Here is a 72,089-nt window from a genome sequence, read left to right on the forward strand (position 1 = left end):
ATTTCTGATATTACTAAAGGCACAATTAGACCTACGTGAGAACTTAGAATCACGTAGTAAAGTTGGAATGGAGCAGACTCTCCCTGCTCTTGTTTCTTTCAGAGCTGGCGTCAAGAGCTGAAAGGTTCTTTATTTGTGTGTGTGAATGTCCTATCACCCTTCCATAAAGACAGAGATGATGGATAATTGTCTTTGTATTCCTCTCTACCCACAATCAAAACTTTAACCTTCATAGAAACAAAATTATAAACAGAAAGTTAGAACAGGATGGAATGACGGAGATCATATAATTTAGCATGCTGATTTCGTATAGGATCATTTGTTTTTCTCATTGAGAACCACAGATTTATAAGCGATACATCCATTTAAAGATAGGAGCAAATCAGATACCAAACTCCTATTATTTGGCTTTCCCTTTGTTGCAAGTGACAAACTAATTTAAGGGGGAAAAAAAGGAATGAATGGTAAGAATACTAGAATTTCTCCTAAAATCCAGGGAGAAGAGTAAAGCTAGACTTTGCGAACAAGTGAACCACCTGAGTTTTCTTTTTTCTCTTTGCCTATTCATCTCCTTTGATCTGTTTTGTCCAGAACTGTTTTCTCAGTTTCCTTATACATACTATGAAAAATCACTGCTGCCAAGAGATCTTAAATTTATGCCAGTCCAAGAGAAATGACAGACAATTCTGAGTTGGAATCTTTTAGTCCTTATTCCAAACACAAGAGAAAGAATCTGATTGGAGCAATGATTTTAGCCAGTGTGGGAGGGGACGAGGTTATTGTTTGGCATGGAGCTGGGGCAGTTCATGGAAGAGAGGGAGAAACAATTCCCAGAAATGGTGAAGTTCATTATATAGACAAACTAATGCTAAGTGACTTATGCAAGGAAACACACAGCTAGGGAAGACAGAAAAGGGAACAGGATACCAAGAGGTTAAGTGGCTTACCCCAAGAAACAGAATTAGTTAATGGAAGAGAAAGGGTTAGAGCCAGCTTCTTAATCCAGGGGTGGTAGTTGTTTATTAAATATTTCATTCTCATCATTTCACTCCTCAGGGGAGAATCTTTGTCCCTGAAACCATTCTAGAAAGGAATCTGTCCCAGATGTTCAACTCTTGGCATATATTCTCCCCTGAGACTCTAAATACCAATCTCCCAGGTCATTTCAGATAATTATCTGTTCCTAGGTACTTCGTTCCCTCTCTGTTTTACGTAGATACTGTGCATATTGTTTAACGCAGATGGTCTCCTGTCAAAATGATTGCTTGCTAGAGTTGTCAAGGCAGATGCCAAATTGTACAATCTGGTACAGATGATGCTTTGGAAGGAGAAAGGCACATTTATCACTGGGTTGAATTCACACTGCTTTAGTGTGCTTAAAAAAAAAAAAAAGAGTGAATCCCAAGTGTTGGTCATAGTTGAACCATTTGGGACTTTGAATTTCCCAGGGCAGTGGTAAAGCAGATGAAACAGTAACGACCTAACTAGCAAAACAAATATTTCTGTTTCGGCTCAGTCACAACAAGTGATATTTTAAAAGGTCTGCACCCCAAAGCTTATATTGTTACCTTAAATTTTAAAACATGTTCTCAAAATGGTTGTATGTAACCTATTGAATTCCATACTTTAAGCATCAATATTTAAATGATGATCAAGTGTTTCCTGTAGAACTACAGGCCAGGGTTGTCCATGGTGTTGTGGGAGGGGTGTGGACCAGCACGATTGTTGGTGTTCAGAAGTCACTCTTCTGCAACTCCCAAGAGAGACTCAATATTAACTAGTAGCATAATAACATGATTGCTTCTCCAAAATCCAATTGCCTCACACAATTGGAATCTGAAATGTCGCCAAAGGGTTTACTTTGATCCTAAAATAATATCCTCTTGACAAAATTTGTAGATGAATATAGTTTGTTATTACTCAGTTGTAATAACAAATGGAATGAATCAAGAGAAAATATCTCATCCATATTTAATTTAGAAGCTAATGTGAACACTGTTAACCAGACTCTTTCTGGGATGGATATTTTTGTTGATGCTCTTTTTAATTTTAATTGCTAGTCAGAAAGTTTGCTTGCATCTATAACTGGACTAATACAGTTAGGTATCTGAACACTGAGATAGACTGAGGCTAATGTTATGGATATTTTGCAGTTGAAAAGTTTATATATTCGCTTTCCAATGGAAAGAATCTTTTCAAGAAAAAAACTGTACGGTTATGAAAAAATATTCATTTTAGAAAAACCTGAAGATAAAGGAAAGTAAAACTAAGTAAACGAATGTCACCCAGAATCCCCAAACCCAAGTACAATCACTCAGAATATTTTGAGTATTATTTCTTCACTTTCTCCTCTTCTTTCTTACCTGTGCACCTCACACCTGGGTGAGCTAGGGATGGTCAATATTAGCAAAAAGAAATGTTTTTTCATCTTGTGAACGATTTATTCTTAACCCTCCCAAGAATTTTTTATGAAACCTAAAGCCCTCCCAAGCATCGCGGTGCTCCCTCTTCAGGATGAGCCAGGTATAACATCCAGAAAAACAAGAGCCAGTCTAGGACGCAGCAGGACTTCCAGGGGGAGAAGAGAAAAATTAAGAGAAGGGATTCTCAGATGTGAAGGAAATATTAGCTGCCCTCCAAGTAGACTCACTATAATTGGAAAGTGAACTTTACAGGGAAGAAAATAAGTTGTTTGTATCATCTTCTGGGCTCTGGTCCACATACGCTTGTGTAAAAGAAAATTTGTTCTTTTTGCGAGTCACCGACTGAACTTCCAGCTGGGCTTTCAGCCGTTATCAGTATAATAAACACATATGGGGTACATATTCTAAAATCTGTATCATATTCAGGAGACTTTTTAAAACTTAAGATTGTATTATGAGTATTGTCATGTCAGTGAATATTTTTGAAATATAACTGATCATATATATGTTTATAATATTGCATTTTGAATGCTCAGTCATTCAGCCATGATTGAGTCTTTGTGACCCCATGGGCTGTAGCCCGCCAGGCTCCTCTGTCCATGGAATTTTTCAGGCAAGAATACTGGAGTGAGTTGCCAGTTCCTCCTCCAGAAGATCTTCCTGACCCGAGGTTTGGACCCAAGGATCAAAACACATCTCCTGAACTGACAGGCAGATTCTTTTTTACCACTGAGTCACCGGGAAGCCCACTTAAAATTCCATTAAGTGATGAATATTTTTATAATATAAATATTTTTATAATATTCCGTTAAGTGATTCACCACTATTCATTTAACTGATCCTTTTATGTTGAGTGTTTCAATAGCATTAGTTTTCAATGATAAATATACCTACAAAATATACTAATGTTTGGGTGCATTCATGATTGTCATTTTTATAGTAACATCTTATCAGAGGAATTTGAGGTTAAAGGTTAAGGGGTTCTTGATAAATATTACTTCATAAAATTTTGTAAAGTTCTCGAAAAATATTACTTGATTAAAAATCCTTTTCCAGAAAAGTCTAAAAAGTTTTCATTTTCAGCCTCATTTATTTCTGAAAGGTGATTTAGATTAGATAATTGAAACATTCTCTGTGTACCCACTACATTAGATTTTTCTAAATAGAAACATACCGAAATTATCAATGTACTTTAGCTCTAATAATTTTAAAAGTGCAGTTGTCTGTTGAAAGTTTGTAGAGATGTGGATGGACCTAAAGACTGTCATATAGAGTGTGAAGTAAATCAGAAAGAAAAAAAACAAATGTTGTACAGTAACACACATATGCGGTGGTGGAATCTAGAAAAATGGTATAGATGATCTTAGTTGCAAAGTAGAAATAGAGACATAGACACAGAGAAGAAACATATGGACAGCACGGGGGGAAGAAGGGGCTGGGATGAATTGGGAGATTGGGACTGACATAGAAACTCTGCCATGTATAAAACAGACAACCAGTGAGACCCTGCTGTACAGTCCAGGAACTCTACTCGGTGCTCTGTGGTGACCTAAATGGAAAGGAAATCCAAAAAAGAGGGGCCATGTGTGGCTGGCTCACTTTGCCTTACAGTAGAAACTAATACAACATTGTAAAGCAAATACTCCAATAAAAATTAATTTTTAAAAACTTGTAAAACTTTTATATTATTGTCCAAAAGAGACAGAAGCAGAAGCAGAGCTAAGGATAAACATCAGGCAAGTAACTGTGGTTTCTCACCAATAGTCAGGAATTCACTATCTCAGGACGCATTTACTCAAACATGGAGCCATGTCACAGCTGTTGTCTAGGCTCTCCCCTCAAGGACCAACCCAAAATCTTCCCATCTTGGATTTCATCAGTGCTCACACAGGGCTCTTTCGTGTGAAACCTGAAAATGAACACACTCCCTACTTGTACTGCATTTCCATCTAATCAAAATCCCTTTGTGTTATTCCAGGAAACACATATTAAAATAGAAAAGTCTCTGGTGGTTCATTTACTGTTATCATCCCTAACCAGATAGATTCAATAATTTTTGCAGAGAGTTCTGAAAATATAATTGGGAATGGGTAAATAAAGGAAAGGCTCTAGCCCTGAATGTCAGAAAATATTTCCTTGAATGCAGAAGGAGTTATTTATGAAACTGGTTCCCCAAATGGAACAAAGGAAATCTTACTGCTTAGGACAATTGAAACTAGATTGCACGAACAATTCCTTACTGTCAGAAGCTAAGACATGGGTGACAAATGCTGTATTTCTTTCTCCCTCTTTCATAAGAGAAAGCTCCCCAAAGACACCAGCCTAATAAATCTGCTTCCTATTTTGAATTCCAAAGTTTCTTTAAGGTGCATACAATATGCTATTGTTAAGATTCTGTGTACATACACACACAGACATACCACACACTCAGTCACATAGTCAGGGAGGTATGATAAAAACTCACAGATACTTACTAATGCAGTGACTCACATTAGCTGCCTTCTTTTCGAAACAGCTGTGTGTGTGCACTTACTAAAGTGTATGGGAGTGTGTGTGTGTGTGTGTGTGTGTGTGTGTGGTTCTTAGCAACAGTAGTGCTGCTAGTAGATAGAAATGTAAAGAATTTGAAGGAGAAAATAAAGCAAACGAGGAAAAGCTCCCCTTCGTTCGGACTTACTACAATCTGGCTTCCATTTATGCCGCTAGCTTTTATGTGTTTTCTTAAAAATGACATTGCTTTAAATCACAAATTATTATAAGTTGACCATCTCATAACATAGGACTGGGAACTGAAGGTTTTTTTGGCCACGTTAAATAATTCAGGTGTTCAGTGTATTTTGGAATCCTGTTTTTTGGTTTAGTTTACTGGGATATAGTTACTTTAGAAGGCTGTATTAGTTTTTGCTGTACAATCAAGTGAATCAGCTGTATGTATACATATATCCCCTCCATCGTGTGCCTCCCTCCCACCCCACCCCGTCCCACCTAGGTCATCACAGAGCCCTGAGCTGCCTGCTTGTGCTATACTGAGGGTTCCCACTAGTATATCACACATGGCAATGGATTTATGTTAATCCCAATCTTCCAATTCATCCCACCCACTTCCCCTCCTGTGTCCACATGCCTGTTGCCTGTGACTGCATCTCTATTCCTGCCCTGCAAATAGGTTCATCTCTACCATTTTTCTAGAGTCCATATATAAGCAATATTATACAATGTTTGCTTTTCTCTTTCTGACTTATTTCACACTGTATGACAGAACTCTAGGTCCATCCATGTCTCTGCAAATGACCTAATTTTGTTTCTTTCCCTGGCTGAGTAATATACCATTGTATATATGTGCCACATCATCTTTAATGGAATACTCTTTTTTTTTTCTTTTAATGATGCATTTGTCAAAATAAGTTTGGGTTTCCTTTGTTGAACTCAATTTCCAAGAAACACACACATACACAAAGAAAAATCTTAAAAATTCAACTACTGTAAATTGTTGGCAACTGGCTTGGTCACGCCTGGAAGAAAAAAAATCCCTCCAGCCCTCCTATCTTCTAAGCAGGCTGCTTTCCCACAAGATTTCCATTTTCTTCTCTCCACTTCCCTTTGCTCCCTTCTCTACCTGTCCTCTCCCTTTCCTTTCTTTCATCTTGGGTTTTCCCCTTCTTTCTTTGTAATTTCTCGCTGTATCTTTTATCCTTTCTCTCCCCACCTCCCTTTTCCTTTGCGACTCTCTCTTTGACAGCTGTAGACATCTATAGACAACTCCACGGTTGAGAATTCCTAGTTCAAGTTCAGAGTTTGAGACAGATCTTGGGGAGCATTTCTTCCATCACCCAGCTCCCGGTTCGTTCATGCTCATTTATTTCTAAATGGCCTGCACCGGGAGTTAGTGGAGGTACTTGGGATCTTCTCTCTTCCTTGCGGCATGCAGGGTCTTTCAGCTGTGGCCTCTGGGATCTAGTTCCCTGACCAGGGATCCAGTTCAGGCCCCCTGCAACACTGGACCACCAGGAAAGCTCCCCCTTCCCAACTTTTGGTAGCTGCCCATTCTTCTTTCAAACTCTTCTCTTCCATCCTAAGTCCATAGGACTGTGCAAAATATTCTTCATTCCCAAATGTCTTTGGGTCAAATAAAAGAGCAATACAGAGTCAAGAAAAAGAAAGCAGAAATTTTAAATATCCCCATGCTTTCTTTTTGTTTGGGGCCAAATTTCAAAAAAACAGATGATCAACACATTACCTTTCTGCTACTTTCTTTCCTCATGCTGGAGAACGTATCAGTTATTCCTTCTGAACATTTATGATGTCTCTTAAAAAATTACCTTGGAAAATTGCCAAAAATCAGGTTCATGCTATTATATTACTGATACGAAATTGTAGGCAATTTGGTATTTCTTCTTAATTGAATGCTTGGAAGCTCACAGATTCGTAAAATCAGTTCCTTTGCCTTGCTTATTTGCCCAGTTTAGTTTCAGAGAGTTATTAAAATCTGTTTCTTTCATGTGCAGTTCTGTTGAAAACATACATTTGGTTGGGACTTCCCTGGTGGTCCAGTGGTTTAGGGTCCACCTTCCAATGCCAGGGATGTGGGTTCAATCCCTGGTCTGGGAACTAAGGTCCTGCATGCTTTGGGTTGAGCCAAAAATTTTAAAAATAAACAAACATGGTGAACACAGCACAACTTGGCAATGTGTCCCTACTATACGTGATAGCTGTGTCACTAGACTTGCTCCTGGTATAGACCCTCTTGCGTTTCTAAGATTGAGTCAGTTTCACCATTTTAGGCTTATAAACACATTGTTTAGTCACTAAGTCACGCCCAGCTCTTTCGCGACCCTAGGGACTGTAGCCTTTCAGGCTCCTCTGTCCATGGGGATTCTCCAGGAATGAATACTGACTGAAGTGGGTTGCTGTGCACTCCTCCAGGGGATCTTCCCAACCCAGGGATCGAACCTATGTCTCTTACATCTCCTGCCTTGGCGAGAGGGTTCCTTACCTCTGAGACCAGGCTTATAAAAGGTGAATACAAAAAAAGAAACAGAAAGTATTGTTTTCAGGCACTTTCCCTAACCACTTTTTTTCTTTTCTTTTTTGAGTCAACATCAGGCATCGCCTTTCCTTCCCTTGTAGCAGAGAAGAAAATGATCTGAAACTTGGCAGAAAACCTTTAGAAGGTTGTCGGTCCCTTGCTTTAGTGCTAGATCAAGGCTCTGTCCCCATCTGGCCAGCTGACTTTTGGATGGAACCATATTTTATACTTTCCGTGAATGCCTCTGAATTGATGGGCATCTTCCTTTCGCTCTTACAGAAGAATCACTTTTGCACGTTCTCTGCCAGTCCTGTGCCCTGTGAGGCACGTGTGCAGCAGCGAGGGGTCCCAGCTTCTGGTGGAGCTCTGCTTATGGAGGCTCAGCACATGGGAGACCCAGCAGGAATGAGGAGGGTACAGTTGGCAGAGTCATTGCCCTAGTCCCATTTCTGGTAGATTGTGTGGGGTTAGCTCCATCCTTCCATCAAACAGATAGCTGGTGGGAAGCCGCTGCATAGTGAGGGGGCTCAGCTCAGGGCTCTGTGATGACATAGAGGGGTGGAATGAGGGTAGGTGGGAAGGAGGCTTAAGAGCGAGAGGATATATGGACACTTATAGCTGATTCACTCCATTGTGCAGTAGAAACTAGCACAACATCCTAAAGCAATTATACCCCAGTTTGGGAAAAAAAAAAAAAGAGCACAGATTGGAGCAAAATATAGTGGTGGGGGCGGGGGAAAGCCTACAGCAGCCATCAGAACGTTTTTCTCTATGTAACTCTGACTTCAGGCAATTGCTTCTTCCTCCTTCAAGGCTAGGAGTAATAACAGCCCCCTGCTGTTTGTTACTGTCTCTGCTTACTGCTTTTCCTAAACCTTTCTCACATCCTTGTAAATTATCTCTTTATTAAACTTTCCTCAAATAACTCAGTTCCAGGATGCTGTCTATTTGCTTCGGGGACCATACCTGATAATTCTGGGTGATTATTAGATTCTGGCTAGCCAGCTATTAAATACATGTGTATATTTCAGTGTATATATCATATATGACATACTTACTCTGACATATATCTCTTTAAAACCTTGTCAAAGAGAAAAAGGAGACACTGTGAAAGACCTTTATGTACACTGAGTTTAGATCCGAAGACCTTTATGTACATTGAGTTTAGATCCACATATCACAAGTTTCCTTTCTAAAACCAAAGGGCTTTATATTGTTCAAGGGAATATTCAGGTGGTTATTCATGATGTTTTTATAATGTTTTCTGTTTCCCTAATACTCATGTATAATAACAGGAAAACTTGGTTGGTCAGACAATTAACAAACATTTATTGAGGGCTTATGACTGTGTTCTAAGTGTGGAACACAACACACAATCAGACAGGCAAAATCTCCACCTGCATCATAAGACTGCAATATATACATAAATAACAACAATAATAAACAGCATATTTAAAGTCCTAGAGGGCTTCCCCAGTGACTCAGTTGTAAAGAACCCCCCTACAATGCAGGATATGCGGGTTCAATCCCTGAGTCAGGAAAATCCTCTGGAGGAGGGCATGGCAACCCACTCCAGTATTCTTGCCTGGAGAATCCCATAGTCAGAGGAGCCTGGCAGGCTACAGTCCATGAAATGGCAAAGAGTCAGACACAACTGAAGCGACTGAGCACACACGCACGTGGAGACAGACAGATAAGCCTGGTAGATCCATCGAAGGTGTTTGGAGTCTATCAGGAGGTCAGAAAAAGGCACAGAGCTTTTAAAGGAAGAGGGTAATGTGCTCAAGTCAGCTTTTAGGCTCTTTGGCAGCAGAATCTGGACTTGGCAGGAGAAAAGAGAAACCACTGAATGGGATGGTGGCTTCCTCTTCACAGAGATGTTTACGCCACACTGAGCTAAGCTGTGGAATTTTTGGAAACATTCTTGTGCTTCTGCCATGTGTGTCTTTGTCATTTCATTCAAAATCACGAACAGAGACTACAAGGCGCAAAGCACCAAAGTAGGTAAGAGAAGGGACTTCCCAGGTGCTGCTGGTGGGAAAGAAACCATCTGCCAATGCAAGAGATGCAACAGACACGGGTTCAGTCCCTGGCTCCAGAAGATTCCATGCAGGAGGGCAGTATTCTTGCCCAGAGCATCCCACAGACAGAGGAGCCTGGTGAGCTACAGTTCACAGAGTCACAAACAGTCAGACATGACTGAAGTGACTTAGCATGCACAAGTAAGACAAGGTCTAAAATTTCTAGCCATTTTCCATCTTTTTGCACAGCCCACAGTCGAGGTCAAAGAGCTAAAGAGATTCATAACTGAGAGAGATGGGAATTAGAGTAGCTTTTTGAAGTAAATAAAATTTGATCTCAAAAGTGATGGATGGGTAAGGCTTTTCTAAGTAGAGCAGCTCAAACATTCTGACCCAAATGTCCTTCCCATCTTGGCTACTAAACTTCAAACTAAACATAGAGACCAGAGATTCTATTTAGAGCATTTCTCAGCATCTTCTTCTTGAAACTCAGGATAAAACAAGTGCCTGACAATGACGCCAAGGCAGACTCTGTCTCCAACAAGCCAAAATTTCTGATTGAAAATTAAAAGAGAAAAATACAACTGTTTCTGTTGGGCATGTGATAGAAAGCAACACAAGTTGTATTTTTGTTGAGTTGACTAGCTGTTGGGACAGGGTAAAATTCCGCCCAAACAACTCACTTGGAATTCTAAGCCCTTGGCAGTCACTAAATCTAATTTTAGAGAATTCAGCCAGGTTTTCCTTCAAGGTTTCCAGCGAGCAGCCAAAAGCATAAAACAAAAAATCTCATCATCTCAGGGTGTTTTGAAGGATTTTTCCCTCCAACAGATTGGCCTCAATAGCTTTATTTTATTTGTAACTCAAGTCTAATTTCAGTGAATGCCAGAAATACAACCCAAATCCTAATTAACTAATGAATTAGTACAAAAAAGCCTGCCCCATCTATAAGTAATTCATCACGTGCTGCTCTCTACTGTGGGTACACATTCCACAGAAGTAATCTTGAAAAGGACATAAAGTCCTTGCTATTTCTCTCTTGGTTGTATTTCTCTGAGAAGACACTGTTGTCACCAGTTATATATGGCCACTAGCAAGCTCCCAACAATGTAGCTGGAAGGCAAAGAAAGAAATCAACTGACCTTTCTGCAAAAGGAAGGAAGGTGCTGATAGATAGCAGGGAAGCCAAACCAGTTCGGAAGGGACCAGGACTAGAGGGCCTTCTCCTTAGTTGCGAATGCATCTGGCCTGTGTCCATGGCTAGATCATATATCTGACAATATCCTCCCTTTTAATGCTTTGCAGATCCAAGGTATATTATCATACCCCAAGCCTGAACTCTCCAGGGAAATTATGTCAAGTCATAGCCAAGGAAGTTGGATTATAAGAAAATCACTAGAGGAACCAGCTGTCTCGTATTCACTGTTATGGAGGAAGGAGAAACCATTTACCAAAAGGTGGCACTGTGAGACTGCAGGATGGTGACTCAACTCGGCTTTACTCTCAAGACTCCGGAAGATCCGTGCTCAGCATTTACTCCAGGATGGGCAGTGGGGAGAAGGAGAGTAGAACTCAGCTTTATTTTTAGAACTTATCTCTGTGCACTCAGTGCACTCAGGGTGGACCTAAAGTTCTCATAAACTAATCTCCCTGGCTTATTATGCATACACTACACATTCCTGACATGGGCAGGAAACTAATTTTTATAAAGCCCTTGTGTTCTGTGTATTCATTATTGGGACCTGCTGACCTGTGTGGCATTGCTATTTTAGAAGAATGGATCATATCAAGACGACTTGTCCTTAAAAAAAGAAAAAGCTACGTTTTCTGCAAAATACTGAAAAAATGCCTTAGCAGGCAGTTGGAAATAGCAATCTGTGCTCCTATGGACATAAAACTGAAACCGTCATACAACTCTCACCTAAAGCATTTGAGATTGCACCTTTTAAAAAGTGAGATCCCGTTGCTGAGTGGCTTAAAATGCAAAGAGGCATTCTTTGTCCACAACTAACCACATTTTAGAAGTTCTTCAGAGAGATAGAAAGGCAGACAAGCCTCATGTCCTTGGGACTGAATTTCTTTCTTGTTTATTTCTAACCAAGGGTTTCATGGAATAAACATTAAAGCCCTGACTCTCATTTATGGCAAAGAGCACACTGTTCATGAACACATTATTTCCTGAACACTAAATATGTGCTTTATGCTGTGTCAGGTACTGGAGAGACAAATAAGAAAAGTAGAACCCAAATTCATTCTCCTTAAGCCAATTCCAAAAACATACACCAACAAAGAGGCCATGTGATGTATTTTCAGTCATTACCATGGTGGGATCTCAAGCTATTGAACTAAGGCAGTTTCCTTTTCAAGCCCAAATTCCTGCTATTTAAATTCTCACAGTTTGTTTCTGTGCCCAAAGTTCATGGAAATATATAATCTCAAAACGTGAAGGGACTTGGACAGTAGCAAACATTTACTTCACTGGTGTGTTGTGTCTATAACAGTGCTATGTGCTTTGTATGCATTATCTCTTTAATATTTATAATGACTCATTAAGTTTGTCCCCATTTTACACATAAAGCAACAGAGGCTCAGAAAAAAAAAACCCAGTAATCAAAGGCCAAGTCATTAATTTGAAACAAAATCTATACAGTTCTAAAGCCTGTGCTGTACTACACCAACTTCCAGATATGAAAAATCATGTCCTAAAATCTAACACCCAATAAATACGTTCATCCAAATATGCATCACCTCCCTTCCACGCCCACAGAAGTTCACCTAGTCTCCAAACACAAGGGACTCACTCCCTTCTGAAGCGGGTCTTTTATCTTTCAACAATTTCCTCTAGTATAAAACTCAGTCACACTTTTAAAGAAGGGCAAACTCTTTTTATGTATGTATGTATATGTTTTTATTGGAGTATAGTTGATTTACAATGTTGTATTAGTGTCAAGTATACAGCAAAGTGTATTCATTCATACATGCATATATGTAAACAATATATAAGTTATTATATATTATTATATATAAGTTATTACAAAATATTAGGTAGAGTTCCCTACACTATACAGTGGGTTTTTGTTGCTTATCTATTTTATTACAGTAGCTTGTATCTAAAGAATTGTTGTTCAGTCACTAAATTGTGTCCAACTCTTTGCAACCCCATGGGCTACAGCACACCAGGCTCCTCTGTCCCTAACATCTCCTCAACTTTGTTCAAATTCATGTCCACTGAGTCGGTAATACTGTCCAAGCATCTCGTCCTCTATCACCTCCTTCTCCTTTTGGCTTCAATCTTTCCCAGCATCAGGGAAAGAGTTAGTTTTTCAGTGAGTTAGTTCTTTTCATCAGGTGGCCCAAATATTGGAGCTTCAGCTTCAGCATCAGTCCTCCCAATGAATATTCAGGGTTGATTTTCTTTAGGATTGACTGGTTTGATCTCCTTGCACTTGAAGGGATTCTCAAGAGTCTTCTCCAGCACCATGGTTCAAAAGCATCCATTCTTCAGGGCTCAGTGCAGCAAAGCGCTAATGCTCAGTGTGGGGCTGAGTTGGAAGGGCAGCAGGCTGTGTGCAGAGCAGGTGTCCTTCAGTTTCCTCTGCAAATATCTGGCTTTTCACAAAACCAAGGGTAGCTCAAGACTGTGTTGTTCAGTCAGTAAGTTGCGTCTGACTCTTTGCAATCCCGTGGACTGCAGCACACCAGGCTTGCCTGTCCTCCACTATCTCCCAGAGTTTGCTCAAAGACTGTGTAGGGATGTAATTCTACTCATCTCCTAGGGAGACTTCAAATCTTACCATTGCCAGAAGGCTGTGATAAAATATAATACACTGTATACTTACAAAAGTATCTTCCAGTTTCCCTCATTCTTTTCTTTCCTCTTAGTATGGTTTCAAAATCAGAAATATCAGATTGTATCCCATGCAGGGTTGCCAGGTAAACCACAGGACACACATTTAAATTTGAATTGCTGATAGATAACAAATGCTACCCCATCCTTACAATGAAAAATTACTTGTTATCTATCAGCAACTCAGATTTAACTGGGCATTCTTTCTTTTTACTTCTTAAATCTACTGACCCTTATTCATAAAACAGCAAACCCGTATTTCGTGAGGGTATAAATGAAACAATATTGTAGAGGAGTGAGTTGTGAAAATTAAAAAAAAATAACTTTTTAAATTAAGGAAACCGAACCATGTTCAGAATATAAGGATACATAAGTAATATACAGGATATATAAGTAATATAAAGGATACATAAGTAATTAATACAACTAAATCACCCCTGGATCATACAAATTCAGGTCTCCATCCCTTAGATATGTTTGAGTAACGCAGTCTTGGATTTAATATGCAGAGTGATAACAGTGGTGTTCACTGGGGAATGTCTTTATTCACTCTCCAACATTTGCTTCCTAGACGAAAGCTTTGTTGCTAATTTAGGGCTTCCCTGGTGCCTCAGAGGGTAAAGCGTCTGCCTGCAAAGCAGGAGACCTGGGTTCGATCCCTGGGTCAGGAAGATCCCCTGGAGAAGGAAACAGCAACCCACTCCAGTACTCTTGCCTGGAAAATCCCATGGACAGAGGAGCCTGGTAGACTACAGTCCATGGGATCGCAAAGAATCGGACATGACTGAGCGACTTCACTTTCACTTCTCACTTGGAAATTCCCTCTGCCACTGACACTGTCTCTTTGTCAATTTGCTCTGCTCTGTGTGGAGTGAAAGGCTCCGCAGATCTACAGCCGTCCTTCGGATACTGCTTAGTGGCTGGTGCACTGGAGAGTTGTCTCAGATGAAGACCCTTGGCCTGGCATCAGAGTTTTCCAAAACTAAACCTGGTTTTCCTTTCTTCAGAATTTCCAAATAAAAATACAGGGTGTACGGTCAAATTGGAATTTCAAGTGAACAACAAATATCTTTATAGAATTAATATGTCTGCTGTATTTCAGAGGATACATTTTTACCTAAACATTATTCCAATTTAATGGGCATTCTATTTTATGAGGCAAACCTACCTAGAAACACAGGGAGAGGTTTGCGCTCTTTCAACAGTGAGATGTAAAACAATTAAATGATTAAAACAAAACAAAATGAGCAAAACCAACAGAAACAAAGGAACTGTGACAGCCCCCTGAGAATCAGCCTGGATAGATGTTCTTCAAGGACATTTGACGTTTCCAAGCACTTCTTCCAAGTTGGACTCTTGCTTCACGTTGCTGTATCTACTTGGAAGGCTTCCCCCACTTCCTCAAAGTCATGAGGCCTTGTCTAACCTCCCCGGTGGCTTTTTCTTTCCCTAAACTCAGAGGCAGAACCATTTTTTTATTGGACCTGAGGGTAAACAGTTTGAGGAGGATGCTATTTAAGAAGAAAATATGAAAAATTAAAAAAAATACAATAAAATATAGAATTATGTTCCAGAGTAAATAATTTTTTAGAATACAATATTTATTTGGAAAATTTTAAAAGTCGATAAACACCCCAAGTATTATATAACCCGATGTATTAGCAAACTGTGCTCAGTCATGTTCAACTCTTCACAATCCCATGGACCGTAGCCTGCCAGGCTCCTCTGTCCAGGGGATTCTCCAGACAAGAATACCAGAGTGGGTTGCCATTTCCAACTCCAGGGGATCTTCCTAACCCAGGGATCGAACCCAGCAACTCTTGGGTCTCCCGCATTGCAGGTGGCTTCTTCACCACTGCGCCACCTGGCCTGACACAAGTCTATAAAACAATTTTTGGCTCTATTCCCTTTGCTCGTCTCTTCAGAGGACAATAATTTTGCATTACCTTTTTCTGTGTAGAGAAGAGAAAGACCACCCTGTCTTTCCTCTTGCATGAATAGTACAGTAAGTCCTCTACCTACGAACCTTTAAGCTGTGAATTTTCAAGGAGGTGGATGTGCATGCCAGCCCCTGCCTGCCAGCAGCCGTAATGTACAACTCTACTTTGCAAGGTCCTATGCTGTAAGATTAAAAATGTTTTCTTTATTTTCTGTGTTTATTTGTTTTTTATGTACATATTATTCATATGAAAAGTATAAATCTATTACAGTGCAGTACCATAGAGCCAATTGTGTTAGTCGGATACCTAGACTAACTTTGTTGGACTTAATGAACAAATTAGACTTACAAAAGGGCTCTTGGAACAGAACTCACATGTAGGGGACTTACTGGGGTTGATTTTTTAAAAACTGATAGTTGAGGATTGCTCTCAAATTTAAAGAAATCCCTGTGAAGCTTTCTCCATATTTGATCTATCCAATTTCAAAGAATTTTAGTTTTTCTTAGGCAGTGAGTAGTTATAAATAATATTTGAATTGAGACACTCGTGAACAGCTACCCACATATGGACTTGGCACGGCAGGTGCGTCAGGACATGACCATGTGGGAGAAGACCTCTAGCCCAGTGCCCTTGTGTGTGATGCCAGTGAGCTGGCAGCGTAAGCAACTAGAAGGGTTTCTGAAGGTCATTCCTGTATCAAGACTGTTCCCCATGATTAACAATACACAGGAGTGACCATGAACTCAGTATATCCCTCCAATTCAAATTCCCTGAAGCCAGATGTCTAAGCATCCAAGACACTCCACAAATGAGCCCAAGGAGAAATGTGATGCAGTTGAAGTCAAAGCAGAAAGAGACAAGTTAAAATATCCTACAACTAAAAAATCTTACCTTTGCAGCTTTTACCAAAATAGCATATGAACACGTTGATAGGGTCCATCCCAGAACCTTTTATGTACAAGTGAAGGGCCTGAAGTTGACCTTCATTAGACACATGAACTCCACTTCCATCCACTCTTCAGCAGCTACTATGGTCCAAAGCGCTCAGTTTGCACTTAGCCTGGGGGCCTTCTGTTATTAGTTATCTGGGTATTATAGAAATAGATGTAACATCTTGGCATTGAGATTATAAGTTCCTCTGTGGGCAGAAATCATGGTAGTTCCCACTTTATTTTCTTTCTGTGCTTGATATAGAGCCGGTCATTTTCAGAATGTGTGCATATGTATGTACATGCGTATCTGTATCAAGATGTGTGTGTGTGCTCAGTCACTCAGTCCTGTCTGATTCCTTGCGAGCCCCATGGGCTGTAGCCCACCAGACTCCTCTGTCCATGGGATTTCCCAGAAAGAATACTGGAAAAGGTTGCCATTTCCTACTCCACGGGATCTTCCTGACTCAGGGATCGAATCCGCGACTCTTGAGTCTCCTGCACTGACAGGCAGATTCTTTACCACAGAGCCACTAGGGAAGCCCGTATATCAAGGTACAGGTTATATTATGGGTTGCCAGGCTGACTGTAACCTCTTATATCTGCATCCCCAAAATCGTTATGGCGAACAGCCCCCCATCAAAACCTGAACTTGGAGAGAAACTTCCAGATTAAAGTCCCCACTTTATCCCGTCATAGCTGTGCATTTAACGTTGTTGCCTCAGTTTCCTCATCTGAAAACTGGAGTTGGTGGAGTCGATAACAGCCTGCCAATATTCAACCCAGAATATTAGGAGCAAATCAAAGCCCCGGGGTATGTAAATGACTACACCACTCTTGCTTTTCAGGTTTATTGTCCTCTGATGAGAGAAAAAACTTCTTTGTGACTTCCTGGCACTGTGAGTGGATCACAAATACGTTCTCTTTGTGTTCCATGAATTTTATGAAACAGTGAGGAAAGAGGGAACAGAGTCATGCAGCTCTGTGTCGGAATTTCCACGGAGCATTATGGGAGAATCTAAAACCAACTCCTGATGCCAGTACTATTTCGCTTCTTTGTTTCTCCCATGTTGTATTCTGACTAACCAGAGGATTTAGAAAAATGAAAAAAAAATTCTTTAATTTTTGAGATGTAGGCAAAGTCTATACTTACCCACCCATTCAACAACACAATATTCCTCTTTAGTCCTTGTGAAAGCATGCTTGTGAAAGCATGCTGGGGATCTTTACATAACTTCTTAAGTGTCAGTCTGGTCTTGAGTTTGGTTCTTTGAGGATATGTCATGCATCTGCCGAAACTGGTTGACTGTTAGTCGTTGATGGTTTCCAAGCTCCTAAACCCAATCGACACTTTTATCTGCTAATTCCACGGCACCCAGCAGAGCTAATATCCTCTTCCTTGATATAGTGTTCCTAGGCTTCTGAGATTCCACATTCTCCTGGTTATCTCTTATTTCTCCAGATACACTTCTTTTTTTCCAACCAGGTCCTCCTCCAATTTTGACCTCCAAAATTGGAATTCTTCAAGTCTCGATCTCAAGCCTTCTTCTCCCCTCAGTCTACACATTTCCTCAAAATGATTTATCGTCCTCTCTTGTTTCAAATTCCATCTCTGTGACAAGGATTCAGAATTAATATCTCCCCCTCTGCATTTTCCCAGCTCAGTAAATGTCATCTACACACACAGTTCCTTAAGAAAGAAAACAGAACATTTTTCCTACCACTTTCTCTCCCTTTCCATTTTCAATTTACCACCACATTTTACTGATTTTTGCCTCATGTATCTCTCTGAATCATCCCTTTCAATTAATTCTACCATCTTCATCCAAACCCAAACCGCAACCACCATCATCTGGATTCCAGTTCCTATCTTTGCTTCCCCTCCTTGTCCTCCCAATCTTGTCTCCATCTCCATGGAGAAGATAAAAGAAATGTCTACAGTTTTAAATCATATTATCTCTTCTACTTAAAAGGCTCAATTTAAAGGTTTTTTAACACTTAAAGTGCATATTTTTTTTTTGGTTTTACCAAGCTGTAATTGAAAAAATTAAGAGCTATTGAAAGTGTACATCTTGATGATTTGGTAGATATATGCATTTTGAAAAGATTCTTCCCATCTAGTTAATTAGTACATCCATCACCATATATATGAACATTCAAGTTCTACTCTGAGAAATTTCTCTGATATAATACACTATTATCAACTAGAGTCACCATGTTCTATATTGAATCTTCATTTATTCATCTTATAGATGAAATTCTATGGTCCTTTACCACATTATCCCTCCCTCCGTACACACACCATCCAGACCCTGGAAACTACTGTTCTAGTATCTGTTACTGAGTTTGATGATACTTTTAGATTTCATGTATAAAATCCATAAAAGAAACTTCAAAACCCTCACGTATCTTGCTCCTTCCTGTTTCCAGACTCCCTCACACCACTTCCCACACCTGTTTGTGCTGTAGCCACTCCAGCTTTCCCACAATTCCAGAAATTCCCCAAGACCTTTCCTCTAAGCTGCTGTTCCCTCTGGGGCTTCTTGCCAGGTGGCTCAAGCGGTAAGGAGTCCATTTCCTAAACAGGAGATGCAGGATCCATCCCTGAGTTGGGAAGATCCCCTGGAAAAGGAAATAGAAACCCACTCCAGTATTCTTACCTGGGAAATCCCATGGACAGAAGAATCTGGTGGGCTACAGTTCATGGGGTCACAAAGAGTTGGACATGACTGAGCAACTGAGTCCACGTGCATGCACGTCTCGAGTGCTTCTCCCCATCTCTGGACTTAATCTGCATTCATTCTTCAGTCTCCAATGATACTTCATTCTCGGAGAAGCCTCCCCCACTCCAATACTGTACTCTCCTCTTAACACGTACCCATTACTCTCACATTCATATCTTTATTTTTACAGTTACTTACTAACTCAATAATGTGTACCTCTCCCACTTGACTGTGGACTCCACGAAAGCATGGGACATGCATGTTTGCATACCACTGTTAAAAAGAAAAAAAACTGGCACCTACTAAGTAGTCAGTGAATATGAATGAATACAAATAAACAAACTCATGAACTGAATGGAGACAGGTAGAGTTAGCCCCCACTTATGACTCTTTCTCACGATGTTGTACATTTGACTTGCATTTTGAGACAGCACTGTGCTTTCTTTCCATCTGGGGCAGTTCTCCCAGGACCGAGCATACCTGAGCTCCCCAGCTTCTTTTGCGGCTCTGGCCAAGTCACTAGGTTTTCCTGGATGTTAATCAAGCCATCTGGAAAACAAGGCATGAAATCGTATGTCCCTGACTAGCAGCAGATGTGGCAAGTGAACTGAGCTACATTTCCTTTCAGTAACTAATTGCACACATGGTACAATATGGAGAAAAACATTATAAATCAATTAGGCTATTAGAGCCACACTGTGCTCTGTAAATACAGAGCTAGACCTTGGGTTGGGAAGTGGAAGATAGGGGTATCTGATTCTCCTTGCAGAAGCCTTGGATGACCATTTATGTCCTTACATTTCATCTGTCTCACCCTCCTATACAGGTTTCTAGGAAGATTAGTTTACTGATATGTGTTAAGGGTTTCGACTTCCTAGGTTGGAAGGTGGCCTGTTACTGGAGGAGGATGGCGGTTTAAAGGCCTTACTGATGTCAGACCCTCCTGTAAGTATTTGATGTTCACACTGTTGTCAATATCCATGGTCAGAGCTGGTTGTTGCTTTGGGCCAGCGTGATGGGAGGAAGAGGAGGTGAAGGGAGGAAGTGAAGGGATGAAGTAGCTGCTGTGGAGATGACAATGTTCCCAAGTATCCAAGGCTTGGGAGACATTAATGGGGGCAAAATAGGAATCCAGTGATCCTGGGCTTGGGGGTAGGGGGGAAAGGAAGAGAGAAGGAGGATGAAAGATTGTAAAAAGCACTTAATACTCTTTCTCCCTTCTTCTTGCCCTCCTTGTTCTGGCTTTCATGGGAATTGAACTTACAGAGAAAACATCTGACTATGCTTCTAGAGATGAAAGTCTCAAGCTTATTTTAGCCCATAGAGAAGGGGATGCACATAAAAAGCCAAGACTTTTACTGGAGAAAAGGGACATCTTTTAAAAGTAGGAAAATACAGATTCTAGAAGCAGCCTCTGGAAACCATTATGAAATATTCAATGAGTCTGCAGGAAATTTGCAAAATTCATCTGGATAATTTAGATGAGAATATTGCCATCAGGGCTGAAGTCATTTGAAAGTCACTACAAGTATTTGGCGACACACTTTTCTCTAAATCTGCTTGTGTTGATTTGGTTTTGTCAGAGCTGTCCTCAATCCTGGCTGTGTCTTAAAATGGCACAAGAAATTTTTACACCTTAGCAATGTCCTCAGGATCTCTGAAGGTAAGACCTGGGTATTAGCACTTTTAAAAAGTCCCCCAGGTGATTATTAGACAGCAAAGAAAGAACAGAAAACTGCTAAAGAAGCTCTTAAAGGCGGAGACGGTGTCTTATACTTAAATATATGTGTATATTACACTATTGAACCCCGAGGTGTTAATATCCATTTTGTGTGTGTGTGTGTGTGTGTGTTGCTCAGTTGTCTCTGCAACCCCATGGACTATAGCCCACCAGGCTTCTCTGTCCATGGGATTTCTCAGGCAAGAACACTGGAGTGGGTTGCCATTCTCTTCTCCAGGGGATCTTCCCAACCCAGGGATCAAACCCAGGGTCTCCCCCATTGCAGGCAGATTCTTTACCATCTGAGTCACCAGGGAAGCCCCAGTATCCACTATCTCAGTGTGATACTCATAACATTTCTCCTCCGTGAGGTTGGACAAGCTGTCTGAGGTTGATCAGAGGATGAGGGGCAGACCAGGAACTGGAGCAGACTCCCCTGGCCTGGGGGCTTGGGTACTAACATCATCTTTTGTCTGCCTTAGCCCCTAAGCCCAGCATATGGCATAAAGGACCCTCAGTAAGTACCATGTTGCTGATTAAGTAACTGAGGGTGTGTGTGTGTGCATGCTCAGTCGTGTCTGACTCTTTGTGACCCCATGGACTATAGCCCACCGGACTCCTCTGTCCATGGCATTTCCCAGGCAAGAATACTGGAATGGGTGGCCGTTTCCTCCTCCAGAGGATCTTCCTGACCCAGAGATGGAACCTGCGCCTCCTATGTCTCCTGTGTTGGCAGGCGGAGCCTTTACCCGTGTCACGTGTACAAGCCATGTTCAGATTCCACCAGGAATCTTACCACACTCACACTGTTTAGGTACACACAACCCCAGAGAAACGGAGCCCCAGGAATCTCAGTCACCACCAAGACAACATAGCATCTTGCTTCCTTCTAACATACTGTCCATTCTGTGTTTATCTGGGTGTCAGGACCACAGCTGCTGTCTCTTTACAGACTCAGGTCTGGGTCACAGGGCGGGGAGAAAACAATGACTGTTTTGCTTGTCTGGTGACAGATATCCTGTGCCACTTTGCACTGCTCGTTGAAAATGTGATCCCATATCCCGTGACCATCCCCTGGGCTTGCATCTCCAGCACTGCACGGGGTCTCCAGGGATGCCTGCCGAACAATCTGTGTTCTGACCTCAGCCTTCCTGGGCCCATAAATCATAGAAGGCAGCTCACACTTCAAGCCATGGCCTGGGGACAAGGTGGGATCAGGGGGCAGAGACTAGAGAAGAGCAGGGGCAGGGAGAGGAAGGTTATGCTGAGAAACAATGAGAGAGAGAGACAGAGAGCTTTTTATTCCCTAGAGAAACGGAGCTGTTTCCTAGATGTCATAATCATATCGTGAGGTGGAGATTGCAGGAGAACAGTTTGCAGGGGAGAAGGTTGCAAGTCAATATTTTATCATGAGTGTGAAGTTTCTCATCAGCATCATTACCTGCAAACAACTTTTGAAGAAGGGGCTCCTGTCCAGACAACAAATTAACCAGCTAACACATGAGAAATGTAAAAAGCTCAAGTAGCACTGAACTTTCTAAACTCGGTATACTTCTGTTTGCCTATTGTTGCTTTTGTTGCTGTCCTTTTGGTGTTGTATCCAAAAATCACTGCCAAATTCAATGTCATGAAGCTTTTCCTCTATGTTTACAGCTCATCTTTCTAACAGGAAAGGGGTTCTTCTTAGACATACTGTTGGCAATTTGAAACCAGAGTTGCTGGAATTTTGCACCCTGATATAATGAAGGGAATTGTGCCTGTTTTTAAAGTTATTTCTGTTAATTGTCATATAAGGATTATGTCATTCCTCTCCCCACCACTTTAGGTGAATATAGGTCCTTGCCCCTGTTCCAGGTGGGGTTATGTGGTATATTTACTTAACCCTACACCCAGTTTTTCCTATTTACATTTCATGCTAAAAATAACTAAGTTTCCTTTTTGATCCTTACAAAAGTCATGATTTGTATCTATTTAAGGTCCTAGATGAGATGGTATTCAACTGGCATTCCTGGAAAAAATGACCTAGCATTCGCTTGTGGTTATGGCTTTCAAACTTCTTAAAGCAATGGAGTATTTCCTTCAAAAGAAATCTGACACAGAAATCCCATTACACTGAACCAAAGATATCTATGTGTAGCATCTCTGGTTGAGATGGAAGTAGAGGCATCTGATTCAACTCTGCCATCACCCCCACAGAATGCTGGGAACCCACAGACTATGCTTTGTAAACCTTTACTCTAAAGGAACAGCAAGACAGAACAGTTTGAAACTGGAAGGCGGAAGGGAGAAAGGAATGAATATTGCACACCTGAACTTGGTATATCTATGTTTTAGTCCCGCTTTAATAGCCACAGAGTCTTGGATAAGTGGTTTAAATGATCTGAATCTCAATTTCCTCATCCATATATGTGTTATAGAGTTTTGTAGCAATTACATTCCACAAGATGTGTTAAAATTACATATTGAATGCTTGGTATACAGACATTAGATACCTGCTGATCTTTTTACTACTCACCTCTGTAATCCTACCTAAATCTATGCATCCTGTATGCCTTGTGTTTGGAGGATCTGTGTGCACGTTCATAGATGGAATCCTGCTCCTCCACTGACAGTTATCTTTCCAGATGTGTCTTACTTTCATTTATTTATTCTTCAATTGAGAGTAACCATTAGACTTCAACTTTCAGCACTTCTTCATCTTTCTGGTTAAGTATCTAGTGCCCTCAGAAATAGTTCTGGAAGAATCCTTTTATAATTCAATCCTTCAAATTTTCCTAATTTAGAACACAATCAGTTCAGTTCAGTTGCTCATTCGTGTCCAACTCTTTGCGACCCCGTGAATCTCAGCACGCCAGGCCTCCCTGTCCATCACCAACTCCTGGAGTTCACTCAGACTCACGTCTATCAAGTCAGTGATGCCATCCAGCCATCTCATCCTTTGTTGTCCCCTTCTCCTCTTGCCCCCAATCCCTCCCAGCATCAGGGTCTTTTCCAATGAGTCAACTCTTCGCATGAGGTAGCCACAGTACTGGAGTTTCAGCTTCAGCATCATAGAACACAACAGTATAACTTAAAAATAGCCTACTTGTTTTCTTTCAGGACAGCAAATAGTAGCTACTTGAAGAATGCAAATATGACTTCAGGAGACAAAATGATGGACCTACTGGACACACTTGTCAAGTTCCAGTGTCATACTAACAGATTCAGCCTCTTATCAGGTGGAAGTGCCCAGAGACAGACAATGGGGTAGAGGCAAAATCTAAAAAAAGACTGAATGAGTTGAACCCTTGGTTGCACACTAGCAGAAATACATTCTAATGAAACCAAAAAGGTGTCCCACAAAATCCAGGAGCAGAGTTTCACCCAAGCTTTGGGAACAAACTTAAAGTATTTGCTTAAATGTCGTCAAGAGACTTTTTCTTTTACTCCGTTCTCCTCCTCTCTCTGTCCTCTTTCTCTCTCTTCCCCTCCCTTCCCTCTGCCTCTTCTCCTTTCCCTCTCCCACCCCTCTTCCTCTCCATCTCCATCTCTATCTGAATCTCTCTCTCCCCTTTTCTTCCCCACCCTGCACTCCTCTGCTTATTTCCTCTGATTTCTTCAAGCCCAAGTGTTGAAAACCTGACCTCTCCCAAGTTTGTAAAATTTACATCTTACAAACCCATGTTTCTGGAACAACAACAACAGCAACAACCATGAATTCTCTCCTTTTCGTCACTTAAACTGAGGAGATCAAAGATGTCATTTGTCTATGCTTAGCTGAGTATCACCTCCTGGAACAAAAGACAGTGGCCCGAACGGCAAGGTCACCTTGCACACACGTGGTCCCTGGGTCCCAGAGCTACAACAAATGTGGAGGCGAAGGAGGAGTGGGCCAGGACATTTCCTGGAGTGACCGGAGAAACATAAATATATTAATGGATAAGTACTCTCATTCAGTATCCCTGAATACTCCCCTGCTCTGAATTATTTGCTCTTGGGTCTTTGGATGTGCAGACCTGAGTGAGGGTACAGGTTCAGAATTGTGGGGAAAGGGAATAAGTTTATATTTTGGAGGCAGAGAGTAGTGTATTGGGAATGGAACCATGGCTACAAAAATAATTGGTGACTGTGTGAAGGATCAAGCGGACAGATGACCAATGGTCTGTGTGAGCACTAATGAGTGTCCATGGGCAGTGGGTGACCAGAAAGAAAGGATGGCTGAGAGGAAGCTTATTTTTTTTAAATTGGAGGCTAATTACAATATTGTAGTGGTTTTTGCCATACATTGACATGAATCCACCATGGGTATACATGTGTTCCCCATCCTGAACCCCCCTCCCACTTTTTTCCCACTCCATCCCTCAGGGTCATCCCAGTGCACCAGCCCTGAGGACCCTGTCTCATGCTCTGAACCTGGACTGGCGATCTATTTCACATATGGTAATATACATGTTTCAGTGCTGTTCTCTCAAATCATCCCACCCTCGCCTTCTCCCACTGAGAGAAAGTTTAGACCAAAACGCAAACTGTGTATGAGGTCAAGGACAAAAACAAAAAAGGTATTTGTTTTGACACTGTTTGATTTTGTGATAATAAAGACGGAAATGGTCATTGCTGCTGATATTTCTCCTTATTTTATAATCTCTGCTCTATGTATTAAAACACAATTCTTCTCCTTGCTCTAAATTTGCCTGTTTTTGACTCTACTCTTTGTCTAAATCAATTCTTTCTTCTTGTTGGCCCTCACTGTTGAACTAAATAAGGGTTCAAGGGCTCATTCTGAAATCCTCAAACCTACCAAGCTTGCTGCTGGCCCGGGACATTTGCACCTGCTCTTGGCTCTGCAATGAAAGGCCCTTTTCTCAGATACCAGTATGGCTCTTAGCCTGCTCCCTTGGAACTCTGCCTTTCCTTCTCTGACCAGCCAAACTTACCATCCCCAGTAGCTTTCTTTTTTTTTTTTTAATTTTATTTTTTAACTTTACAATATTGTATTGGTTTTGCCATATATCAAAATGAATCCACCACAGGTATACATGTGTTCCCCATCCTGAACCCTCCTCCCTTCTCCCTCCCCATACCATCCCTCCGGGTCGTCCCAGTGCACCAGCCCCAAACATCCAGTATCGTGCATCGAACCTGGACTGGCGACTCGTTTCATATATGATATCATACATGTTTCAATACCATTCTCCCAAATCTTCCCACCCTCTCCCTCTCCCACAGAGTCCAAAAGACTGTTCTATACATTAGTGTCTCTTTTGCTATCTCGTATACAGGGTTATTGTTACCATCTTTCTAAATTCTATATATATGCGTTAGTATACTGTATTGGTGTTTTTCTTTCTGGCTTACTTCACTCTGTATAATAGGCTCCAGTTTCATCCACCTCATTAGAATTGATTCAAATGTATTATTTTTAATGGCTGAGTAATACTCTATTGTGTATATGTATCATAGCTTTTTTATCCATTCCTCTGCTGATGGGCATCTAGGTTGCTTCCATGTCCTGGCTATTATAAACAGTGCTGCGATGAACATTGGGGTACACGTGTCTCTTTCAATTCAGGTTTCCTCAGTGTGTATGCCCAGCAGTGGGATTGCTGGGTCATAAGGCAGTTCTATTTCCAGTTTTTTAAGGAATCTCCACACTGTTCTCCATAGTGGCTGTACCAGTAGCTTTCTATCCCTTTACCTGGTTTTGATTTTTTTTTTATTACCTGAAATTTTATTATGAGGGATTAAATGTAAGCAAGTATAAATATAAATGAATGAAATTGCTTCTTTGTTTGCTGACTGTCTCTGCACACTGTATTGTAAGCTCCATGGAAGCAGGGATCTGTCTTGTTCACTTCAGAGCTTTTTACTTCCTAGAATACTGTAAGCCCATCATGGTCTCAATAAATATTTGTAGAATAAATGTGTGAAATAGGTTTTGACTAGCTTCAGTCATGTCTGATTCTTTGTGGCCCTATGGACTTCAGTCCACCACGCTCTTCTGTCCATGGAATTCTCCAGGCAAGGACACTGGAGTGGATTGCCATGCCATCCTCCAGGGGATCCTCCTGACCCAGGGATCAAACCCACGCCTCTTACTTCTTCTGCACTGGCAGGAGAGTTCTTTACCACTAGTGCCACCTGGGAAGCACCTGAGCAATGGATAGCAATGAGTAATAATTTTTCCCACTTTCATCTGTCTATAGTTTGACTGCCATTTTTCTGAATAGACAATTGTCTTTGCAGAATACTTTCCTCTCTCATTCTCTCTTTCTTAAATCCTGAAATAATGGAAAAGGGAGAAGATCAGAATCAAGCAGACCAGATTTCAGATCAACAGAATATCGTGAAATGTGTTATCTTCTCTGTGCCTCAGCTTATTTTTACCTTAACATGGCCTTAAACCATTTACTGTACAAAAGGGGACGACAGAGGATGAGATGGCTGGATGGCATCACCAACTCGATGGACGTGAGTTTGAGTGAACTCTGGGAGTTGGTGATGGACAGGGAGGCCTGGCGTGCTGTGATTCATGGGGTCGCAAAGAGTCAGACATGACTGAACGACTGAACTGAACTGATGGATTGAATTGTGTCCATCAGAAAGATATTGCAGTCCTAGCCCCTAGTATCTGTGAATGTGACCCCATTTGAAAATAGTCTTTGCAGGTAATCAAGGTGAGATGAGGTCATTTGGAAGAGCCTGGGTCCATGGTGACTGTGTCCTTATAAATAGAGGACACTTGGACACAGAGGCAGACACATACAGAGGGAAAATGATTTGGAGACATTGGGAGAAGAGGACCCTTTACAAGCCAATGAGAGCCTGTAACTACAGAAGATAGGAGAGAATCCTGGAATGGATTCTCTATCAAAGTTCACAGAAGGAACCAACCTGCCAACACCTTGATTTGGGACCTCTGGCCTCTGGAGCAGTGAGACAATAGATGTCTGTTGTTTAAGTCTCTTAGTTTCTAGTGCTTGGTTATGGCAGCCCTAAAAAATTAATACAGGCGCACACACACACACACACACACAAAGGCTCTGTGCCTAACACATATGGTGGGGTTTTTCTTCTTTTTTTCTTTTTTTGGTTTTTGGCCATGACACAGTTTATGGGCTCTTAGTTCCCCACCCGGAGAAGGCAAAGGCACCCCACTCCAGTACTCTTGCCTGGAAAATCCCATGGACGGAGGAGCCTGGTGGGCTGCAGTCCATGGGGTTGCTAAGAGTCAGACACGACTGAGTGACTAAACTTTGACTTTTCACTTTCATGCATTGGAGAAGGATATGGCAACCCACTCCAGCGTTCTTGGGAAAAATCCCAGGGACGGCGGAGACTGGTGGGCTGTTGTCTATGGAGTCCCACAGAGTCGGACATGACTGAAGCGACTTAGCAGCAGCAGCAGTTCCCCACCCAAAGATGGAACCCGTGCCCTCCCAGTGAAAGTTCAGAGTCCTAACCACCAGACCACCAAGGAATTCCCACCTATAATATTAACAATGGTGCCCATCTGTCCATCTTTTCTCTTTTGTCTTTCTTTCCAGAGCCACAATAAGGAGACAGATTTGGTCCAATTTAAAAGCACCCCACTCCAGTACTCTTGCCTGGAAAATCCCATGGGCAGAGGAGCCTGGTAGGCTGCAGTCCATGGGGTCGCTAGGAGTCAGACACGACTGAGCGACTTCACTTTCACTTTTCACTTTCATGCATTGGAGGAGGAAATGGCAACCCACGCCAGTGTTCTTGCCTGGAGAATCCCAGGGACGGGGGAGCCTGGTGGGCTACCGTCCATGGGGTCGCCCAAAGTCGGAGACTACGGAAGCGACTTAGCAGCAGCAGCAGCAGCAAAGGATATAGAGTTAGGGTTATTGAGAAGATCATTCCGATTTTCTCAAAGCTGATAAGAGAAGAGAAAGAAAAACAATTTTGTGAATTACGAGGCGCAAGCCACGGAGCCTTTCCAACATCTGTCGGAGTTTCCCACTTACTCGGGGCCAGATGCTAATGGTGTGTGTGCCTCTGCACGTGGAGGAAAGTTTCACTGATACTAATGAGCCATTCACTGTCCTGCATTCCAGGGCTCCTCCCACACAGGCCGGTTCTCAGATGTTCTGCATTAAGTGAAACGCAGCATCATTTCCATAGCAACCGGAAGCGAGGGCTCCCAGAAGGCCTCACGTTCTAGCGCAGGCCGCGCTCTGGAAGACAACGCAGGGCACTGATCCATCTGATAGTGAACCGGCGTTATGGAGGGTGTCATATTGCCAGGCCCTGTGCGCTGCATGAAAAACGCAACCCAAACGCAGCCCTCAGAGGAACTAAGTCAGAGGTTGAGGCGGACGAGCGAAAAATATGCAGTGTGAAAAACGCTACGCAGTCCAGGCGCAGTCCTGTTTGAGTCTATAGGCTGGGAATCTAACTAGGCTCTAGAGTCATGAAAAAACATTTTCTAAAGAAGGTGACCTTTGAGGCTCCAAGGGCAAGATGGCAAGCCGGGCAGGAGGGTGCAGGGAGGGTGAGAGAGCTGCCGATCCAGACAGAAGGTGGATGCTCGGTGTCCCTATGGCTACAGATGAAGCAGATGCCGCACTCACAACAGTGCTCTGTGACTTGAGGCTTTCATAAATCCCAGAACTCCCCTGGCCAGGATGTCCCAAACTGTTTCAAAACCTCACCCTTCCCTCGGAACTGTGAGACCTGTGGGTTGAACTTCCAGCTCTGGAGAAAAGGAGGGCTTATACTGCAACATGAGCCCTGTCTTTCAGCAGCCTCATCTGTCATTTTCTTGCCCTACACATCATGTCACACATTCCTGACTCCTCGCACCATCCTAGAAAAATGTGTGTTATCAAGGATTGATGTTCCCTATCTTTGAACTCAGCCCAGTCTTCTTTATGTATCATTACAGACAGGCAGAGAGCCCGGGTCCTGCTCTGAAAGTCATTCCCCTTGTCTGCATGGCCCATTTTCCCAGCAGTCAGGCTGGTCCCTACAGAAGACAAATGCCTGGGAACAGACTCTCAAGCGATTATTGGAAAAGTATCTGGCTGAGCCATTTCACCTGACTTTTAAAATTTCCATTGTCCCTGCTCATGTTTCAAAATGACCAACCTATCTCAATGATGACTCTGCAGAATGCCTATTACATAATAGGTACTAAATGTATATTTGTTGTTGTCTAGTTGCTAAGTTGTATCAGACTCTGCAACCTCATGGACTGCAGCATGCTAGGCTTCCCTGTCCTTCACTGTCTCCCAGAGTTTGCTCAAACTCATGCCCATTGAGTCGGTGATACCATCCAACCGTCTCATCCTCTGTCACCCCCTTCTCCTCCTGCCCTCAATCTTTTTCAGCAACAAGGTATTTTCCAATGAGTCGATGCTTTGCATCAGGTGGCCAAAGTATTGGAGCTTCAGCTTAGTATCAGTCCTTTTAATGAATATTCAGGACTGATTTCCTTTAGGACTGACTGGTTTGATCTCCTTGCTGTCCAAGGGACTTTCAAGAGTTTTCTCCAACATCACAATCTGAAAGCATCAATTCTTTGCATTCAGCCTTCTTTATGGTCCAATTCTCACATCCATACATGACTACTGGGAAAACCATAACTTTACCTATATGGACCTTTGTCAGCAAAGTGATGTCTCTGCTTTTCAATATTCTGTCTAGCTTTGTCATAGCTTTTCTTCCAAAGAGTAAGTATCTTTTAATTTCGTGACTGTAATCACTGTCCACAGTGATTTTGGAGACCAAGAAAATAAAATGTGCCGCTGTTTCTACCTTTTCCCCATCTATTTGCCATGAAATGATGGAGCCAGATGCCATGATCTTAGCTTTTTGAATGTTGAGTGTTAAGCCAGCCTTTTCACTCTCCTCTTTTATCCTCATCAAGAGGCTCTTTAGTTCCTCTTCTCTTTTTGTGGTTAGAGTGGTATCATCTGCATATCTGAGGTTGTTGATATTTCTCCTGGCAGTCTTGATTCCAGCTTGTGATTCACCCAGCCTCGCATTTCACATGATGTATTCTGCATATAAGTTAAATAAGGAAAATGATAGTATACAGCCTTGATGCACTCCTTTCCCAATTTTGAACCAGTCCGTTGTTTCATGTCAGATTCTAAGTGTTGCTTCTTGACCTACATACAGGTTTCTCAGGAGACAGGAGAGGTTGGTTTAGTATTCCATTTCTTTAAGAATTTTCCACAGTTTGTTGTAATCCACAGAGTCAAAGGCTTTAGTGTAGTCAATGCAGCAGAATTAGATGTTTTTCTGGATGGCTACATATACATAATTATAACAGGTAAGTATATACCATGTATTATATATAATTGTGTATATGAAAACATGGACTTCCCTGGTGGCTCTGACAGTAAAGAATCTGCCTGCAATGCAGGAAACCTGAGTTCGATCACTGGGTTGGGGAGATCGCCTGCAGAAGAGAACATCTACCCACTCCAGTATTCTTGCTTGGAGAATTCCATGGAGAGAGGAGCCTGGAGGGCTACAATCCATTGGGTCACAAAGAATCAGACATGACTGAGTTATTAACACTTTCACTTTTCCACATTGATATAACTACATATTCTGTGTGTGTGTGTGTGTGTATAGGCTAAATTTACCTTCCTCATCTTCAAACTACCTAACACATTGTCTTTACATATAATAGGATCTTCATAAACATTTATTGGTTGGCTAGTTAACTGTCTGACTGGTGGGCAAAAGGAAACAATGGATTTTCCTATCATAGAGCCAAAAGTATTAATATATAAGAAAATATTGAGGCAAATTTAACCAAACTTCCTAAACCAAAAAAGAAAAAATATGAAATTCAGGATTGAGGCAAAAGAAAAAAAAAAAAAAACCCACACAGCAATAACTTCTAGGCTCCAAATCTGTTTTCTTCTTCTTAGACTCGTGTTTTATTTCTTTGGTTCCAAGTCTGTGGATCAGAATTGTTTGCATGACTGGCTGGGGGGAATAATAATACAACATTTTATGACATTTTGGGAAAACATATACAAAACTAGTATTTGATCCCCTGCCTTTGTGACGTTGTGATTTTTATGTCCAACTTGAAAAATGGGCATTGCAATAAGGAGATATGAGTTGAGGGAGGGTCTGAAGTTCAGGACAGCATGTTAGCTCTACACTTGGGGCAGCTAGAACAAAGCTCATAACCTATCCTTGGATGGACACCAGAAGTCTCTTAAGAAACGTGGTTTTAAAGCTAGTTTCCTACAGTTCTCTTACACGCAGGTATACACACATACATGTGCACACACACACCTATGAACACTCTTTGTTATGGAGAACGTCAGGAAATGGCAGACTATGAGAAGGTTTTCCCATCTTGCAGTGAGAAGAGATCATGACCAGCAACGTACATTATCATAAGGTCTGTCCATAGAAGCTTCTGAGAAAAGGCAAGCTGTGGTTTTCTCACTAGCACAGAGCTCAGTGAACTGAACTGAGGTTCAGCCTCTGAACCACAGTCCCTCCCACCACCTGCTGCCAACAAAGGGCCGGTGCAACTCTCGGAGCCGGTCCCAGTTGAGATGGCTCCAGGAGTTCCAGAGAACCAGCATCTGGACTACAGAGTGACAGGGTGAGACCATGCCCTCTGAACTATAAAAACCATGCTTGAATCTTTGTTCACCTCACTCCACTCCATCCACTGCAGCCATGACAATTAAAGCACCCACATCCTGATTTTGTCTATCCTCAGATTCTATCTCCAATCTTGTTCCAAACCAGGAAGAACAGAAAGATCTCTCAGCTTTGCTCATGGCTTGGCTCGGATTCAAGTGTATCATTAGGACTCCTGAAGGTGGGGTCCAGCCCTGGACCTCACTCACCACGAGTCCATCCCAGGCAGTTGATCCTCATTATCTCGTATACCAATGACTATTTTTAAAGCTCAAATGTGATCATTGACCAGATCATGTTGAAAGATACCTGTGATACCCTGGGTATACTACACAGAGTTCAGTCTGTAATTTTGAAAATAATTTCGAAATAGCTTTTCATTCAAAGGTTACTTTTAATGGCATATCCCCAGGTTCCTTTGGCAGGTAATTCTACCCGTTTTCCTCCCTTTGGTCTCAGATGGGACCACAGGACTGAGTTCTGGCCGAGGCAGTGAGGGCAAAAGTTATATACACCAGTTTCTGGACTGGCTGCTAGAATTTGGCACATGTTTCTCTACTCTCTCTCTTTTTGAGCTTTGTTCAGGGATGAATCTTATAGAGAATGCCAACGCCATGAAGTCCAGAGAGCCACCAACTGGAGGAACTCTGGGTCCCCACATGAGTAAGTGTGGGGCAGAGGACAGAACAGCCCGCTCCACCAGCACGGACCCACACTGCCCACTGCCAGGACAAGAAGCAGGCTTCTGCTCCATTAAGCTTCTGTAGTGCTGGCCTAGCTTGTTACTGCAGTTGGTCCCTGTTGAGTGATCCCGGCTCATCTGTAGAATATTCCTTCCGCCTGCTGATTCCCTGTGTGAGGCTCACCATTCTGCCTGTCTCAAAGGCTATTTCTGGCCTTCCCCCGCCGCCCTCAGCTATTGCCTGAGCCCAGTTTTAATAAGAAACGACTGCAACGTCTTTGTGAACAGCCTGGGCCGTCTCAGAGGGGGTGTGGTGAGAACATGAGAAATGCTCCACCCATAGGAATCCCTTTTCTGCCAATACATCACTTGTTTAAAACATCTCCATTTTCGAAGGCCAAAAGCGCTGCGCCTCTCTCTACAGAAACCTGATCGTGGGTTTATTTTTCAGTATTCCTTTTGTTTCATAAACATTTGAGTTGGTCCGTGTAGTTGTTTAGCTACTGATTAAGAATTATCAGCAGAGGGTGCCAGTACTATATTTTTAATTTACTTTTTAAAATTATACACTTCAAAGTAGATAAACACACAGTTTGGGGAGATTTCTTTCCTTACCCACACCTTGCAGCATGCTGAAGTTCCTCGATCAGGGATCAGACCTGCCTCTCACCCCACCCCCGCAGTGGAAGCACAGAACCTTAACCACCGGACCACCAGGCAAGTCCGCAATTTTTTTTTTTTTTTTTTTTTGAACAGGGCAAGGAAATCTGGGCAAAAGAAGCCCAGATATAATTTAAAAGCTCTTGGTAATTTTTATGTGAATTTAGGATTGAGAGTCATTTGTCTTCTTTGATATCTCTAATTACTACACCAGTTGTCATAAAAGTCTCAAATACATTCATATTATACTAATTAAAACTAATTTCAAGACAACTAAATTTATTCAAGTCAAGTATGCCCCCCACATGTGTATTGGGTCAACTGCCATAAAAATTCCACAAACCCTCAACCACAAATTACAGAAAAGGGCATAATGATGACAGCCATCACGTAAGTTGTGAAAATTAATGCAATAATGAATATAAAGTAAGTACCAGAGTCTAAGAAATGTCTATTGCTATGATGTGGAATCATTGTTAGCTATTAAGCCTTAATAGGCCTTATTTTGACCCCTGCTTTTCTATAGGGAGCACAGGTTTATAATAGCAACCAGAGTGACTCTTTAAAATGTAAACAAGATAATGTCGTTCTGCTAAAAACCATCCAACAGTTTTTCATCTCACTCAAAACAAAAATCAGAGTTCTCCCAATGACTTACAAGAGACAATAGAACTCCCTGGACCACTTTCTGACAGCATCACTTACCATTCTTTCCCTCGTATACTTTGCCCTTGTTGGAGTAGCTCTCTTATCTGAACACACTAGATAACCAACCTCAGAGCCTTTGCAGCCGATTACCCAGTGTGATTATTCCATGGAACTCACCCAGCTCACTCCCTCACCTTCTTTAGGTCTTGGTCTACATGTCACCTGCAGAGAGAATTTCCCTCCTCATTCCAGCCCTATCTAACCACACTTCCTGCTTTGTGTTCTTCTTAACACACAAAATGGTCTGGTAAACGATAAATATGTTTATTTCTTAATTTGTAGTTCTATCCCCCCTTTATTGCTCTATTTGTTTCTACAGTACTTGTATCTTTCTGATAAAATACACATCGTATGTATTGGGTTGGCCAAAGAATTTGTTCGGGTTTTTCAGTAACAACTTAGGGAAAAACCCAAACAAGCTTTTTGGCCAACCCAATATTTATTTTATTTAGTATGTGAGCCCTGTAAGAACAGGATGTTTGCCTGCTCCATTTACCACAGTGTCTCCAGTACTAAAAGATTGCCAGGAACATACTAGGTCCTAATTAAATAGTGAATTTACGAATTAGCTGTCTGTCACAGAAGTAAATTTTCTCCATGAAGAACCAAGCTGGTCCAGTGGTAATTAAGCATTTGTGCTTTGAGGTGGCTGTCACACAAGGAAACTGTCATGGAACTCCAAATCCATCCTGTGCTTTGAGGTGGGTGTCACACAAGGAACTGTCATGGAACTCCAAATCCAGCCCAGCGTGACAAACTGTGATTTCAGCAGTGAAAACTTCTGAGAACTCGGGCAAGTTAATTCATTCTCTAACCTTATTTTCCTCATTGTGAAATGGTGATAAGTTGTCTTATAAGGATCTGAGAACTGAATGAGGTAGACTGAGTTTCCAGAATCCCTGATCTGTGAGTGTATGTTCAAAGAATCTGAGTTTTGGGATTGCTGTGGTTCCTCCAGGGCAGCAAGGAGATGTCATACCATCTCATGGAAGATTTGAAGTATGCTGTTGCCTCTAAAAAATAGCTTAATATGTTTCATGGAGTTTATCTTGTTTTATCTCTGTGTATCTCTTACTAGAGAAGGCTGAAGCGTAACTTGAGAGAAATATTTAGATGTCTCAGTAGTATGCGGAGAAGTGACCAGTTGAGTTCAGTTGCTCAGTCACGTCCAACTCTTTGCAACCTCATGGGCTGCAGCATGCCAGGCATGCCAGGTATCCCTGTCCATCACCAACTCCCAGAACTTGCTCACACTCATGTCCATCGAGTTTGGGATGCCATCCGACCATCTCATCCTCTGTCATTCCCTTTTCCTCTTGCCCTCAATCTTTCCCAGCATCAGGGCCTTTTCTAATGAGTCAGTTCTTCGCATCAGGTGGCGAAAGCATTGGAGCTTCAGCATCAGCATCAGTCTTTCCAATGAACATTCAGAACTGATTTCCTATAGAATTGACTGGTTTGATCTCCTTGCAGTCCAAGGGACTCTCAAGAGTCTTCTCCAACACCACAGGTCAAAAGCATCAATTCTTCAGCAGTCAGCTTTCTTTATAGTCCAACTCTCACATCCATACATGACTACTGGAAAAGTAGTCCAGACGATAATGAAAGAAATTTCCCTCTTACCCAGAAAGCCTGTGGCTCTTCCATTCTCACACTAGTTTCATTCATACACAAAATTCGGTGAGAACTTTGGTGGACACCTCAGTTGACAGAAGCATTTGGAATTGACAAACAAATGTATATATAAAAGCTAAATTTCCTTTTAATATATCCCTGTTCCCAAGGCTTTTGGATTTCTGATTTATAAATAGAGCTTAACAACCTCCAGCAATGCACAACTTGATAACTTTTTTGTGTTCTCTTGGCCACAGGATGAATAAAGAGCGTTAAATGACAACCATCTTTTAGTACTTGAAGGCTATAAAATCCAAGGTATAAAAATGAGGCAGAGTGAAATAGTGTAAATAATGTAGTGACATTTAGAAAAAAAGGAACTTGGGGAATAATAACTGGGAAAACTTCCTTATGTCTAAGTTCAGCTGGATGATGAAATAGTCTCTGAGGGAAATGGAGGGAGCCTTCAAGCTTGGACTGTTTTGAAATCTGAAGAGATTTAGCCCCAGAGGCCAATACTATGGGATCACTTATTTATTTATTTTTTTTAACAACAAAGCAACAACAGGACTTAATGGATCTTTTCCACCCTAACACCAATTCACTGAATCCAAACTTGATACTGTGTCTCTTACTCAGATAACATATTCATTTTGGAACCAAGTGACAACAGCCTCATGGTTGAGGCAGTCACATATGGTAGCTGTTTCTGGACGCTTCCTCCTTAAGTAATTGTAGTCAACAAATAGTAGTGTTGATGCTTTGTCCTTCCACCTTTCCTTCCATCCATACTCCGCCCCTCTGTCTTTGTTTCCTTCCTCCCTCCTTTTTATCCTCTCTTCCTTCTTTTTCTTCCTCTTTCCTTTTCTTCCCTCCTTGTAGTTTCATCTTTTTTTTTTTTCCAGAAATGCATGACATCTTGAACATCTTTTCCCTCTTCCATCATCAGTTTTTAAAACAGATCTTAGCCAGAGTCTCAACTCTAAGTGACTACATTCTGGAGTGCTTGAGAATAACCTAGATGGTAAAAAAAAAAAATGTACACAGAGAATGGGGCAGACAGCTAATAAAAATGGGATGTAAACCCAATGAATGCAACGTGAATCCAACAAATTTGTTGCTAGATAAAATCATTAAAAAAATATCAAAGATGTCTAAGAAACACTTGAATTGAATGGGGGTGAGATCAGGGTATCTTTCATGTAAACAAATAGTTTTCCTTAGTCCAGTATTAGCCAGATCTCAACATATTCAAAGAATTGATGCTTTTGAACTGTGGTGTTGGAGAAGACTCTTGAGAGTCCCTTGGACTGCAAGGAGATCCAACCAGTCCATTCTGAAGGAGATCAGCCCTGGGATTTCTTTGGAAGGAATGATGCTAAAGCTGAAACTCCAGTACTCTGGCCACCTCATGCGAAGAGTTGACTCATTGGAAAAGACTGTGATGCTGGGAGGGATTGGGGGCAGGAGGAGAAGGGGACGACAGAGGATGAGATGGCTGGATGGCATCACTGACTCGATGGACGTGAGTCTCAGTGAACTCCGGGAGTTGGTGATGGACAGGGAGGCCTGGCATGCTGCTATTCGTGGGGTTGCAAAGAGACGGACACGACTGAGCAACTGATCTGATCTGATCTGAACATATTCAAATTCATTGTATAATTTCTTAACTTTCCACTTGGTTTTGCTGTACAACTGTTCACAAAACCATGTCTTCCTGCCTCTATTGTATACTACTTGGCTTTGAAATACATTTGGGGGCAAGTGAACCACAACAGTTCCTCCAGTAAGGGAGTGAGCAAGGTGAGTGTGATCTTATGTAACAGTCACATCGGAAGCAGCTGGGGGAAACAAGAGCTTGGTATAACCCAGACCAGCCACAGGAAAGATCTACCCAAGCATCAGTCATCATGCTCACAGAGTGACAGTATTTAAGTTTGTCCCCTGACAGACAGAGAGGAAGGGGGAGAGGGAGAGGGAGAGACAGAGAAGTAGGGGAGAATGGGCAAGTTCCTGCCCAGGCTGTTAGAGAAACATATACACTGGACTTATTTTGAATTTGAATGAATAATCTTTGTGTCCTCAGCAGGAATGTTGTTCTGGGAAGTTTGCATTCCTGTTTACATGCCTGCCCTGGCTCTCACAGCCTGGGAGCAGGCAAATGTTAAGTGGCTGGCTTAACGTTTACACTGGAAAGCACTTTATCAAGAAAGTGTATACACTCGGCCACCCAAAAATGCAACTTATATATTTCCCTGGATTTTTCATCTCTGGTACCCTTTAGAAAAAGTGGAAACAGTGGCAGATTTTATTTTCTTGGGCCCCAAAATCACTGCAGATGATGACTGTAGCCATGAAATTAAAAGATGTTCGCTCCTTGGAAGAAAAGCTATGACAAACCTAGACTGCATATTAAAAAGCAGAGACATCACTCTCCCAAAAAGGTCTGTAGAGTCAAAGCTATGGTTTTCCCAGTAGTCATATATGGATGTGAAAGTTGAACTATAAAAAAGGCTGAGTGCCAAAGAATAGATTCTTTTAAACTGTGGTGCTGGAGAAGACTCTTGAGAGTCCCTTGGACAGCAAGGAGATTAAACCAGTCAATTCTAAAGGAAATCAGTCCTGAATATTCATTGGAAGGACTGATGCTAAAGCTGAAGCTCCAATACTTTGGCCATTTAATGTGAAGAGCTTAACACTGGGAAAGATTGAGTTCAGGAGGAGAAGGGAGTGACAGAGGATGAGATGGTTGGATGCCATCACCGACTCAGTGGGCATGAGTTTGAGCAAACGCTGGGAGATAGTGAAGGACAGGGAAGCCTGGTGTTCTGCAGTCCATGGGGTCACTCACAAAGAGTCAGACACAACTGAGTGACTGAACAGATAGATTTTGCCTTCTCCAAGTTTTTAACTTCTTTCATTAACCTTGGGGCTTACTCACATGATGCTGGATGATTCCTATTTCATTGCATATGACTCAGCAAGAAACTGACACACAGAAATTGTCCTTACTGTCTGAACCTGAAATCACAGAGGGGAAAATAGGGTGAAAGCTCTTCACATGAGACAGATTAATAGATTACTATATTTTTTCCCATTTTAAATTTTATTGCAACTATTGTAGCCCAATTGGACAAGAACATTACTCTCTACCTTCAAGATGTGAAACATATTTAATTAGATCAGAGATTTTTCTTCTTCACTGAAACCTGTCTCTTGTCTTTATCTTTATTACTTTTTGGGAAAAAAGAAAAGAATTGCAGCCTCTTTGGGTTTGCAGTTGAAGCTATATTTTCTCAGGCTATTATAGAGAGACTCCCATTATGAAATCCATTCTCTAACACCTGCAGGACCTGTCTTTCACTGACATAATGGTGGTTCTAGTAACTGAGTAATAGGGAGGGAGATGCGTCTTGGCATTCGGCACATTTTATTAATTACCAAGTGGTAAATAGTATGCTGCTGCCCTCTATTTATAGTATAATTGAATTCATGACACTGGCTGCATATCTGGTCAAACTGGAAAGCACATTCGCAGTCACCTTTCCTGTTTGAACTCCTAATGTATTACAGACTCCAGAAAGATTCTGCAGATAACAGAAACAAAAGACAGTTAAAAAAAAAAAAAAAAGCCCTCACGAAGGATGCTTCTACAGATTTCCAATGCAAGTGTCAATCTGTGGGAGAACTGTGGTTGCAGAGACCCTCTTGAATTGGGTAACATAATAAATGACATTACTAGTAATGTAAATAAAGAATGCAATGCTAGGGCCTTTGCCAGGTTGGTGACCAGTGCCAATTAGACGGTGCTGGCAATGGTTTCTAACTCTTTGCACAACCATTCACTCGCATACATCTGTATACAAAGTCTTGAGTTCCCACATGTGGGCTTACAATTTGTAGGAGACTGTTTTTCATTAGTCTGGGAAGGAATTTGTTCCACATTTTTTTAAGGATTTGAATTCTAGGGAGAAAGTGAAAAAAGGAATCTAACTGAATAGTAGACTTAAAATACATAACAGTCAAATAGAGAGTTTTGCAGTTCAGCGAACTAACTAGTCACAAATTCCATTACCCAGTGACTTTAAGAAATGTGATAGAATGTAATTATGCTCACTTTTCCCAGGATATGAGTTTTCTGAAAAGCATTTTGTAACTGGAGGTAATACTAATAGTGTACTTCTTACTTTTCTAGTGGATATTTAGTTAGCTATGGGTAGCCTCATGGTGTTTTTATTTATGAGTCAATGTTAATGGTCCCAAGAAGCACTTCTCATGGTTCATATGAAAAAACCTATAGTTTGGGAATCTTGGTATCCATACACTTTCTCTGGTTCCCCCCAACTTCCTGACTTTCTAGGTCAAGAATTCTCAAACATTAATGTGCCAGCAGGTTACTGAAATGGCCTATTAAGCTAACTAACCACCCCCAAAGATTGAGTCCAGGATTGGGACTCAAAGATTGGGCCCTGGATTCTGCATTTTTAACAAACACCCTACACATAGTTCAGATACAATGATTTTAGAAGTTCTTTTAGAAACACTATTGTAGGAATATTTCTCTAGTTCAGCTTTTCTTTTCTCTCAACTTACACACGTTTTGGAGGGTGGGGACTTCTGGAGTTACTGTGTGTATTCTTGGTTACTGAGGGGTAACTTGTTGCTTTTAGACTCAAAAGCATGAGTTCCCTCATGTTCAGGGGCCTTAAAGAATGACTGATCTTCCAATGATCCTCCAGTGATCATACACCTCACCAACGACTCTGTCCCGAGGATGGCTTGGTGATTCGCATTCATTCTTTTCTAATACGTAAATCAGATGGCAAAGGAAAGTCATCAGTGAAATAGATACCCTACTACCACAGGGCTATTATTGAAATAAATATTATAATATACTTACATTATTATATGACTATAGTGTTGCATAATAATTTATAAAAATGCAACATTCTTATAATAATATTTCTGCATGACTGCATCAATTAATTATCAGATGAAAATTATGAGTTGTGCATCTTCTAAGAGCCAGCTCACTGGAAAAGACCCTGTTGCTGGGAAAGATTGAAAGCAAAAGGAAAAACAGGTAGCAGAGGATGAGAGGGTAGATAGAATCACTGATTCAGCGGTCATGAATTTGAGCAAACTCTGGGAGACGGTGGAGGACAGAGGACCCTGGCGTGCTGCAGTCCACAGGGTCGCAAAGAGTCAGACACGACTTAGCAACTCAACAGCAACAACAACAACTACTAATCAATAACCTGTAGAACTGGGAGATCTTACTGGGAGCTGCAGCAAAAACATCGGGTTATATCTACATGTTAAAAACTGATTTGATTTCATAATGTTCTTTTCTCTCTGATTACCTGAACGTTTTATGTAATTTCAGCTTTTGTCCTAGTTATTCAATAGTCCCCTTGTTTCTATATTTTGTTCTGTATCTTATTATTCCACACCATCTGTGGCTGTAACTGTCTCTCTCCCAAGCCCACTTTTGTTCAATGTGTGCAATCACCAATAGAAGAGAGAAAAAATTTAACAGGAAAAAAAAAAATGATGCAAAGAAAGATTTAGGGTCCTGCAGATGTTTCCAGCTGAAATACCAGCTGGCATTGTCGTTGTTTGTGTGGAGTGGAATCCCAGAAGCCAATGAAAAGAGACAATCAGTTTTAGCTGACTCAATTTTTTTTATTTCCACTTTCCTAACACAGATGAATCTGATGCAAATTGTTTGAAAATAAGAGCCTTACGGCTAAGTGCATTACCATACTCTACTGCAGAAAACTAAATTTCCCGGTGACGTGATAATGTCTGGAAATACTGCCTTCTAAAGGTCTTTAAAATCCTTGGAGGAATCCCTAGTTATTTTGACTGTTGGTGCAGTTGTTGGTGACACAAATAATTAGAATTCTTATTCTTCCGCTTTATAATGTACTTTCTCCAAGGAATTCAAGGGCCTTGGGACTTCCCTGGTGATACAGTGGTTAAGACTCTGCACTTCCTAACCTAGATGTCCATTGACAGATGAATGGATAAAGAAACAATGGTACATATATACAATGGAATGTTACTCAGCTATAAAAAAGGAACACATTTGAGTCAGTTCTAATGAGTTGGATGAACTTAGAGCCTATTGTATACAGTGAAGTAAGTCAGAAAGAGAAAAACAAAAATTCTGACTTACTTCACTCTGTACAATAGGCTCTAAGTTCATCCAACTCATTAGAACTGACTCAGATGTGTTCCTTTTTTATAGCTAAGTAATATTCCATTGCATATACGTACCACTGATTCTATATATGAAATCTGGAAAGAGAGATATTACCAATGAACCTATTTGCAGTACAGCAATGGAGATGCAGACATAGAGATCAGATTTGCAGATACACCAGGGGAAGGAGAGGGTGGGACAGATGGAAATAAAAGCATTGAAACATATATATTACCATATGTAAGATAGACAACCTGTGGGAATTTGCTGTATGACTCAGTGCTCTGTGACATCCTCGAGAGGTGGGTTGGGGAGGGAGACTCAAGAGTGAGGGGGCATATGTATACCTATGGCTTATTCATGTTGATGTATGGCAGAAACCAATACAATATTGTAAAGCAATTATCCTCCAATTAAAAATAAATAAAGTTTAAAAATTAAACCATTATTCTAAAACAGAAAGATTCCACACTGCCAATGCAAGGGGCACAAATTCGATCCCTATCAGGGAACTAAGATCCTACATGATATGTGATGTGGCCAAGAAAATATGAGGAAAAAAAATTTAAAAAAGAGCTCAAGCATCTTTACAAACAGAAGTGCAATTGGAGAAAGGCTGGACCACATCTTCACTCACACTCAGTAATAGTTACAAGGGACAATTAGTAAAATGTTATGGTGTGTGTGTGTGTTAGTCACTTAGTCATGTCCAACTCTTTGTGACCCCATGGACTGTAGCCCACCAGGCTCCTCTGTCCAAGAATACTGGAGTGCGTTGCCATTTCTTTCTCCAGGGGATCTTCCCGACCCAGGGACTGAACCAGTCTGCTGCATTGTAGGCAGATTCTTTACCATCTGAGCCACCATGGAAGCCCTAAGAAATGTTATGGTAGCCCTTTAAAAAAATCAACCTTAAAATGACAGCAGTGTGTTATCCTATACTTGAAGACAATGGTAATTAATTGGTATAATAGTAATCATAGTAATAGCTCAATGTTTATGATATATCAGGCACTTTATTTGAATCTCACAAAACTATATGATTTGGATATTATTATTAAACTAATTTACAAATAAAAAAACCTGCAGGTATAGAAATTTTAAATAATCTGCCTAAAGTTCCAGTGGTCATGTATGGATGTGAGAGTTGAACTGTGAAAAAAGCTGAGCACCGAAGAATTGATGCTTTTGAACTGTGGTGTTGGAGAAGACTCTTGAGAGTCCCTTGGACTGCAAGGAGATCCAACCAGTCAGTCCATTCTAAAGGAGATCAGCCCTGGGTCTTCTTTGGAAGGAATGATGCTCAAGCTGAAACTCCAGTACTTTGGCCACCTCATGTGAAGAGTTGACTCATTGGAAAAGACTCTGATGCTGGGAGGGATTGGGGGCAGGAGGAGAAGGGGACGACAGAGGATGAGATGGCTGGATGGTATCACCGATTCGATGGACGTGAGTTTGAGTGAACTCCAGGAGATGGTGATGGACAGGGAGGCCTGGCATGCTGCAATTCGTGGGGTCGCAAAGAGTCGGACACAACTGAGTGACTGAACTGAACTGAACTGAACTGAAAGTTGCATAATCAATATTTTGCCTGAGATTCACACCAAGATCTAATTCCAGAATCTCTGGACTCTTAATTAGTTTGCAGTATTAAGTCATTGGATTCTTACATTTTATTGGTTTGCATTTTGGAGATACTGGAAATGACAAGAAAGTTTAAATAGCAGACAGAAGGGTCCCTCCATTGACTCGTGTCAATATCAGTATTCAGTAGGTCAACAAATATTGTGAAGCATTTTCTGTGTTGATCATCATTTGGGGAGTTGAGGATACTGGTCTCTGTAAGTAAGTTGTTCAGAAAACTGTGTGAGAGACAACTCTTTAAACAAACAATGCACTGTTACATGGTAACTTACTTAGTTGCTAGGGAAACTCAGCCAAGTGGTGCTATTTCTCCTTGGGACTCGAGACCACAATGAGGTCAAGAGCTGGTCTGTACGTGAAACAAACCACTCAATGCAGAGAATCTAACTGCTGTCATGCGGTTCCCAATGATACTGCTGAAGAGAAAAACTCATGGTAACACTTGAGAAATTTTCACTGAGGGCTTCAAAATTCTCTACCCCTTAAAAGTGAGTTGAAGGTGGTGGGAATGGAGGCAATTTGCAGGAAGCTTCCTCTGTCCTCTGTCACTACCCACAATTCTTCTTTAAATTTAGCTGCAGCCTTGAATGCATACAGTATGCTGCGATTCCATCAAAATGGAATCAGGCAAAGACAGCAACAGCCTTCCCTTCATTGCTTCCCAGGTGGCGCTAGCGGTAAAGAACCCGCTTGCAAATGCAGGAGGCACGAGACGTGGGTTTGATCCCTGGGTTGGGAAGATCCCCTGGAGGAGGGAATAGCAACCCACTCCAGTGTTCTTGCCTGGAGAATCCCATGAAGAGAGGAGCCTAGCGGACTATAGTTCATAGGGTCGCAAAGAGTCAGACATGACTGAAGTGACTTAACATGCAGAAAGGAGCACTTGGGGAAGCCCAAGATCTCTGCCTGAGCTATTTTGCTTCCTGCAGCATCTTCTTAATTAGCCAGAGGAAAACCTGTCTTTGGGCTTCAGGCAATACTACGCTCCTAGCCTAGAAAAGCAGCCAAAGGGTTCTCTGCCAACAGCCGCTGAGGGGCTCTGCCTTCCTCCCAGATGTTGTACCCACTGCACTTGTTAAGGACATCTATGGACAGGGCAGGACTTTCTAATCCAATTCCTATTGGACAGAGCTGCCCCTGGAACCCCGGAAAAGGCAATGGCAACCCACTCCAATACTTTTGCCTGGAAAATCCCATGGATGGAGGAGCCTGGTAGGCTGCAGTCCATGGGGTCGCTAAGAGTCGGACACGACTGACCGACTTCATTTTCAATTTTCACTTTCATGCATTGGAGAAGGAAATGGCAACCCACTCCAGTGTTCTTGCCTGGAGAATCCCAGGGATGGGGGAGCCTGGTGGGCTGCCGTCTATGGGGTCTCACAGAGTCGGACACGACTGAAGCGACTTAGCAGCAGCAGCAGCAGCCCCTGGAACCCAGCACACCAAGAGCTGGGACTAATCACCACATTGTCTACTCATGATATTATTAAGGATGACTCTCTATGGTTTGTGCTTGGCAGGGAAATACTCTTTCACATGTGGCCAGCATATATTTGGCCAGCACACTGAGAGTCTGCAGGCAGATAAGACAAGCAATCCCAATTATCCACTGGTTGAGAGCAAAACACATCTTAGAGCCTCTATCCCAGCCCCGGATGGGTTGATTCATTGACGAGGAATTTTGCTAAAGAAAAAAACCCAAAATAGATGTCCAGTCTGGACAATAGTCCAAACGAGGCTTTAAGTGGCAAAGCTTTCTGTGACATTACAGGTCTGTCTAGCAAAGGATGGTTTAGTAAGTTTGTGAAAGGTTTACATGCCTCAGTTAGATAAAGGACATAAAGAAAGCTGCAAGCAAGTTAGGAGCATTTTTGTTGTTGTTGTTAAGCATTTTTATTTTGTTTTACTTTATTTGGCTACACCAGGTCTTCGTTGTGGCACGCAGGATCTATTTCTCTGACCAAGGATTGAACTCAGGTCCCCTGCATTGGGAGTATGGAGTCTTAACCACTGGACCACCAGGGAAGTCTCAAATTAGAAACATTTTAAACCTGAAAGTAAGGTGAACAGAAATGTTTTCTCCCAAGACCTCACCTAGGCACCATAAAGCTTACCAGTATTTCTTGTTTCAAAGTTGAAAAACCCATTGGTACTAACAGTCTCTCCAGAGATAATTTACAGGAGCTGGTAGAGTTGAGGGCATTCAGAAATATTCAATGCCTTTGTGATTTACAGAAAACATTGCAAAAAATAAACTTTTGTTTCATTTTGCCAGAAAAAGAAAGTCTGTGAAGGTTATGTTAGGTTTGGAATATTTATGAATCCAGTCTTCACTGTGGCTTTTGGTCTTTCAAACTCTCTCAACATTTCTCTCTCAACATCTTGTTAAACTCTATTCAGGGCCCATTTTTAAAATGCAATGAAAAAACAAACTCAAAGCCATTGATATTTCTTCCAAATACATTAAAAACCACTAGGCACTGCATTTCAAGGATTTCTTTTTCATGTTTCCAGGTCTACCATCTCTGCTCATTCTGCCCTCATTCTGAAAACACAGAGCGGTCACCTCTCCATTTCTGGCCTTGTTTGATCTTTCAAGATTAATCAACTTAAACATCTCGAGAGCCCTTCACCACTATGATGAGGTTTTCAAAAACAGTAGATTGCAGATATAAAGTTTATCTGATGCTCACAATGAGTAAATTGAGAGGCGCTGGTCCCCTGTTAAACAGCCTGCTGCTCTTGGTAAGGGTCAGCATGAAGTTTTTCTCCTCACCCACCACACGTGACTCTCAAGTATACATGTACTTAATCTCACCCTATTTTTTAAGACTTTTTTTTGATGTGGACCATTTTTCAAGTCTTTGTTGAATTTGTTACAATGTTGCTTCTGGTTTTTGTTTGTTTTTTTGGCTGCCAAGCATGTGGTATCTTAGCTCCCCGACCAGGAACTGAACCTGCGCCCCCTACGCCGGAAAGTGAAGTCTTAACCACTGGACCACCAGGGAAGCCCCGCATCCTATTTTTTGAGAATAGCAACTCTGACCAGGTCACTAAGCTGCTTTTATTTATTTAACAGATTCTTATTCAGTGATTTCTACAGGCTACATAGGCCTGAAACTTGTTATAAAAATGATCCCTGGTTGCCCAACACCTAGAGAACATGTTGCAAATCACTCATCTTTCTCATAATCCTTTAACCGTCTGCCAACCTATCATCCTAGACTCACTTCCGTCCCTCCTTTCACTGTTATTCCCCTTCAGGTCACTCCCTACCTTGGCAGCTATGATACATTCTGTATTCATCCATATATGTTTACTTGTAATTTCACAAATATTGCACCATACTTTGCTCATGTTCGTCTTAATCATTGCATTTGGAATGCTTCCTCTGTCTTTTCTGGAATATCTTCTGCCCCAACACACACACACACACACACACACACACACACACACACACCTGAATAGGAAACTAATATAAATCATTTAAGACTCAGTTTTAAAAGGCCTTCCTTTGACATATTCCCTAACTAAACGCCGTGGTTAAAATGGCTACAATTTCTTCTTCTTTTTTTTAATCTAAACAACGTTTTATTATAATGTATGATAAAAGTTAAGTTTTGTTATAGGCTAGGGGTTTTGCTTCCACTTTTAATAAAAACAATTTTAAATGGATAACCCACAAAGACCCACTGAAAGCACAGGGAACTCTGCTCAGTATTCTGGAACAATCTAAATGGCGAAAGAGCTTCACAAAGAATAGATACGTGTATATGTGTAACTGAGTCACTTGGTTGTACATCTGAAACTAACACAACACTGTTCAACAACTGTGTGTGTGTGTGTGTGTGTGTGTGTGAGCGCGCTAAGTTGCTTCAGTCTTGTCCAACTCTTTGCAACCCTGCTTCCCGGGTAGCTCAGCTGGTAAAGAATCTGCCTGCAATGTGGGAGACCTGGGTTTGATCCCTGGCTTGCAAGGCTATGGACTGTAGCCCACCAGGCTCCTCTGTCCATGGGATTCCCCAGGCAAGAATACTGAAGTGTGTTGCCCTCCCCTTCTTCACGGGATCTTCCCAATGCAAGGATCAAACCCATGTCTTTTCTGTCTCCTGCATTGGCAGGCGGGTTCTTTACCACTAGTGCTACCTGAGAAGTCTCATTGATCAACTATACTCCAACGTAAAATAGAAAGTTAAGAAAAAACACAAAAAGCACAGACTGAAGAGCAAAGAACAGTCATTTTTGGAACTAGTGAAAAAGCATCCATGTATTTCTTTAGAGGAAAAATCCTGCAGAGACTGAGTGCCAGGAGGAGGAATACCTTATAACTTTAATACTGTTAAAATGGCTATAGTTTCTTCTCAGCTCCTCCCATCACGAGGTGGGGGTGGTTTCCACTATTGTTGATTCTGGAATAGACCAGTTCCTTGTTGTCTCCAATAACATGCAATGGATGTGACATCGTATGGCTGCCAAGCCTCAGCTAAAGAGGCCTTACAGTTTTTGCGCTCACTCTCTTGGAAAGTTGCAGCCACCTTGTCAAACACCTGGGCTAGTCCACTGGATGGGCCACACGGAGGAGAACCAAGATGCTCAGCTGGTAATCTGACATCCAACCTAAAGACCAGGGATATGAGCACCTTTCTTTGCCTGTCTGACCTGGTTGAATCACCATGAGTAATTCCAGGAAACACCAACGGAAGAAATGTGTGCCTCAGCTCAGACTTCAGAGAAAAAACATGAGCAAATAAACTCCAATTGCTTAAACCCACTTAGTTCTGGAAAGGTGTGTTACATAGCCGTAGGTAGGTGGTATAACCCCACCCCAGTTCCAACCGCAGATAGCTAGTCATTTTGAATTCTGAAACAGCATAGCACCCTGTGTCTACTTGTAATATAGTAAGAGTCACATTTTAACATGATCGTGTGTTTATGCATTTCTCCACTACTTGACTCTGAGTTCCCTAGAAGCAGAAATAGCCCCAGGACCTCACAACGAGCCTGAATACACAGCAGGCACTAAAGAAACAACTGTTAACAAACATCTGAAGACTTAGCCTTCCTAAGGACAGATTCTATCATGTTGATTCTATTTGAGTGTGTTAACCAAACAATGGGCAGAAGAGACTTTCACTTTCCATACTGGAACAATGGTGAACCTCATGCCCCACAGCATGGCTCACATGAGGTTAAATTTAGCAGCAGTAATAGATTGGATCTTTTCAGAGCCCTAAGATTAAATAGCCTCAGATGAGCAGTATTTCACTAGCTCTGCCAATCTAACAGCCAAGGGAACTCTTTGCTTGCAAAAAACAGAATGTAATTCCAAGCAAAATCCTGTAAGTCTTGGCTTTGGGACAAAATGCATTATAAAAATAAAAACATTTGTTTTATCCAATTCCTCTCCAGAGTGTTGGCCAGCATTATCCAGAACAAGTCAAATTGTCCTCTGTAGTCTGTAGTTACTTGTATATTACTGGTAACATGGCTGGGAAAATGATGATCATATTAGTCACCTTTAGATCATAATTCTTCCAGTTTAGAATCTATTTTTGCATATATTTTAGCTGGATGAATCCCATTGTTGAATAATTAAATAACCCATTTAGAAACATAGATGTAAAGTTACGTTTTTATATTTCACTAAGGTTGCATTAGCACATTTAATAATATTTTCATCACATATGTCATTATTAAAATCACATGTCATTATTAAAACTACCATTACTATAAAAATGTGTGTGTGTATGTTACGTCACTTCTGTCACGCCTCAATCTTTCTGACTCTATGGACTGTAGCTCTCCAGGCTCCTCTGTTCGTGGGATTTTCCAGGCAAGAATACTGGAGTAGGTTGCCGTGCTCTCCTCCAGGGAATTTTCCCAACCCAGGGATCGAACCCACATTTCTTATGTCTATGCCTCCAGCATTGGCAGGCAGGTTCTTTATCACTAGCGCTTCCTGGGGAGCTCCAATATAGAAGCCAAAAAAATTTGACTAGAGGACTCAGAAGACATTTTCATTCCCTGCTTTGCTTTGTCAATGACGTGCTCTTTGTGTCTTTGAATCTTAAATGTGTGTTCCTAGGTTGTTTTTTTTTTTTTTTTTTTGGTCAATTCCTTTCATTAAGAAATAAAAGATTAACAACATAAATTATGGTTGAAGATTTCATAGTAAGTGAATAGTTAATAAATAGGTCAAGCTTCAGCTAAATAGTGTGTAACCACTTATATTTTAGAAAATAATAAGACTTTTAACTACATCAGTAGGGTTTTCTGTTAACTATTTTACAAATATTTTTATTAAAAATAAACAATAAGTATTATATCTTTTGTTTTATTATTTCTCCAGTTTTATTGAAATATAATTAACATCCAGCGTTGTATAATTTTAAGATCTACAGCATGATGATTTGACTCACACACGTCGTGAAATGACCACCACAGAAATTTAGTGAATATCTATCATCTTATATAGATACAGAAAAAAAAGAGGAAAAAATATTTTCCCCAGTGATAAGAACTCTAAGGATTTACTCTCTTTACGGCTTTCAAATACACCAAACAGCAACCTTAACTATCGTCATAATGTTGTACATTACATCCCTGGTATCTGTCTATCTTATAACTGGAAGTTGAGACTGTTGACCTCCTTCTTCCGATTCACCCTCTCTTTAGCCCTTGCCTCTGGTAACCACACACATCTGATCTCTTTTTCTGACTTTGGTTTCTTGCTTTTTTAGATTCCACATACATGTGAGATCATATGATATTTGTCTTTCTCTGCCCGACCTATTTCACTTAGCATAATGCCCTCAAGAGGCCCATCCATGTTGTCAAAAATAGAAAATAGCAGGAGTTCTTTATTTTTCATGGCTGAGTAACATATATGTATATGCATATATATCACAACTTCTATATCTCTTTATCCATCTATGGACACGGGTTGTTGCCATATCTTGGCTATTGTAAATAACACTGCTATGAACATGAGGATGCAGAGATCTTTTCCACATTGTGTTTTCATTTTCTTCAGATATATTCCCAGAAGTAGAATTGCTGGATCATATGGTACTTCTGTTTTTAATTTTTTGAGGAAACTCAATACGGTTTTCCTTATTGCCTGCCCCTATTTATAACCCCACTAACAGTGCCCAAGAGTTCTCTTTTCTCCACATCCTTGCCAGCATTTGTAATCTCTTATCATTTGATTACAGTCACTCTAAACAGGCATGAAAATGATATCACATTGTGGTCTTTATTTGCATTTCCCTAATGATCACTAATGTTGAGCACATTTTTATGTACCTGTTGGCAGGAATTTTTTTTATTAATTACACAGTATTTGTTGATATCAATTTAAAATTACTACAAGTGTTCATTTTTAACTGTAACCAAAATCGATAACGGGTCAGTTTTGAAAATGATTTCAGAATGGCCAATCAAGATATATAGGAACATTTTTTTATGATCTATTTTACTTTTTGCTATGGAACAGCCGTCCATCTGGCTCAAGAAAGACTACACATCTTTACTAAATTGCTGTAGTTTTGGCAAAATGCAAACTCAACTCCTCATTAGTGAGTCCTTATTTATTTGCAAGGAAATTTAATCCACATGATTCTGATTCATTGACACAGTAATATAAGCAAATAGTGTTTCATAAGTGCTACTTGATTTCTGAGAAGTCTTCGAGCCATATTTTGCTGTGATCTTTTTTCTTGGGATAAGAAAGTTTATTTTTACAGGTTGAAGAAGGAGAAAGGGCTCAAATTTGAGCAGAAAATGTAGACCCTTAGCATGGTAGGAGGGGATGAAAAGAAAACGTCTTTGAGACTCATGACAGCATAAGTACTGAGGGGTATCCTAGACAGGTAGATTGACCCTGACTTGCAGGTATACACTTTTGGGTAAAGATTAACCTTTCAGCCAGCTTAAGTCGATAGTGATAAGCAAGTTGATTTGCCTTCCCAATACTATCCTTCAGAAGTCCCACATAGACGATCAATGAGTCAATTAGAGATACAAGTCAAACTTATATAAATGGAAAGTTTGCGGATTTTGTGACAATCATGTAGGTAGGTGAGCTAGAAAGTGAGTCACTTTTGTGTTCTCTGTTGACCTGTGTGCCAAAGAGACTCCACCTAAGCTGAATGGCTGTCAAGCTTCATCCCAGGGCAGTGACTCACTCACCCTCAAGGCTCACTCAGGGAACAATTTTGGCTCTGAAGACCACTAACCCTGGGAACTCCCCAACTGAGAGGTGGGACTGGTGAGATTTAAAACTGTTGACTTGGAGTTGTGAGTCATGGGTGAGTGCCAACAAGCCAGCATAAATCATGTAAGCACTTGAATTTCATGGCCATTATTTATAATAGTGGGGTAATAGCCTAGCTTTTATAGTAGACATTTATTCACAGGTATAAAAATAAAGCATTATTAGAATTCTTTATCCTAAATTTAGACATTGAGAATTAAAAATTCAAGATAGCTGATCTCCCCCAGACCATAAATAAAGAAAGAGTGATACAGCTGCTTAAACTAATATTTTGTTTCATATTTATGTGACCAAAATATGCAGTGGAAAGACATAAAATTTTAAATCAGTAAACCTAGACTAAGACCCAAATCTGCTGATTACAACTGATTTGATACTGGGAAGTGACAAAGCTTTCCATAGCCTCTGTTTTCCCAATTGCTACACAACAAGTTTCATAGAGTGAATATCACAGTTCATTGATGTGCTTGAAAATCTTTAATTAACCATGAAACACTGTACTCATTTATTCTGAGAAATGTGTGTGCCCATTTTGGAGTCAAGACCTAGGCTTGAAACTTAGTGTGATTAAAACTCAAGCATCTCAAGTTTTTCTTTTTTTATCTGTATAGGAACATTTTTTAAGATCCACAGTATTGCATTTCTATCTCTTTTCAAGCATTAACACTGTATATTTGCTTCACACCCCAAATTCAGTACTCTCAATACAAAACACCGCCCCCAACACCAAGATACGCAATGGCAGTTAGAAGAATAAAACTGCACACAGTGCAGGTTCACACTTCCCAGAAGAAAGTCAATTCACTTTCTCTGTGCCAAGTCTCATAAGCTGTGCATTAATCTCTGCAGACTTGATTTCAAAAATGAAACTACATTTAGAAAGGAAACAAATTCTACCAGCCATTTGTTGGAAGCTAAAATCATTCTACGTCTTAAATTTTTTTAAGATTGAATGTTTTAAATTTATTTATTTATTTGGACAGGGAAAGTTGCATGTTTGAACCACATGTGAATCCAACTGGAATATGTTAGTTTTGAATGTGCCAGAGTTCCTAGAGGGCTTCAAAAATCCAAAGATGTAGTCAGTCACCCTAGCTTTGGGTGATCTGAATGTCTTGGCTCGTGGTAAGGGTACAGAACAAAATGTAGCTAATTCTTCCACCCTACCCACTGGCATCTATCCTCATCCCAGGAGCTAGTCTGGCTTACTCTATGGCGGTTGAAGAAGACCACCAGGGGCTGGGAGAAGGTTGGACACTACTGGCTTGAGGAAGAGAATGGAAGAATGAATTGAGCACTCGGTAAGTTGAGTGCTTAAGAAAACATGGCTGCTTAGCTCAGTTCCAAGATCAGCAATCGATAGCTTTCTCCTCTGCTAAGAGGGAATTCAGACTAGATGATTTCAAAGATCTTTTCTACATTTAACGTTCGATGAGGTATAAAATTCTTGAACTAGGTTGCCATGAGTAACTATAACCATTTGGCCCAGAGGAAGACAAATAAATGTCAAACATTTCAATAGTTGGAAGTTTGGACAAGAGAAACAAAAACACAAGAAGGAAAAACTCTACCATTTCAAAGCAGTAGTGAATTTGACCTAAAATGGGCTCTGAAGCTGACCAAATTAGCAACATCCTCTCCCTAAGGCAGATAGTTCACTAGTAAATATGGGGAAATTAGTGTATCAGTCAGGGTTCTCCAGGAAAAAAAAAACAAAAACAAGAAAATACATGCACACACACATGTTCACACACACATTCACAAACACACACACATACACATATACACAATGTTTATTTATTTACTTTTTCCTTTTATATTTTTTTATTTTAAGGAGTTGGCTCATCACACAATCATGGGGGCTGGCAAGTCTGTTTAGGGCAGCTTTATTCATAATGGCCAAATACTGAAACACCCCAACTGTCTTCAGTGGATAAACAGTTAAAAACACCAGTGTGTCCATGCCATGGAGTACTACTCAGCAAGTTAAAAAGAACAAACTATTGATACATGGGACATCTTGTATCCAACTAAGGATGCTGAGTGAAGAGAGCCAGTTTCAAATCACATACTGTGTGATTCTATTTACATATGTAACATTCTCTAGGTCTGTATACAACATTCTTTTGGCTGGGGGCAGGGGGAGGGGAATGTGGCTATAAAGGAGCAACACAGGATCTTTGTAGCCACAGAACACTTCTGGGTGTAATCTTAAACCATGGTTTTACAAGGCGTCACCACGGAAGGAAACCAGGTGAAGGGGGCATGGGATCTCCCTGAGTGATTTCTTAACAGCTGCCTGTGATCTGTATTTATCAGAATAAAAAGTTTAACTTAAAAATTTAAGTTGACACAGCAAAGAAAATCATAAGCAAAACAAAAAGATAACCTCCAGACTGGGAGAAAATATTTGCAAATGATGCAACTGACAAGGGCTTAACGTCCAAAACATACAAACAACTCTTACAATTCAATAACCGCAACAACAAAAAATAATCAAAAAATGGGCAGAAGACCTAGATGTTTCTACAAATGGCCAATAGGCACATGAGAAGATGCTCAACATGACTAGTTACTAGAGAACTGTAAATAAAAACAATAACAAGGTACCACCTCTTATCACTCAGAATGGCCATCATTAAAATGTGTACAAATAATAAATGGTGGAAAGAGCACGGAGAAAAAGGAACTTTCTTACACTGTTGAAAGGAATGTAAATTGGTGTAGCCAATGGAATACTCCTGCTGCTGATGCTAAGTCGGTTCAGTCGTGTCCGACTCTGTGGGACTCCTTAGACGGCAGCCCACCAGGCTCCCCCATCCCTGGGATTCTCCAGGCAAGAACACTGGAGTGGGTTGCCATTTTCTTCTCCAATGCATGAAAGTGAAGTCGCTCAGTCGTGTCCAACTCTTAGCAACCCCATGGACTGTGGCCCACCAGGCTCTACTCAGCCATAAAAAAAGAATGAAATAATGCCATTTGCAGCAACATAGATGAGCCTAAAGATTATCGTACTAAGTGAACTAAGTCAGAAAGAGAAAGACAAATACCATACGATATCACTTCTATGTGGAACCTAAAATACAACCACAAATGAATCTATTTACAAAACAAAAACAGACTCACAAATAAAAAGAAAAGACTTATGGTTGGCAAGGGGTAGAGGGATGGGGGCGGGGAAGGACTGGGAGTTGGGGATTAGCAGGTACAAACTGTCATGTACCGGATGCATAAACAACAAGGACCTACTGTATAACACAGTGAACTGTACTCAACATCTTGTGATAAACTACAATGGAAGTGTCAGTCACTCAGTCTTGTCCAACTCTTTGTGACGCCATGGACTGTAGCTTTCAGGCTCCTCTATCCATGGGGGTTCTCCAGGCAAGAATACTGGAATGGGTTGCCATTCCCTTCTCCAGGAGGTCTTCCTGACCCAGGAATTGAACCCAGGTCTCCTGCATTGCAGATGGGTTCTTCACCAGCTGAATCACCAGGGAAGCCTCCAATATACTTGAAGTGTTTATTTAATGCTGGAAATTCACCCTAGGGGACAGAAGGATGTGAAAGGAAAAGACACCATAATTAAGCCATCCTTGGAAATGATTAGGTTTTTTGTTTTTTGTTTTTTTTTTCTTTTCTCTCTTAAACACCTGTAATGTAATGTAATGACTTTACATTAAAGTCACTTTAATGTAACTTCAAGCCCAAACATTCTGGGAGGTAAACAGTCTGGTAGCTATGAGGGACGAGAGGCAGGATGTGCCCCGGGACGAGTGGAGGAGCACTGGGGTCTGGCCACTCCCAACTCTACAGCAGGTCTCGGACACAAGAGCTCTGAGCAGCTGGAAGACAAATGACTCCTCAGGTTCCCGCGTGAAGGCACCATGCATGTCTCGAAAGGGCACCCCTGAGAGCATCTCTGAACAGGGCTGGGCAAAGCCACTCCACAGTCTGGCTCAAGACAGTGGCCCAGAGAAGCAGTGCCCAGGTCTCAAGGCCACAGAGGTCCCTCTTGCCTAGCGAAGTGCCTGACGCCACACAAGTAAGACACATGGTCAGTCTCAGAGAAAGAGGGACTTGCCACTGGGGTGAAAACCCTGGAAGGAGCTGATGCCAGAACCCAGAACTCTCAACTCTCAATGAACTTCATTTAAAATGAAAAAGAACATACATGTATAACTGAGTCACTCTGTTGTACAATAGAAATAAAACATAACCCTGTAAATCAAGTATACTCCAATAAAGTTTAAAAAAAAATAGTTGGGTATATTCATGTGGATCTACTTACAGATTATCTGTTCTCTTCTCCGCTGAACTGTCTGTTGTTGTTCAGTTCACTAAGTTGTGTCTGACTCTTTGTGACCCCATGGACTGCAGCATGCCAGGCTTCCCTGTCTTTCACTATCTCTTGGAAATTGCTCAAACTCATGGCCATCAAGTCGGTGATGAACTGTCTACCACTGCATTGGTTCCATGTGGTCTTGATGACTCTAGCTACAGTGGTGGTGGTGGTGGTTTAGTCGCTAAGTCATGTCTGACTCTTGCAATCCTGTGAACTGTAGCTTGTCAGGCTCCTCTGTCCATGGGATTCTCCAGGCAAGAATACTGGAGTGGGTTGCCATTTCCTTCTCCAGGGGATCTTCCTGACCCAGGAATCGAACCCTGGTTTCCTGCATTGCAGGCAGATGATTTACCAACTGAGCTATGAGGGAGGCCAAGTGATTCCCTTTCACTTTATTCTTTACTTTCAAGATTGTTAAAACTAGGCTAAGCGAGAACCTTTCCATATAAATTTTCTAATAAGCTTGTTATGTCCACAAATATGCACACATAACTATGAGTAAAATGGATAACCAATGGAGACCTACTGAATAGCACAAGGAACTCTGTTCAATGTTATTTGGCAGCCTGGATGGGAGGGGAACGACACCACCCTTATGGCAGAAAGTGAAGAGGAACTCAAAAGCCTCTTGATGAAAGTGAAAGTGGAGAGTGAAAAAGTTGGCTTAAAGCTCAACATTCAGAAGACGAAGATCATGGCATCCAGTCCCACCACTTCATGGGAAATAGATGGGGAAACAGTGGAAACAGTGTCAGACTTTATTTTTCTGGGCTCCAAAATCACTACAGATGGTGACTGCAGCCATGAAATTAAAAGACGCTTACTCCTTGGAAGGAAAGTTATGACCAACCTAGATAGCATATTCAAAAGCAGAGACATTACTTTGCCAACAAAGGTCTGTCTAGTCAAGGCTATGGTTTTTCCAATGGCCATGTATGGATGTGAGAGTTGGACTGTGAAGAAGGCTGAGCACCGAAGAATTGATGCTTCTGAGCCGTGGTGTTGGAGAAGACTCTTGAAAGTCCCTTGGATTGCAAGGAGATCCAACCAGTCCATTCTGAAGGAGATCAGCCCTGGGATTTCTTTGGAAGGAATGATGCTAAAGCTGAAACTCCAGTACTTTGGCCACCTCATGCGAAGAGTTGACTCATTGGAAAAGACTGTGATGCTGGGAGGGATTGGGGGCAGGAGGAGAAGGAGACGACAGAGGATGAGATGGCTGGATGGCATCACTGACTTGATGGACGTGAGTCTGAGTGAACTCCAGGAGTTGGTGATGGACAGGGAGGCCTGGCGTGCTGGGATTCATGGGGTCGCAAAGAGTCGGACACAACTGAGTGACTGATCTGGTATGATCTGATCTGATATACATGTATATGTATGGCTGAGTCCCTCTGCCATCTGCCTGAAACTACCATGACATTGTTAATCAGCTATACCCCAATATAAAATAAAAAGTTTGAAAAAGATTGTTTTAACTAGTCTAGGCTAGTGCCTTTCCCTGCAAATTTTTATAAGCTTGTATATGTCTATAAATCAGAGAAGGCGATGGCACCCCACTCCAGTACTCTTGCCTGGAAAATCCCATGGATGGAGAAGCCTGGTAGGCTGTAGTCCATGGGGTCACGAAAAGTCGGACACAACTGAGGGACTTCACTTTCACTTTTCAGTTTCATGTATTGGAGAAGGAAATGACAACCCACTTCAGTGTTCTTGCCTGGAGAATCCCAGGGATGGGGGAGCCTGGTGGGCTGCCATCTATGGGGTCGCCCAGAGTCGGACATGACTAAAATGACTTAGCAGCAGCAGCAGCATATGTCTATAAATACCTTGCTGGGATTTAGACAGCAATTATTATAATAATTAAGTTTTCTATAATAACATAATTATTAAATTATGTTAAACCTATAGATCAATATGAGGAGAATTGTTGTCTTTATTTATTTTGAAGAGGATTTTTAAATTATTATTTTGTATATTCCTTGGAGTTTTTTGTGTACATAATTGTGTCATCTGAAAATAGAGACAGTTTTATCTCTGCCTTTCAAAATTGCCTTTTTAATTTTTTTTCTTTTTTTTGCCTTAGCATATTGAAAAGCAGAGACATTACTTTGCCAACAAAGCTCCGTCTAGTCAAGGCTATGGTTTTTCCAGTGGTCATGTATGGATGTGAGAGTTGGACTGTGAAGAAAGCTGAGCGCTGAAGAATTGATGCTTTTGAATTGTGGTGTTGGAAAGACTCGTGAGAGTCCCTTGGACTGCAAGGAGATGCAACCAGTCCATTCTAAAGGAGATGTGTGCTGGATGTTCTTTGGAAGGAATGATGCTAAAGCTGAAACTCCAGGACTTTGGCCACCTCATGCAAAGAGTTGACTCATTGAAAAAGACCCTCATGCTGGGAGGGATTGGGGGAAGGAGGAGAAGGGGACAACAGAGGATGAGATGGCTAGATGGCGTCACTGACTCAATGGACATGAGTTTCAGTGAACTCTGGGAGTTGGTGATGGACAGGGAGGCCTGGCGTGCTGTGATTCATGGGGTCACAAAGAGTCGGACATGACTGAGTGGCTGAACTGAAGTGATAATGGCTAGAACGTCCAGTAACAAATTGATTAGGAGCAGTGGGCAGACATTCCTGTTTTGTTCCTAATCTTAGCTTCCTTACCAGTTTAGCAAGAAAGTTATTTACCAATAAGTATGATGTTAGCTTACAGATATTTAAAAATTTTTTCTTTAGGCAGCTGAAATTCTCTTTTTTTCCTATATTTCTGAGATTGTTTCCCATGAATGAATTTTGGGTTTTCTCAAATATGTTTTCCATACTGATTATTATGATCGTTTGGTTACTGTTTTTAATCTATTGATATGGTGTATTATGCAGTTGGATTTTTTGAATGTTGACTCAGCTTTATATACCTACTATAAAGCTCACTGAGTCATGGTATATAATTCCTTTTATACTTATGATGTGTTAATACTTATTTTTTAATTTTTTTTATCGAAGGATAATTGCTTTACAGAACTTTGTTTTCTGTCAAACCTCAACATAAATCAGACATAAGTATTCATATATCCCCTCCCTTTTGAACCTCCCTCCCATCTCCCTTGCATCCCACCCCTCAGGATACAGAGTTTCCTGAGCCATACACCAAATTCCCGTTGCTATCTATTTTATATATGGTAATGAAATACTCTTTCTAGATTCCATATATATGTGTTAGAATATGATATTTATCTTTCTCTTTCTGACTCACTTCACTCTGTATAATAGGTACCGGGTTCATCCAACTCAACAGAGCTAACTCAAATGCGTTTCCTTTTATGGCTGAGTAATATTCCATTGTGTATAATGTACCACAACTTCTTTATCTATTCATCTGTCAATGGACATCTAGGTTGCCTTCATGTTCTAGCTATTGTAAATAGTGCAGCAATGAACAATGGGATACATGTGTCTTTTCCAACCTTGGTTTCCTCAGGGTATATGCCTAGGAGTGGGATTGCTGGGTCATATGGTGGTTTTATTCCTAGTTTTTTAAGGAATCTCCACACTGTCTTCCATAGTGGCTGTATCAATTTACATTCCCACCAACAGTGCAAGAGCATTCCCTTTTCTCCACACCCTCTCCAGCATTTTATTATTTGTAGACTTTTTCATGAGAGTCATTCTGACCGGCGTGAGGTGATTCTCACTGTGGTTTTGATTTGCATTTCTCTAATAATGAGCTGAACTGAACTGAATAATGAGCAATGCTGAGCATCTTTTCATGTGTTTGTTAGCCATCTGTATGTCTTCTTTAGAGAAATGTCTGTTTGGGTCTTTTCCCCACTTTTGATCGTGTTGTTTTTCTGGTATTGAGTTGTATGAACTGCTTGTATATTTTGGAATTTAATCCTTTGTCAGTTGTTTCATTTGCGATTATTTTCTCCCATTCTGAGGGTTGTTTTTTCACCTTGCTTATAGTTTCCTTTGCTGTGCAAAAGCTTTTAAGTTTAATCAGGTCCCACTTGTTCACTATTGCTTTTATTTCCATTACTCTAGGAAGTGGGTCATAGAGGATCTTGCTTTGATTTATGTCATCGCGTGTTCTGCCTATGTTTTCCTCTACGAGTTTATAATTTCTGGTCTTACATTTAGGTCTTTAATCCATTTTTAATTTACCTTTGTGTATGGTGTTAGGAAGTGTTCTAATTTCATTCCTTTACATATAGCTGTCCAGTTTTCCCAATACCATTTATTGAAGAGGTTGTTTTTGCCCCGTTGTATTTTCTTGCCTCCTTTGTCAAAAATAAGGTACCCATAGGTGCATGGGTTTATTTCTGGGCTTTCTATCTTGTTCCATTGGTCTATATTTCTGTTTTTGTGCCAGTACCATACTGTCTTAATGACTGTAGCTTTGTAATATAATCTGAAGTCAGGAAGGTTGATTCCTCCAGCTCCATACTTCTTTCTCAAGACTGCTTTGGCTATTTGGGGGTTTTTGTGTTTCCATATGAATTGTGAAATTTTTTGTCCTAGTTTTGTGAAAAATGTCATTGGTAATTTGAATGGGATAACATCAAATCTGTAGATTGCATTTGGTATTATAGTCATTTTCACAATATTGATTCTTCCTACCCAGGAACATGGAATATCTCTCCACATGTTTATGTCATCTTTGGTTTCTTTCATCAGTGTCCTATAATTTTCTATGTACAATTCTTTTCTCTCCTTAGGTAAGCTTATTCACAGATATTTAATTCTTTTTGTTGCAATGGTGATGGGGTTGATTCCTTAATTTCTCTTTCTGATTTTTCATTGTTAATATATAGAAATACAAGTGATTTCTGTATATTGATTTTGTATCCTGCAACTTTGCTAAATTCACTGATTAGCTCTAGCAATTTTCTGATACTATCTTTAGGGTTTTCTTATGTATAGTATCCATGTCACCTGCAAACAGTGAGAGCTTTACTTTTTCTTTTCTGATCTAGATTCCTTTTATTTCTTTTTCTTCTCTGATTGCTGTAGCTAAGACTTCTAGAACTATGTTGAATAATAGTGGTGAAAGTGGACACCCTTGTCTTGTTCCTGATCTTACAGGGAATGCTTTCAGTTTTTCACCCTTGAGAATAATGTTTCCTGTAGGCTTATTATGTATGGCCTTTACTATGTTGAGGTAGGTTGCTTCTATGCCCATTTTTTGAAGCGTTTGAATCATAAATGAGTGCTGAATTTTGTCGAAGGCTTTTTCTGCATCGATTGAGATTATCATATAGTTTTCATCTTCAATTTGTTAATATGGTGTGTCACATTGATCAATTTGCATATATTGAAGAATCCTTGCATTCCTGGAATAAACCCAACTTGATCATGGTGTATGAGCTTTTTGATGTGTTGCTGAATTTTGTTTGCTAAAATTTTTTTGAGGATTTTTGCATCTATGTTTATCAGTGATATCAGCCTGTAGTTTTCTTTTTTTGTGTTGTCTTTGCCTGGTTTTGGTATCAGGGTGATGGTGGCCTCGTAGAATGAGTTTGGAAGTGTTCTTTCCTCTGCAATTTTTTGAAAGAGTTTTAGAATACATAGCTCTTCTCTAAATGTTTGAAAAAATTCTCCTGTGAAGTCATCTGGTCCTGGGCTCTTGTTTTTGGGGAAATTTTTGATCACAGCTTCTATTTCAGTGCTTGTAATTGGGTTGTTCATAATTTCTATTTCTTTATGGTTCAGTCCAGGAAGATTAAACTTTTCTAAGAATCTGTCCATTTCTTCCAGGTTATCCATTGTATTGCCATATAGTTGTTCATTATAGTCTCTTATAATCCTATGTATTTCTGCATTGTCTATTGTAACTGCTCCTTTTTCATTTCTAATTTTGTTGATTTGGTTCTTCTCTCTTTTTTTCTTGATGAGTCTGGCTAAAGGTTTGTCAATTTTGTTTATCTTCTCAAAGGTTTTAGTTTTATTAATCTTTACTTTTTCTTCTTTCATCTCTTTTTCATTTATTTCTGCTCGGATCTTCATGATTTCTTTCCTTCTACTAACTTTGAGATTTTTTTGTTCTTTTTTTCCCCAGTTGTCAATTTTGTTTATCTTCTCAAAGGTTTTAGTTTTATTAATCTTTACTATTTCTTCTTTCATCTCTTTTTCATTTATTTCTGCTCATGATTTCTTTCCTTCTACTAATTTTGAGATTTTTTGTTCTTTTTTTTCCCAGTTGTTTTAGGTGTAAAGTTAGGTTGTCTATTCGATGTTTTTCTTATTTCTTGAGGTAGGACTTTATTGCTATAAACTTCCCTCTTAGGACTGCTTTTGCTGCATTCCATAGGTTTTGAGTTGTCATGTTTTCATTGTCATTTGTTTCTAGAAATTTTTGATTTCCTTTTTGATTTCTTCAGTAACCTGTTGGTTATTTAGAAACGTGTTGTTTAATCTCTATGTGTTTGTGTTTCTTACAGTTTTTTTTTTCTTGTAATTGATATCTGGTCTTATAGCATTGTGGTTAGAGAAGATGCTTGATATGATTTCAATTTTCTTAAATGTACTGAGGTTTGATTTGTGACCCAAGATGTGGTCTATCCTGGAGAATGTTCCATGTGCACTTGAAAAGGTGTATTCTTCTGCATTTGCATGGAATGTCCTGAAAATATCAATGAGATCCATCTCATCTAATGTATTATTTAAGACTTGTGTTTCCTTATTAATTTTCTGTTTTGATGATCTGTCCTTTGGTATGAGTGGAGTGTTAAAGTCTCCTACTATTATTGTGTTACTTTCAATTTCTCCTTTTATGTCTGTTAGTTGTTTGTCTTATGTAGTGAGGTGCTCCTATGTTGACTGCATGCTCTTGCTGCTGCTGCTGCTGCTAAGTCGCTTCAGTGGTGTCCAACTCTGTGCGACCCCATAGACGGCAGCCCACCAGGCTCCCCCATCCCTGGGATTCTCCAGGCAAGAACACTGGAGTGGGTTGCCATTTCCTTCTCCAATGCATGAAAGTGAAAAGTGAAAGTGAAGTCGCTCAGTCGTTTCTGACTCTGAGACCCCATGGTCTGCAGCCTACCAGGCTCCTCCATCCATGGTATTTTCAGGCAAGGGTACTGGTGTGGGGTGCCATTGCCTTCTCTGGTTGACTGCATAGATATTTACAATTGTTATGTCTTCCTCTTGGATTTATCCCTTGATCTTTATGTAGCATCCTTCCTTATCTCTTGTAATCTTCTTTATTTTAAGGTCTATTTTGTCTGATATGAGGATTGCTACTCCAGCTTTCTTTTGCTTCCCATTTGCATGGAATATATTTTTCCATCCTTTCATTTTCAGTCTATATGTGTCTTGAGGCCCCAAGTGGGTTTTTGTAAACAGCATATATATGGGTCTTGTTTTTGTATCCGTTCAGCCAGTCTGAATGGTTGGAACATTTAACCCATTTACATTTAAAGTAATTATTGATATATATGTTCCTATTGCCATTTTCTGTATTGTTTGGGGTTGATTTTGTAGATTTTTTTTTCTTCTCTTGTATTTCTTGACTATATAAGTCCATCTAACATTTGTTGTAAAACTGGTTTGGTGGTACCGAATTCTCTTAACTTTTGCTTGTCTGAAAAGCTTTTTGTTTCTCCATCAATTTTGAATGAGACCCTTGCCAGGTACAGTAATCTTGGTTGTAGATTTTTTCCCTTCAGTACTTTAAATATATCCTGCCATTCCCTTCTGGCCTGCAGAGTTTCTGCTGAAAGATCAGCTCTTAAACATATGGGGTTTCTCTTGTATGTTACTTGTTGCTTCTCCCTTGCTGCTTTTAATAGTCTTTCTTTGTGTTTAGTCTTCGTTAGTTTGATTAGTATGTGTCTCCCCAAGGAGAAACACTCTTTTTTTTTCCTGTATGGGACTCTTTGTGCCTCTTGAACTTGATTGACTATTTCCTTTTCCATGTTGGGGGAATTTTCAACTATAATCTCTTCAAAAATTTTCTCATACATATCCTTTCTTTTTCTCTTCTTCTTCTGGGGCCCCTATAATTCGAATGTTGGTGTGTTTGATATTGTCCTAGAGGTCTCTGAGACTATCCTCAGTTCTTTTCATTCTTTTTATTTTATTTTGCTCTTCAGAAGTTATTTCCACCATTTTATCTTCCAGCTCACTGATTTGTTCTGCTTCAGATATTCTTCTATTGATTCCTTCTAGAGTATTTTTTATTTCAGTAATTGTGTTGTTTGTCTCTGCATGTTTGTTCTTTCATTCTTCTAGGGCTTTGTTAATTGATTCTTACATTTTCTCCATTTTGCTTTCAAGATTTTTGCTCATCTTTACTATCATTATTCTGAATTCTTTTTCAGGTAGTTTGCCTATTTCTTCTTCATTTATTTGGACCTCTGTGTTTGTAGTTTGTTCCTTCATATGTGTAGTTTTTATCTGCTTTTTCTCTGCCTATTTTTTTTTCCCACCTTACTGTGTTTGAGGTCTCCTTTTCCCAGGCTTCAAGGTTGAATTCTTTCTTCCTTTTGTTTTTTTTTTTTTCCCTCTAAGGTTGGGCCAGTGGTTTGCATAAGCTTCTTATAAGGTGAGATTTATGCTGAGTTTTTGTTTGTTTGTTTTTCCTCTGATGGGCAAGGCTGAGTGAGGTGGTAATCCTGTCTGCCATTGGGTTTGTATTTCTGTTTGGTTTGTTGTTTAGATGAGGCATCCTGCACAGGGTGCTATTGGTGGTTGGGTGATGCCCAGTCTTGTATTACAGTGGTTTCCTTTGTGTGAGTTCTCACTATTTGATACTCCCTGATACTGTGAAAGTGCTGTACTCAATATGCCAGCGAATTTGGAAAACTCAGCAGTGGCCACGGGACTGGAAAAGGTCCGTTTTCATTCCAATCCCAAAGAAAGGCAATGCCAAAGAATGCTCAAACTAATGCACAATTGCACTCATCTCACATGCTAGTAAAGTAATGCTCAAAATTCTCCAAGCCAGGCTTCAACAATACATGAACTGTGAACTTCCTGATGTTCAAGCTGGTTTTAGAAAAGGCAGAGGAACCAGAGATCAAATTGCCAACATCTGCTGGATCATGGAAAAAGCAAAAGAGCTCCAGAAAAATATCTATTTCTCCTTTATTGACTATGTCAAAGCCTTTGACTGTGTGGATCACAATAAACTGTGGGAAGTTCTGAAAGAGATGGGAATACCAGACCACCTGATCTGCCTCTTGAGAAATCTGTATGCAGGTCAGGAAGCAACAGTTAGAACTGGACATGGAACAACAGACTGGTTCCAAATAGGAAAAGGAGTACGTCAAGGCTGTATATTGTCACCCTGCTTATTTAACTTATATGCAGAGTACATCATGAGAAACGCTGGACTGGAAGAAACACAAGCTGGAATCAAGATTGCTGGAAGAAATATCAATAACCTCAGATATGCAGATGACACCACCCTTTGGGCAGAAAGTGAAGAGGAACTACAAAGCCTCTTGATGAAAGTGAAAGTGGAGAGTGAAAAAGTTGGCTTAAAGCTCAATATTCAGAAAATGAAGATCATGGCATCTGGTCCCATCACTTCATGGGAAATAGATAGGGAAACAGTGTCAGACTTTATTTTTGGGGGCTCCAAAATCACTGCAGATGGTGACTGCAGCCATGAAATTAAAAGACACTTACTCCTTGGAAGGAAAGTTATGACCAACCTAGATAGCATATTCAAAAGCAGAGACATTACTTTGCCAACAAAGGTCTGTCTAGTCAAGGCTATGGTTTTTCCAGTAGTCATGTATGGATGTGAGAGTTGGACTGTGAAGAAGGCTGAGTGCCGAAGAATTGATGCTTTGGAACTGTGGTGTTGGAGAAGACTCTTGAAAGTCCCTTGGACTGCAAGGAGATCCAACCAGTTCATTCTGAAGGAGATTTGCCCTGGGATTTCTTTGGAAGGAATGATGCTAAGGCTGAAACTCCAGTACTTTGGTCACCTCATGCGAAGAGTTGACTCACTGGAAAAGACTCTGATGCTGGGAGGGATTAGGGGCAGGAGGAGAAAGGGATGACAGAGGATGAGATGGCTGGATGGCATCACTGATTCGATGGACGTAAGTCTGAGTGAACTCCAGGAGTTGGTGGTAGACAGGGAGGCCTGGCGTGCTGCGGTTCATGGGGTCGCAAAGAGTCGGACGTGACTGAGAGACTGAAGTGAACTGAACTGAGGGTTAGTTCTCTGGTAGTCTAGGATCTTGGAGTCAGTGCTCCCACCCTGAAGGCTCAGGGTTTGCTCTCTGGTCAGGAACAAGGATTCCACAAGTGGTTTATTGTGGCATTAGGTGAGATTTTTAAAATATCTAAAAATGAGAAACCAAAGAGGAACCCCAGACAAATGGCAGTTACAAAATCAGGCAAATAATAATTAAAATAATGGAATATACACATATACATATATACCCTTGAGAAAAGTCAAAGCAGTCCAACAAAAATAAAGTACAATAGATTGACCTGGCGAACAAAGGAAATAAAAAATTATATTTACCAGTTAAGAACAAAACTAACTAAAGCACAAACTAGAAAATAAAACTAAAGCAAGGGGCCAAGTAGGGGATAAAGCAATGAAAGCATAACTAACAAATATGTTGAAAGGAAAGGAAAGAAAGAAAGAATAGATATGCAAAGTTAAATAGAGTTAGATGAAGAAGATTTATATATATTAAAGATTAATTGCAGGGGGAAAAGAGCAGTAGGAAAGGCAAACAAAGAAATAAATGTAGAAAAAATATAATAGGTTTAAAAAATTAAAATTATAAAAAGAGAAAAGATTTTTAAAAGGAAGAAAAAAGGAAAAAAGAAAAGGAAAACTCCACAGAATTGCAAAAGTCCAAGTAGATGCAGAGGTTTATAACAACAATAAAAATTGTGTCTGAATATACACATATACATATACACCACCCGTAAGCAAAATCTAAACAGTCCAACAAAATTAAAGTACAACAGATTGAGCCGGTGAACAAAGGAAACCCAAAATTATAGCTACAAGAATGAAACTAACTAAAGCACAAACTGGAAAACAAAACTAAAGCAAGGTGCTAGTTGGGAATAAAGCAATGAAAATAAAACTAACCAATATGTTGAGACTAAAGAAAAGAAAGAATAGATATGCAACGTTAAATATAGGTAGATAAAGAAGATTTATATATATTAAAGATTAACTGCAAGGGGAAAAGAACAGCAGGAAAAGCAAACAAAGGGATAAATGTAGAAAAAATAATAATAGGTTTAAAAAAGTAAAATTAAAAAAGAGAGGGAAAAAAAAAAACAACACTCCCCAGAACGGCAAAAGCCCAACATAGAGGCAGAGGTTTATAACAAAAATAAAAAATGCGACTGAGGAAAAAAAAAAAAAAGCTCAAAAGTTTAGTTAGATTATTTCATAGTGCCAAAAAACCCACAACTACAACAGAGAGAGGGGTGGGGGTGTGGGGTGCGGGGGGTGGGGTGCCAGGGGAGGAAAAAAAAGAAAAAAAATCCAAAAGAATCTACAGAACAAGTCGAAACATAAGAATAACAAATGTTTTTCTTGAGTCACTGCTATCAGAGTCCTTTCCCTCTCTGGGAATTACAGTCCACCTCACATCCATAGGATGCCCTCTAACAACACGCTGGTCTCTGGACCTGGTGTGGAGGCAGCTCAGATTCTAATCTGGTCCTACTTGTCTGTGTTCTTGCCTCCAATGTCCACAGCTATCAGAACTAGTGCGTTTTCTTTTGTGGGAGCTCGCAATGACCTTTTATATATTCCACAGACACAGTCTGCCTAGTTGATCATGCGGATTTAATCTGCAGCTTGCACAGCTGGTGGGAGGGTTTGGGGTCTTGTTCCTTAGTCACACAGCCCCTGGGTTTCAATTGTGGTTTTATTTCCACCTCTGGATATGAGTCGTCCACTGGGGTTTGCTCCTGAGGCTGCCCTGGAGGACTTGGGTTTGCCCCTGTGAGGGCCAGGTGTGGAGGTGGTGCAGCTGCTTGAGTCACAGGGTTCTAGTAGCACCAAGCACTCAGGGGAGTTGGTGGCTAGGGCAGCAGGAAATACAGTGCTCTAGAAGGGTATGGCAACCAGTATTGGCCAATACGCTCCAGTATTCTTGCCTGGAGAGCCCCCATCCCTGACAGGCCACAATCCACAGGGTTGCAGAGTCGGACACTACATAAGGGACCCTGCACTCATAGGGGCAAGACTTTTCTCACCTGTGGCAGCTTGCCCCAGTGAGAGTTCAGTGTGAAGGTAACACAGTTGCTTAGCTTACACGGACCCAGGCGACGCCAAGTGTGCATGGACACAGACTGCCTCTGTCGCAAGAGTTATGGCCATATCAGAGTCTTTTTTCGAGCTTCTTGTAGCTGGCGATCAGAAGGCCTCTCTATCCAGTCTTTCTCCATAGTGCCACCCATCCAGGTGCTTAGAGGGCTCCCTTGCCTGGGGTCCTTCTCTGTTGTTCACTGCATGAGGCACATAGAGGGACCCCCCTGGGTGAGGTCCTACTCTGTAGATCAGTGCATCAGTCACTTAAAGGATCACACTGGGTGGGGTCCTACTCTGTAGTTCAGTGTGTCAGGCATTTGATGGGCCAGCCTCTCTATTGTTCAGCTGTCAATGCTGGCATGTTGTGGGGAGAGAGGCTATGGTGATGGCTCCACCCCCTAAACGTGACTCAGCAGTATCTCCTTGCTTCCATGGCTGCCTGGCTTTCCTCCACAGGCATTTCCCACCACAATCTCCTCCCTCACATCCCTTCGATCCATCTGTCCACAGTCAACAGCAGCCCTCACCCTGGGATTGCTCCACATCCCTAAACTCCAGCCCCCAGCCACTGCACCATCTGGGGTATGTATGGCTGCAGCAAAGACTGTCTGATTCTCATTCCATTTAGGCTGCCATAGATCAGCTGTTTCACTCTTAGCCTTAAATGTTTCTCCTCTGACTCAGACAATTGCCCCGATGTGGGGATCGGACCCCTGCTTCCGTTCCCCCACCCAAGGGGGGCAGGTCCCGTCCTACCAGCACTCCAGTTTTTCCCCCTAGTTCCTTTGTCCTGACGAGTTTTGCCTGGGTCTATATATTCTTTTCCACTGGTCAGGTACTCTGGTCTGGTCTCAGCTGAGGTTCTGCATGCACTTCTGTGTCTGAAGGTGTATTCCTGATGTATCCGTAGAGAGAGATGTACTCCACCTCCACCTACTCCTCCGCCATCTTGTTTCTCCATGTTAATACTCATGATGTGTTAATATTTCATTGAATGTTTTTGCATGTAAGTTAATGAGGGATTTAGGTATGTAGGTTTTCTTTGTATTTTCGTTCCTGTTTTTGCTATCTGGGTAATTCTAGTCTTATAAAGATTGTGTAAAAATGCTGTAAATTCTTCTTTAAATGCTTGGTAGACTTCTTCAATGAAACATTGGCCTGGATATTTCTTTTTTTAAATTTTCATTGAAGTACGTGTATATTTTTTTTACAATGTTGTGTTACTTTCTGCTGTACAGCAAAGTGAATCAGCTATATGCATACATATACCCTTCCTTTTTTGGATTTCCTTCCCATTTAGGTCACCACAGAGCACTGCAGAGTTCTCTGCGCTGTATTCTAAGTTCTCATTAGTTGTCTATTTTATACACCACTCCAGTGTTCTTGCCTGGAGAATTCCAGGGACGGGGGAGCCTGGTTGGGAGGCCATCTATGGGGTCGCACAGAGTCGGACACACTGAAGTGCAGCAGCGGCAGCAGCATTAGCAGCAGTGTAACTATGTCAATCCCAATCTCCCAACTCATTCTTATTTCTTTTTCAGGAGATTAGACTATAAATTCAATTACTTGAATGGTCTTAGAACTTTTCAAGCTGATTGTTTCATCCTGTTTGAATTTTGGCGGTTTCAGTTTTCAAGGAATTGGTCTATTTCTCCTCAGTTGTTGAATGTATACGCATTCAAAGAGTTAAGACACATGAGTCGACTGCTGTGGTAGCCGTGCTCTAAGAGGCGCCTCAGTGGGCCCTGCTTCCTGTTATTCACACTATTGTGCTCTTTCCTCACACGTTACACCAGAGCTGGTTGGTCTGTGTGACAGAAAATGCCAGAAGTGAGAATCATGTCTTGTCTGAGAGTAGGTTCTAGAAGACACTACAGCTTTTGATTTGGTCTTCCATCTCCCCACAACCCTCTCTGATTATGGCTCAGAGGAAATCCAGCTGCCACGTTGTGAGCAGCACTATGGACAAGCCCATGTGATGAAGAATTGAAGAAGACACTTGCCCACAGGGCGTAGGGCTGCCATCTTTGACAGAGATCCCCCAGCTCAGTCAGGCAGTCAGATGCCTGCAGCCTTGGCTGACATCTTTATTGCAATCTCATGAGAAATCCTGAGCCAGAACCACCTACCTCACCTGCTGCTTGAATCCGACTTTCAGAAACTGTGTCAGATAAGAACTGCTATTTCAAGCTATTAAGTGTTGGGGTAGTTTATTATGCAACAATAGATACCTAATGGAATTGCCATTAATACTCTATTATAGGGATTTCCCTGGTGGTCCAGTGGTTAAGACTTTACCTTCCAATGTATGGGGTGCAGGTTTGAGTTCAATCTCTGGCAGGGGAGCTAAAATCCCACATGCCTTGTGTCCAAAACATAAAACAGCAGCAATATTTTGACAAATTCAATAAAGATCTGAAAAATGATCCACATCAAAAAAATATTTTAAACATTTGTAAAATTGCTCTATTATATTCAGACCTCTGTACCAAAATAATTTTCCTTTCCCTCTTCTTTTATTTACTTAACCATTGATTCATCCTTCCAGACATTTAATTTACTCCTACTGTGTTGGGTCTGAGAATACAAACAACATTAAGAAGAATATCAGAAGTGGAAATGTTATTCACTTAGTCGTGTCTGACTCTTTTGTGACCCCATGGACTATAGCCCACCAGGCTCCTCTGTCCATGGGATTCTCCAGGCAAGAATTCTGGAGTAGGTTGCCATTTCCTTCTCCAGGGGATCTTCCCAAGCCAGAGATCAAACCCTGGTCTCTTGTAATTACAAGAAGATTCTTTCCCATCTGAGCCAGCAAACAGAATATTAGCAGGATGTTAAATGGGATTTTCCTCCTCCCTCAGTCTCAAACTCGGGAAGAATGCATGAGAAGACCCCTACATTTTAAGGATAATTTCTGAAAGTTACACTATCTGCCTTCCAGAGCACAGTAAAGAGTAGAATCAGTCATGTGCCTCTCCGGCCAGTTAGCATCTATGGAAGCAACCAGCTTCTATAAAAGAAAGGCCAGAAAGAGGAATTAATAAGTTAGAAAGAGTTGTTAGAACAGGAAGAGCCTGGGAGAAAATGTTCTGACTTTTCCCTTTTCCTTCCTGTGGGAAGGATTTATTCCTTTGTGTTAACTCTGCTTGAAAAGATGGTGATGAAGTGGCCCAGTGAGATGGAGAACTTATCCACTGCCTTGATCAAGCCAAGCTGCAGGTATCACATGATATAATACCGTATGAGAACCACTGCTGAGCTGAGGGAACTCTGCCAGGTGTGATATGGATGCACTGGGGTTTGATGGGTATAGACCAGTATAAAAATCAACATCTGCTTCCTTTCTGGATTATTCCTAAGGTAGAAGTTTGTCCAGTAGGGCAGCTACTGCAGAAAAGACGACCATCAGTGGCCAGATGGCCTTCACACCTGCCCACATCCTTTTGCC

Source organism: Bos mutus, chromosome 29 (assembly GCF_027580195.1).
Source record: "Bos mutus isolate GX-2022 chromosome 29, NWIPB_WYAK_1.1, whole genome shotgun sequence".
Classification (NCBI taxonomy): Eukaryota; Metazoa; Chordata; class Mammalia; order Artiodactyla; family Bovidae; genus Bos; species Bos mutus.